The sequence below is a fragment of the Natator depressus genome, chromosome 20, assembly GCF_965152275.1.
Source record: "Natator depressus isolate rNatDep1 chromosome 20, rNatDep2.hap1, whole genome shotgun sequence".
In the NCBI taxonomy this organism is placed as follows: Eukaryota; Metazoa; Chordata; order Testudines; family Cheloniidae; genus Natator; species Natator depressus.
The window spans coordinates 5,408,361-5,477,340 of NC_134253.1; the positions used below are offsets into that span (position 1 = coordinate 5,408,361).

At 60.4% G+C, this 68,980-nt stretch overlaps 1 protein-coding gene across 6 annotated transcripts; it reads right to left on the bottom strand.

Moving 5' to 3' along the window:
• Positions 1–2,254: 2,254 nt before the first annotated feature.
• TNS2 (tensin 2) lies at positions 2,255–55,783 on the bottom strand. Of its 6 annotated transcripts, none has more exons than XR_012635916.1 (29): positions 31,586–31,697; positions 30,551–30,588; positions 24,645–24,683; positions 20,715–20,753; positions 19,467–19,516; positions 19,037–19,208; positions 18,306–18,356; positions 18,003–18,125; positions 17,723–17,787; positions 17,053–17,136; positions 16,790–16,902; positions 16,092–16,152; positions 15,925–16,000; positions 15,318–15,447; positions 14,786–14,851; positions 14,271–14,387; positions 11,226–12,647; positions 10,791–10,947; positions 9,450–10,309; positions 8,539–8,625; positions 7,777–7,908; positions 7,220–7,312; positions 6,654–6,731; positions 5,940–6,017; positions 5,325–5,493; positions 4,890–4,958; positions 4,499–4,528; positions 3,411–3,604; positions 2,255–3,351 (listed from the first exon to the last, which is right to left on the bottom strand). XR_012635916.1 is itself a non-coding variant. In XM_074935799.1 (29 exons), exons 1-29 carry the CDS (start codon positions 55,561–55,563, stop codon positions 3,463–3,465), a joined length of 4,749 nt encoding a protein of 1,582 aa, XP_074791900.1. In that variant the 5' UTR covers positions 55,564–55,783; the 3' UTR covers positions 2,255–3,462. The 6 variants fall into 6 exon arrangements, 5 of the variants coding, with proteins under 5 accessions (XP_074791900.1, XP_074791902.1, XP_074791901.1 ...); XM_074935799.1 differs by adding an exon at positions 55,468–55,783 and having other exon boundaries at positions 2,255–3,604; XM_074935801.1 differs by adding an exon at positions 45,641–45,844 and having other exon boundaries at positions 2,255–3,604.
• Positions 55,784–68,980: the final 13,197 nt, after the last annotated feature.

Genomic DNA, 68,980 nt, shown 5'->3' on the forward strand with positions numbered 1-68,980 from the left:
GGCAGGAGAGATTAGATTTATTTGGAACTGGGGAACCTTTGGGGAAAGGAAGAGCCCATACAAGGGGGATGGGCTCCACCCAAACCAGCATGGAACCAGACTGCTGGCATCAAAAATTGAAAAGGTTGTAGAGGATTGATTTATTTATTTTTAAACTAAGGGTTGGGGGAAGGCCAACAGGAGCAGAGGAGCACACCGTTCCAGCAGAGACAGCCCTGAGGGATGAATTTATTAAAGAGGGAATGCAATAGTCCAGGGGTTCTCAAACTGTGGGTCATGACCCCAAAGTGGGTTTGCGACCCTATTTTAATGGGGTCACTAAGGCTGGTGTTGGCCCCAGCAAGTCTGAAGCCCCACTGGCCAGGGCTAAGGTTACATGCCCCCCGCCCAGGGCAGAAGCCCTTGGCCTTCAGCTTTGGCCCCCCCGCCCTAGGCGGCGGGGCTCAGTCTTCGATCTCCCCTCCTGGGGTCGTGTAGTAGTTTTTGTTGTCAGAAGGGAGGTCACGAAGTTTGAGAATTGCTGCAATAGTCTCCAAAGAGGATAGGAAAGAATAAGTAATAACGAGGGATTTCAACTTGGACTGACTGGGAACCTCACCTCTGGCTGGGATAAAATGTCTAGGCAGGGCTAATGGCTGCCTCTTGGAGCAGCTAGTTCTGGAACCCACAAGGGAAGAGGCACTTCTTGATTTTGTCCTAAGCGAGCCCTGGGTCTTGCCCAGGAGGTGAGAGGAGCCGAACCGCTTGGTAACAGTGACAATAATTCAATGTAACACCCTTGTGCAGGGGGAAGTGCCAAAGACGCCCACCCTGGTAGCATTTAACTTCCAAAGGGGGGACTACACCAAGACAAAGAGGCTAGTTAAATGGAAACAATAAATCCTAAGACAGTAAATATCCTAATGCCACTATATAAATCGATGGTTCACCCACACCTTGAATACTGCGTGCAGGTCTGCTTGCCTGGTCTCAAACAAGAGATATTCAAATTGGAAAAGGTACAGAGAAAGGCAAGAAAACTTCCAGATGAGAAGCGGTTCAAAAGGCTGGGATTGCTGAGAAAAGAGCTGAATGGGGCAGGGTTGGGGAGGGGGGTGTCTATGATAGAAAGCTATAAAATCATACCTGGTGAGGAGAAAATGTCTAAGGAGGTGTTATTTACCCTGCCCCATAACACAAGAACTGGGGCTCACCCAATGAGATTTAGCAGGCAGCAGGTTTAAAACAAACAAAAGGAAGTACTTCTTCACACAACACACGGTCAATCTGTGGAACTCCTTGCCAGGGGATGTTGTGAAGGCCAAAACTACAACATGGGTCAAAACCGAATGAGATAAGTTGATGGAGGATAGGTCCTTCAATGGCTATGAGCCAAGATGGTGAGGAACACAGCCCCGTGTTCTGGGTGTCCCTAAACCTCTCGCCGTCAGAAGCTAGGAGTGGATGACTGGGGACAGACCACTCGCTGACTGCCTGGTCTGTGCATTCCCACTGGGTTGGCTGGCCCATTGGGCTGACCCAGTATGGCTGCTCTCTCTCATATCCATCCCACTGGTTTCCTCCCAGTTAACTTTTAGCAAAGCCAGCCGGCAGCTCTGGATGGACAGGGGCAAGGAGGAAGGGGGCTATTCTATCTTCTCCATCATGGCTCATCAGGCTTGTATCTTCCAGGCGTGCGTTACGCAGCGTGGCTAACATCTGTCATGGGTGGCTCGTTCTCCCCCCACCCTCCCCTGGAGTGGAGCCGGGGAGCGGTTTGGTTTGGTTTTTAAATGTCTGGTCAGAGCAGCAAACCTGGCACTGGGATGGGGCTGGTCCTATGATCCCGGGAGTCATTGCACCATCTGGACCCAGCCCCCATGGGAGCTCCTTCTCCCTCCCTCCCTTCCCGCTTGCTGGCTGAGTTCTCCCTTGCTGCTCTGATCCGACAAGGGGCTGGGTCTCTCGCTCCCCTCAGCCCCTTTCCCAAATTCCAGGCTCGGCTCGGTAGGCGCAAAGATGGGCCTGGAGGCAGCGTGCCCAGAGCAGTGAGCCGGGCTACACAGCGGGGCAGACGCCTGGCGCCGGCTGGGGGGGGGGGGCGTATTTTCCCCCGGCAGGTTGTTCTAGGGCAGTTACTAGTGGGATCCAAGAGCTTCCGTCGAAATTTGTACAAAGGAGAAAAAAAGACGCGGCTGGCTAAGGCCCCACGTTCCACTCCCCCCAGTAGACGGCAGAGAGACGCCTCTGCCTGGAGGTCATATAAATTCTTTATTAGACAAAAATAGATCTCTTCTCTTAATTAAATCCCCCCCCCCCCACGGAGCGAGGCCTTCGGCAGCGGCCAGCTGCAGCCCTTCCTCCGCACTGGAGGCAGATGGCGAAGCAGCGGCTGTGGGGCGTTGGCTGGGCCCCAGCTGCCTCTCCCCGCAAGGCGCTGGCGCTCTCGGGCAGCAGGGCCAGAGTCGGCCCTGCCTGCGCGGGCAGGGTCTCAGCTGTGGGAGCAGCCCGCCCCCGTAGGCAGCTGGCCCGCCGCGAAACAACCGCCCCCTCACGTTGGGGCTGACGTTGCACTTGCTAAGGACCCCGCCCAGCAGCGGGAGAGCTGGGGATAGAACCCAGGAGTCCTAGCACCCAGCCCCCCCCTGCTCTAGATCCCACGCCCCTCCATGAGCTGGGAATAGAACCCAGGAGTCCTAGCACCCAGCCCCCTCTGCTCTAGCATGCTAGATCCCACACCTGGCCATGAGCAGGGACTAGAACCCAGGAGTCCTGAGCGCCAGCCCCACCGCTCCTTTAACCCCCTAGACCACGCTGGCTCTGCTCTTGAATCCTGTGAAAGCCAAGTGCCCGCACCGATCAGGCCGGGAGCATGAACTTGTCCCTCCCACTCCCTTGGCACCCGGCAACCCCAGGCAGGGCCGGGCACCCTGGGGTGGGCCCTGGCCTTGCTAAACGCCGCACGCTCCTGCCCCCTGCTCCTTCAGCACTTACAGCTTCTCAAACACTTCCCCCTCCAGGATCCCTCGTCCCCTTGGCAACGGCCCAGCCCCTGGCTGCCCACCTCTTCCATGCCCCCCACTGTCTCCAGTGATCCTGCACCCCCCGAGATCACCAGCCCCACGGCCACCCCCTTCCACAGCCCTGAGCATTAACCCCTGCTGTGCCACCACAGGGTGTGAGACTGAACCGGGCCCCCTGTTAGGAAGGTGCCTTTGGTTTTTGGTGGCTCTGAGAGGGTTAAAGCTTCAAGCTGGGGGGGGCGGGAGGGCTAGATGAGAACCCCCCGCTCCCCATCCTGACTGACGGGAGAGAGGGATCAGGCCTGTGTGAGGGTCAGCAGATGGGTGGGCCGCACCCGCAGGCCAGCCCCTGCCCCTGCGTGGCTGGGCGCTGGCCGGGGGGGGGGGAGGGGCAGGGCTGGCATCTCTCTGCGGGCCGTGGGCGAAGGCCAGCGCCCACGTCTCTCCCCCCCGGCCTCGCTCATTTCCGGTGCATCCCCAGCATGACCTTGGTGATGAAGTTGACGATGGCCAAGGCCGGCTGCTCGGGGTCGAGCTCAGCGAAGAGGTGGCAGACGTTCTCGCAGGGGCTGCCCTGCTTCTTAGCCACAAAGCCGAAGAGCCTGCGAGGGAGGAGACGAGACTGGAGCGAGCCGGCCAGCAAGACAGCTTCCCCGGCACTGACCTGCCCCCCCAGCCTCCCCCCACGGCGCTGATCTGACCCCATGGCGCTGACCTTGCCCCACTGGGTCAAACCTGACCCCATGGTGCCACTCCAGCCCCACTGCACCCACCCCAGCCCTGCTGTGCCCACCCCGGCCCCACTGATCCCAGCCCCACTGCACCCACCGTGGCCCTGATGACCCCGGCCCCGCTGGCCCCAGTCCCACCACAGTGACCCCAGATGCACTGCACCCACCGTGGCCCTGCTGACCCCAGCCCTGCTGCGCTCACCCCAGACCTGCGATGTCCACCCTGGGGGAAACAGGGTGAAATCACAAGGATGCTACAAGCAAGCGCATCCATGGGACAAACAGAAGGGCCAGCCCCAGAGCAGAGCCCTGCTGGTTACTGGACAGGGTGGAGGAGTTCCCTGGGGAAGGGTTTTTATCTCAGCTGTGCTGTGGTCCCTGGGGGAGGGTCTGTCGGTCCCGGCCGTGAAGGGGTCCCTGGGGGAAGGCTCTGTCCTGGCCGTGCAGGGGTCCCTGGGGGAGGGTCTGTCGGTCCCGGCCGTGCAGAGGTCCCTGGGGGAGGGTCTGTCGGTCCGGCCGTGCAGAGGTCCCTGGGGGAAGGCTCTGTCCTGGCCGTGCAGGGGTCCCTGGGGGAGGGTCTGTCGGTCCCGGCCGTGCAGAGGTCCCTGGGGGAGGGTCTGTCGGTCCCGGCCGTGAAGGGGTCCCTGGGGGAGGGCTGTGCAGGTCACAGGGTCTCTGATTCTACACCAGGGCAACCCCGTGGCTGGGCCAGATGCGCGAGTGGGCTTTGGCTGCAGCGCTGGCCCGGCCCCTCCCTGCACTCACTTGGAGGTGGTGCCGTCTGGATTCGTCCACCTGCAGTTAAACAAACAAACAGCCCTTGTCGCTCAGCAGGGAAAATGATATTTGCTCCAAGTGACACCGATGCCAGGGGGAGCTCCCGTCGATGCCAGATCCAGCCTCTCCCAGCAGGGGACGCTGTGGGGAGTGGGGCAGGAGGGCTGGCCGTGGGAGGGAACTCCCGGCTACTGTAGTTCCAGTGACTCCCGGCAGGGGGCGCTGTGGTGAGCGGGGCAGGAGCGCAGGCCATCGGGGGAGCGCCTGGCTACTCCAGTCCCGGCCTCTCCCAGCAGGGGGCGCTGTGGGGAGCGGGGCAGGAGCGCAGGCTGTGGGGAGCTCCCGGCACCCACTGTTTGGGTGTGGACGTGTCCGTTACCTCCTGTCCTGTGGGTCCGTGCTGCAGAAGGTGACGCTGGTCACAGGGTAATGGCGCCGGAAAAACAGCCTGTTGGATCAAGCCAATGGCTGGGTGTCAGTGCAGGGTGCTGGGCAGGTGGCCCGGGGCAGGGCCAGCCCCCCAGCACGAGGACGGGAGAAGGGGCAGCAAGGGGATGGGGAGGGGTATTTGCAGCACAGGGCGGGGCCTGGACAGGGGATGCCCGCCGTAGGTGGGGTGTGGGGCCTGGGATGCTCCACGGTAGGCAGAGGGTGGAAGGGATGCCCCAGAGAGGGCAGGGTTGGGGCCTGGGCAGAGCCTGGGGGTCTCCCCTTACAGATCAGGGCAGGAGGGGGACAGCGTGTGCCTGCCCAATGGGGCTGCCCCCTAGGAGGGGGGCACGGTGCCTGCCCACGTGGCAGGGGAGTCACTTACTTCCTCTGATTGTCCGTCAGGGTGATGCCCTGGGCTGAGACCTTGAAGTGCACGAGGCAGGCGGGCGGGCGGGGGCTGCAACTCAGGGTGCTGGCGGCCGCCTTGGCCACGGCCTGGGGGCCCGTCAGCGACTCCGTCTCCACCGAGCTGAGGTAGAGCACGCTGCAGGCTGGACAAGGGACGAGCCGTCAGCACCGGGGGGCAGCCCCCAGGGGCCTCGTTCCCCCCAACCCCTGGCCTCAGCACCGTGCCCCAGCCTGGGGGAGCCGGGCTGGGGCCCCCCACAGGTCTGACTGGGGAGCCAGCTGGCCCCAAACCCCACCCCCACTCTCTGTGACCCACCAGACCCCCCTCTGCAGACCCCAACAGAGAGACCCTCCCACCCCAGTCCGGGTCTCCCGGCCAGGCCGCCCTGCGCTGCCAGGAAGGGTGGCCATGAAGCTGGGCCTGGCCTGGGCTGGCTCTGTGCTGAGTGGCCAGTGGGTGGGGGTGGGCATCTCCCAAGACCCCCCAACTTTACCCATGTGATCCCTACTGCCCCCATGCCACCGCAGCCGGCTCCCAGCCCCAAGGGGGTGCTGGGACCGCCCACCCTGCTCGGCCCGCCTGACCTACCCGCTCCCTGCTTCAACAAATCAGCCGCCGTGCTCACGTTGGTGGGAATGGCCACGTCCGGGGTCTCCTCCATGAGATCTGAGCGAGAGAGGGATGCAGAGGCAGTGTGGGCTAGTGGCTGCAGCAAGCAACCAGGACTCCTGGGTTCCATTCCCAGCTCTGGGAGGGGCATGGGGGGCTAGTGGTTAGAGCAGGGGGCGGGGCGAGTGCTGGGAGTCAGGACTCCTGGGTTCCATTCCCAGCTCTGCCAGGGGCCACGCCCTGGGGACCAGGACTCCTGGGTTCACCTGTCTGTGCGGCCTGAGTTTGTGTCAGTGTGGGTAGTGGGGATCTGGCCTGCTAACAGCAAAGCAAGCCCTTGTTTGGGGGGGATCTGGGTGCTGCCCTCACGGAGCAGAGGGGCCCTGGGCTTGTGGCCTTGTCCAAACAGCCAGGAACCGTGCCGGCCAGGGCCGAGGGATGCAGGTGGGATTCAAACCTGTGGGTAGCGCCCCCTTGTGGGAGAACACAGTCAGGGCAGGGCCTCCCTCTCTGCTGACAGAGGGGTGCAGGGCGGGAGGTGCGGGGAAGGGTGCTGCCCCCTCCCTGGGTGCCCGAGTGGGTGTGTGCAGAGCGTGTTCTGCAGCAGTGTCAGATGGGACCATCGCCACGGGCCCCTGGGGCTGAGAGGTCTCCAGAGCCGGGGCTGGGGGTGCCCCCTCCCTGGGTACCTACCTCTGCTGGGGATCCGGAGCTTGCAGGGCAGAGAGATGGGGGTGATGGAGTGCTGCGAGACCAGGGCGGGCAGGCTTCCTGCAGGGCACACGCACAATCAGCTTCCCCTGCCCCAGCCCCTTCCCCAGGCCCACAATCAGCGGCTCCTCTGGCACCTGCCCCCACCCAGCCCTCTTCCCCATGCACCCACCCTGGCCCCCTTCCTCGATGCCCTTTGCTACCCAACGCCCGAGCTCTGATGTCCTTCTGCTTTCACCCCCTCCAAGACCCCGGAGCAGGTCCAGCCTGCTGCCCCTCCCCCCTGCCCCGCCACTGCACCCCAGGCTCCCCCTTGCAGGCAGCAAAGGGGTGGGGGGCAGAAGCCCCAAGCTGCGGCTGGGGTGAGGGACAAGCTGGCGTCTTTGCAGGAGACCCAAGGCCAAGCTCCGTGCCTGGGATGGGCTGGGGTGGCAAGATGCCCCCTGCTGCGGGTGCCGATCGCTCAGTGGTCGACCTGCCAAGGGCTGGCAGCCAAGGGCCGGGGAGTTGAAGGACATGAGTGGGGGTCCCCCACCCCCATCACTCACCGAAATAGGGTTCATTCTGGCAGCCCTTGATCTTCACCCCCTTGGGGCCTGTCTCAATCAGGAAGTGACGCACCAGCTGCTCCATGGGGTCACCTGGGCAGGGACCCAGCCAGGTGAGAGACCCTCGCTGCAGACCCGCCGCCCCTCCCCAAGCCCCACGCCCTGCCTCCTCCTTGGTGCCGGTGGGGCTGGGAGCACCCTGGCAATGGGGTGGGCACCAGCTCCCAAAGGGCAATGGAAGGGCTAGTAGGGTAGGGGAGGGGGCTGGCAGTCAGGACTCCAGGGTTCTGTTCCTGGCTCTGGGATGGGAACGGGGTCTAGTGGCCAGAGCTGGGGTGGGAGGACTGGGCGTCAGGACTCCTGGGTTCTGTCCCTGGCTCTGGGATGGGAACGGGCTCTAGTAGTTTGAGCAGGAACGAGCCCAGGAGCCAGGACTCCTGGGTTCTCTTCCCAGCTTCCTGCCCCAGAGTCTGTGCCTCGGTTTCCCCACCTACAACCTGGGAGTAATGGTCATCGGTTCCTGCTGCGGGGCTCAGCTGGGGGTGTCTGCGCCTTACCTTTGGAAGGGAGGGTGAGGCAGTTGGCCGGGGGTGTCGCCACTTTCAGAGCCAGCCCGTAGGCACCTTGGAAGGAGTTGCTGTCGCGGATGAGGAAGCAGCCGGGCTCCTTGTCCTTCAGCAGGGCGATGGCTGCTCGGGGGGGACGACAAGGAGAAGAGCCTGTTTGAGCTTCCTGTGTCAGCCATCACCCTGCCCGCTCCTCTGCCAGCCGTCGCCCTGCCTACATTGCCCACGAGGGAGGATCTGTGGAGAGAACCACGGCTCCCCCCCACAAGTCCCCTAGCCCTGTAGCAGCCAAGCCCCGTGGTGCAGGTGCGGTGCCATTCAGGGGGGAAGCTGCCTCCTGGCCCACAGGGGTTCAGCTTATGCCCAGACGGTGCCCGCTGCATGGCCCTGGCCGGGATGGAATTCGGGCTGCACGTCCCAGCCTGCCCCTCCATACAGACTGACTGGGGTGACCGGACAGCCGAGCTCTGAGGATGCCCCTGGTGTCCTGGATGGTTCTATATGGGAGGGGTGTCAGGACTCCTGGGTTCTGATGGGAGTGGGGTCTAGTGGTTAGAGCAGGTGGGATCTGGCCCTCTGGGTTCTAGTCCCAGCTCTGGAAGCTGAGCGCAGCTTGGAGCAGGAGTGCAGGTCGAGGGAAAGATTTTTCCTACTTAAAAATATATCACATGGCTGCTGCTAAATTCTAACCAACCTGTGTGTGAACTGAATCAAGGTAAGCCCCGCTCCCCCCGCCCCCCCAGCACACTGTACCTTGGTCCCGGGACAGGTTGGGTTTATACCAAAACTTGGACGTATCCTGGACAAATTTGACATTGCTGTGGCTCTCCGGCTGTGTGTCTGAAAGGGAACAGCGGCCCCCGGTGAGCCGGACGGGGATGCCGGTGAAAGAAACCCTTGCTCACGTTTCAAGGGGGAACCTACTAAACTGGGGGGGGGGGAAGTATCTCACCTTCCGTCATTGCTTCCAGCCCAGCCTCTCCCAGCAGGGGGCGCTGTAGGGAGCGGGGCAGGAGCGCTGGCCGTAGCGGGAGTTCCCAGCTACTCTGCCCGGCCTCTCCCAGCAGGGGGCGCCGTAGGGAGCGGGGCAGGAGCGCTGGCCGTAGCAGGAGTTCCCAGATACTCTGCCCGGCCTCTCCCAGCAGGGGGCGCCGTAGGGAGCGGGGCAGGAGCGCTGGCCATAGCGGGAGTTCCCAGCTACTCTGCCCGGCCTCTCCCAGCAGGGGGCGCTGTAGGGAGCGGGGCAGGAGCGCTGGCCATAGCGGGAGTTCCCAGCTACTCTGCCCGGCCTCTCCCAGCAGGGGGCGCTGTAGGGAGCGGGGCAGGAGCGCTGGCCGTAGCAGGAGTTCCCAGATACTCTGCCCGGCCTCTCCCAGCAGGGGGCGCCGTAGGGAGCGGGGCAGGAGCGCTGGCCATAGCGGGAGTTCCCAGCTACTCTGCCTGGCCTCTCCCAGCAGGGGGAGCTGTAGGGAGTGGGGCAGGAGTGCTGGCCGTAGCGGGAGTTCCCAGATACTCTGCCCGGCCTTTCCCAGCAGGTGGCGCTGTAGGGATCGGGGCAGAAATGCTGGCTGTGGGGCAGCTCAGACCCTCACTGCCTGGGCTGGCGGATTATGAAAGGACCCTGGTGCCGTCCTCCCATCCCCGCAGCGGAGCCGATCTCCCACCTGGGTCTGGCCTGGCGGTGTCGGGCGCGAAGGTGACGTGGTGGCCCGTCCCGGTGCCCCGTCCTGGGGGCGAGCTCCTCTCCCAGCTGCCAGCCGCTGGCGTGTGGCGCTTCTCGGGCAACGGCGGCTGCTGCAGTGAATCGCAGGCGTGGCCCTGGCTGGGGGAGCCCGGGGGCAGCGGGCTCCTCTCCCCACCCGAGTAGTAGGCTGTGGTGATGGGGAAGGCAGGGGTCGGGGAGCACTGCAGGTCGGAGGGGCAGTAGGGGGCTGGGACCTGCACGCTGATGGGGCTCGGGAGGGGGCTGCCGTTGGGGCAGCGGGCCAGGGTGCCCGGGGCCAGCTCGGCTCTGTCACTGTGCAGGTGCCCGTTGTAGGGGGCTGGGTTCCTGAGCGTAGCTGTCGCTCTGCAGCTGGCACAGGCCGGGCTGTGGATGGGCATGGTCGGGGGGCTGCGTTGGTCCAGCCCGTCCATGCCAGGGGGCAGCGGGTGCGCTGGGGTCCCATTGCTGGGGGATGAATCAGGGGAGACAGCTGGGTAGCTGGGGCCATTCAGGTGACGCGGGCTGTCTCCCGGGTTCACCCTGGATAGGCCGGTGCCCTGGGGCGGGCTGGCAGGGCTGTGGGCTCGGAGACAGGGCTGCCTTGGGGCCGGCCCATTGGACTGGGCCCTGGAGGTGGCTCCGTGGGCACAGGCCTGTGTTGGAGAAGGGGGCTGTGTGGGGCTGGGCGTGGCCCCTGGCAGGACTAAGCTCATCTCTGGGGTTCTCTTGTCGCTGGGTGGGGCTGTGTCCTCGGGGCTGGAGCATGCCGAGCTCTCCTGCAGGCTGGCAGCCGGGGTGCTGCCTTTGGGCATCGCCGGGCTGTGGAATCACAGAGGGGGCACACTCAGTATCACCCTAGGCACCAGCCAGCACATGAGGGGCAGGGCACAGTACAACCCGCAGCACTGGGGCCAAGGGCCCACAAAGGGCAGACAGAAGCTTGTGCCAGGGCAGCAGGGCACAGGCTGGTGGTTCCCCGGGGGACCCCAAGAGGCTGTTCCTAGTGGGGACGACTGTCCCCTGGCCAGGGGCTGGGAGCTTCGACCCTGGGACAGCTGGTGCAGGGGGAGCAGTGCCCTGGCACCGGGGGCATCAACCTATCACTCCCAAGGGGTGTTGGGGGCCTGGCAACTGGCAGGGGAGCTGGTCTCCTTTGAGTGTGTGTGTGTGGGGAGACTGCTTCTGGCCCTAGGACCCCTCTGCCACTGGGCCTCACTGCGCCCACCCTGGGATCTCTGGGTCTCTGCCCCATGGGTGACTCCATAACCACCCCCCGCCCTGCACAGTGGGCGGCACGCACCTGTCTTTGCTCTGCACCGGGCTGCTGGTGTGCAGAGGAGTTGGCGGGCCTGACAGCTCGGGGGGTGCAGGGCAGGCGGCGTGAGCCTCCCAGGGGGACTGGTGCAGGGAGCCAGGGGCGTCTCGCCAGGGCGCCTCGTCCCCAGGGCCCTGCATCTCTGGGGGGAGAGCAGCCAGAGTGAAAGGCAGGCCATGCCCCCCACCCTCCTGGCTGTCAGCCAGATTTCCCCGCTCCCCGTCGGCCACATACCAGCCCGCTCCCCCCACAGCTATAAGCCACCCATCACCCCCTTTTAGCCACCATCAGTCCTCTCCCCTGCATGGCTGTTGGCAAGATTACCCATCCCTCCATTAGCCACACACAAGCCCTCTCCCCCCAGGCCATTAGCCAGTCCCCAGGCCTGGTAGCCGGTGCCATGCCATATTAGGGACTCACCGGTGGGCATCCGGTCCTGGTGCCCCGGGCGTGGATAGCCCTGGCCCGTCTCCGGGGACTGGGGCTCGTAGCTTTGCTTCCTGGAGGCCGGGTAGGCTGAGCTGACGGGGGACGCCGAGCTGGATGGGGGCGAGTGGTAGCCGGGCGTGTCTGGGGGGGAGGCGCAGGGCCTGGCTGGGGACCGGCCGTAGAAGGGTGGCTGGGGGCAATGGGTGGGGGGGCCACAGGCGTAGGCACCGTGGGGCAGCAGGGCGGGGTAGGGTGGGCCATAGCGGTAGTGGAAGGGCTCCAGGCTCTGCTCCATGCCCTTGTGGCCCTTCTGATGGGCGCCGGGCATGGGCTGTGCCGGGTAGCTGTGGCCGAAGTGTGCCGGCATCTTGGCATGGGTGGGCTCGAACTCAAAGACCTCGTGATGCCCCCGGGGGCGCTGGCTGTAGGCAGCCGGCATCAGCAGGGGCAGGGACTGGCCGGGGTGCCCTGGCCGGGACAGGGGGGACTTGGCACGCTCGTGGGCCCACTCCTCGGGCTCGCGGCTGCCCAGGTGCAGGCCATAGAAGGCGGTGGTGGGGGGCAGGCTGGCTTCCTCGTGAACCTTCTCCTGGCAGTCCTGGCACGGGCACAGCTCCAAGCCGCACGCGGGCTCCTCCTCCAGGATCAGCACCTCCCGGTAGCTGGGCGGCTTGTAGGCCAGGTCCTCCCGCTTACCGGGGCTGTGGGGCAGCTCGTAGGCGTAGGGGTGGGCGAGGGGCTGCAGGCCCTCGGAGAGGGAGCGATACACCCGCCGTTTCTCCCCCGGCCCGGCCTCCTGCGGCAGGCAGGGGTAGCCCTCGGCGGGGTGCAAGTGGACCCCGTTGGTGCTGTAGACCAGGCGCCGGCGCTCCAAGGTGCCCTCTGGCCTGTAGTAGGCGCCATTGGGCAGCCTCTCGGGGCTGTGGGCGCCCGGGCAGCTCTGCGAGCGGTAGCCCAGGCGGCAGGAGCAGTGGCGGGCCAGGCCGGGGCGCCGGCTGGGGTACGCCAGAGGCCCGAAGGGGCTCATTTCCACCAGCTCGTCTTCCAAGATGGCCGTCTCCCTGTCCCTGGCCCCGTTGCTGGGCGGGCATCCCCCCAGCTCCCGGTGCGGGGATGCCCCGCTCTGCTGCTTGGGGGTCTCCGGCCTGGCCTTGACCCCGAAGCCCCCGAGCAGCCTGTCCAGCTCCTCCCTCTCGGCCGGCGTGGGCAGCGGCTTGGCGGGAGGGGAGGGTTCGGCCAGCATGGAGGAGTGGCCCGAGTCGCTGCTGACGGAGAGGAAGCGGCTGCCCTGCTGGGTGGAGTCGGCGCTGGCCGGGCTCCCGCCGCCGCCGCCGGAGAAGCCGCTCAGGTTCCGCTTCTTCTTGATCTTGGCGTAGAGGCTGCCGTCGATGGGGCCGCGGGTGTGGGACATGTCTGTGCGGGAGCAGACAGCAGGGCCCAGTCAGGGCTGTCCTCGGGCACCGACCGCACAGGGATGCCAGGACGTGTGATCGGCCAGCAGGGTGGGGTTCGTCCCTGCCAGCAGGGGGCAGCACACACGCACACGTACACAGGAGGGCTCATCCTCGCCAGCAGGGGGCAGCAGAGACACACTCACACACACACTCACACACAGTGCAGGTCTCATCCCCTCCAGCAGGGGGCAGCAGACAGACAGACAGACAGACAGACACACACACGGAAGACGTCTCATCCCCTCCAGCAGCGGGCAGCAGGGACACACACATGGAGGAGGTCTCATCCCCTCCAGCAGGGGGCAGCACACACACACACACACACACACACACACACAGAGGAGGGCTTATCCTTACCAGCATGGGGCAGCAGACAGACAGACAGACACACACACGGAGGAGGTCTCATCCCCTCCAGCAGCGGGCAGCATGGACCCACACACACACTATGCAGGGTTCATCTCCGCTGACAGGGGCAGCAGGGACACACACACACACACACACACACCCTAACTTCCATTCATACCTTTGAAAATCTCCCTGACAACCACAAAACAAAACCCACAACAACCTCAGGAACACAGAGACCCTCCCCCACAAAAAAGTTACACACACGTAAAGTTACACACACACACACACACTCACACACACATACAGAGATACAACCCAAAGAGGCACATACAGACATGAACACACACGTGTACTCACAGACACACATGCATGACTTCAGAAATTCACTTAGACTCATTCCACCAGGGGGTGCTAGACCCCAGGAACAACCCTTCCTGCCAATGACCAAATATCCCGGAACCATTACTTTCCCACAAATCTCCTGGTGGTTTAAGACATTCATTTCCTGCCCCCCCCAGCCCCCCAAACCCTCCCCCAATCAGAGAAGCCATCACAGATCCTCATGTCAATCCCTTTGTTAATTCACTCCCCTTGGTTTGGAATCTCTCTCTACAAAACTGTAGGTCCTACACAAACACTGGCTCTTGCTTCAGGGGTGGGTTTTGCTGCTGCCCCTTCTCTCCCTGCGCTAGGCGCTGTACATATGTCACAAGCAGCTGGCCCCAAAGTGATCGCCATTAGAGCCAGTCGGGAATTTACTGACATACTGGCGGGGGGGGTGGGGGTGGGGAAGAAAGGTCAAAATTGAACCGAAACGGTTCCAAGTGATCAAAACAAAACATTGACCCAGTGACCCAAACTGACATATTTTCCCCAGTTTTTTGGGTCACGTTTTTGGAGGTTTTGACTTTTCGTCCTGATTTGGGAGAGGAACATTTTTGAAACTCTGGAAAATATTCGTGGGACAGGAAAACCATTTCCCTCCTCACAGTCTGAAGAGACAAAGGGCAGGAGGGGAAACTGAGGCAGAAAGAGAGGCAGCAGCTTGGCCAAGGCCCCAGGGCAGCGGCTGAGCTGAGAAGAGAAGCCAGGTGTCCTGACTTCCACCCAGCCCCATAGTCACATTGTTCTCTATGGGTGGCCCCACTGCCCTGGCCAGTCACCCCTGTGGCATGCAGGAGCGGGTGGCTGGGGGTGGCTGTGCCCAGGCCCTGCCGGTGCCCGGCCGTACCTTCCAGGCTGTCCTCGTGGTGCAGGTTGAAGTTCTCGTAGGAGTCCCAGCGCACCATGGGATCGGAGATGTTATAATCCACTGTGATGGATGGGCTGTTCCGTAAGGTCTCCAGGCCTGAGGGGAGAGAACCGGTGAGGGCCACGGGCTGGGGCAGCCCTCCGGCTGGGAAATGGGCCCTTTGTGGGCTGCTCCCTCAGTGAGGGACTGGGCTGAGAGCAGCCTAGCTGCGGGGTTGGGGGTGGGGGGTCTCCTGGCTGTTGGGGGGCTCCCACCAGGTGTGGGGGGGTCTCCTGGCTCGGGGGGTCCTCCCAGCCCGGCCCAGGGCAATGGGACTTCTGGCTTGGAGGTGTCAATCCTGGCTCGCTGTGGGGGAGGGGTGTCCTACCGGCTTGGCCCCGGGGGCAGGGGATTCCTGGGCGAGCTTGGCTCAGCGCAGCAGGGTGGGGGAGGCTTAGGGGGTGCTACAACTGTGGGGGGGAACTTTCCCCCCTCCCCGCCTGCCAGCCCCTCACCTTTCATCTTCTCAGGGCCGGAAGAGAAGACGAACTCCACGCTGGCTTCGAAGGGGAAGCGCTCATCTGGGGAGAGGAAAGGAGAGCGTAGCACACAGTGAACAGAGGAGCTTTTGGCTGAGGGGGCAGGGAGGAGGGGGTGGGAGGTCCCAGGCATGAGGGGGCAGGGGGAGCAGAGCGGTCCCAGGCACGAGGGGGCAAAAGGGAGCCAGGGGTCCTGGGTATGAGGGGGCAGGGGGAGAAGAGGGGTCCTAGGTACAAGGGGGCACGGGGGATCCCGGGGTCCCGGGTACGAGGGGGCAGGGGAAGCACAGGGGTCCCAGGTACGAGGGGGCCAAGGAGAGCAGAGGTTCCTGGGTATGAGGGGCCAAGGGGAGCAGAGGTTCCTGGGTATGGGGGGCCAGGGGGAGCAGAGGGGTCCCAGGTACTGGGGCAGGACAGGTCACTGCCACGAGGTGCGTAGAGGGTTCTAAGCTGCATGCTGATGCCCTGTTTGGAGCCTGCCCGTGGTGCCACCCCCTGCCCTGCTCACCTTGCCAGGCCTCGTCCAGCTCATCCTTCCCGAACCAGAGCTGGGTGCCGTGGATGGTGCACGTGTGGAATTGGATGCGGAAAACCACGTCCCGGTCAGAGCTGCAGGTCTGCTTGTGGTAGCACTTCACCTGGGGGGGGTGGGGGGGTGGAATCAGCCCTGCCGTGGGGGCCCCCAGCCCCCCCCCAGGCACATGCAAACCCACGGACACGCCCACAGCCCCCCATGCACACCCAGGTCTGTGCACGCACCCACACGTGGATCGCCCCATGTGCAAACAGAGGCACACTCGTACACACCCATTGTGCACGCTGACACCCCCACGCTCGCACACACACACAGGGGCACACTCACCCCCCATCTGTGCACACTGGCACCCCCCCCCATCCTGGGTGTGCACAGCCCCATGCTCACACCTGCTGCCTGCCTCGCAGAGCTGCCTGGCAGGCAACCGAGCCTCAGCCCCCCGGTTCCTCCTGCTCGGTTGCTAGCAGCCTGCTTCCCTGCCGGGCTCAGAGCTGGTGGGGGTGGGGGTGGGCTCTGGACTTTGCGCCCACTCCTTACCCGGCAGAGCCCCCCCCCCCTTCCTGGAGCTGGCCGTACTCACCATCACGTCCCCTTTCAGCAGCAGGGCTGGCTCCAGGGTGACACACAGCTTCTGGGGGCCGGGGCCCGGGACGCTGCTGCAAGGGAGGGCAGAGAAACACGGGGCTGGGGTCAGAGCGTTGGGGGACGGGCCCAGCAGCTCCCAAGCAGCAGGTGCCTCATACTCACTAGATCCCCGAGGTGTAGACGAGCTGCATGGACTGGTAGATCTTCAGGAAGGGCTGGTAGCCTAGGGCGGGAGGGGGAGAGGGGGCAGAGGGTAAGGGGGCAGGCTGCTTCAGCAAGGGCTGAGCCAGTCTGGCAGGGAGCCCTCGTAACTGGCTCAGGACACAGGGGCATGAGCTCCCTGGCGAGGGTGCAATGCCACACCCATGCGTGCAGGCCCGAACAGCTGGTTCACACGCGTCTGTGCCCCGGGACTCCTGGGGGTGCGCGACGCAACGCGGGCCCACTTTGCACACGCCTGCAGGTTTGGGCGTGTGAGTGTGCCCGTTTTGCACACCCCAGCACATTCGCACCCGTGTGAGCGTGCCCATCGTGCACATGCCGATGGGCGAGTGTGTGTGCACGTGTGCCCATTTTGCACACATCAGCAAGTTGACGAGTGCTCATTTGCACGCACCCGTTGGGTTGGCGTGCACGCAAGCATACACATTGTGCACGGGTCTGCAGGTTCACACATGCGTACTCATTTGTGCGTGCGAGTGTGAGTGTGCACATTTTGCACATGATGGCAGGCTCACCCACGTGCGTGCGCTTGCTTTGCGCACGGTGGCTGGTTCACCTGCATGGGTGCCCACCTGTTGCACGTGGGAGCGTCGGCACGCACCCGGGGCCGGAGTCTGCATGTGCCCCGTGGCACTCACCTCCGCTGGCCTCGAAGCTGGGGATGGCGGGAATGAGGACGTGGTGCAGGAACAGGGTGTTGCTATTCATCTTGATGGTGCCCGACAGCAGCCCGCTGAAGTACTTGATGTACCTGGGGGGTTCAGGGGGGACAGCTCAGCCCCAGGGTCCTGGCCCTCCCCGCACTGGAGCGGGTGGGGGGGAGGGGCCAGCCAGTGGGGACCCTCCCCTGTCCCTTAATGGTCACCACATCCCCCTCCTCCGCCCCTCGCCCCCACCTCACCTTTTCTGGGATGGCTGCAGGGACGCGGCCACTTTGTCCTCGCAGAACTTCCGCATGGTCAGGGTGCCGAGGGCCTGGTCCGCGCTGCGGGGGAGAGCACAGGGGTCAGCGCGGGAGCCCCCGGCCGCCAGAGCGACCCCTGGGCTCGGGGCCTGACTCTGCTCCAGGGGAGGGGAGAGAGGGGAGCAGAGGAGGGTGAGGGAAGGAAGAAAGGTGTGGGGAACTGCCCTGGGGGGTGGGGGGAACAGCCAGGGCCGGGGGGGGGTGTTGGTGGAGGGGGTGGGAGTGGGGAGGGGAAGAGCCCTGGGGGGTGGGGGGAACAGCCAGGCTTGGGGGGAGGCTGGGTGGGAGTGGCAGGGGGGGTGGGGGGAAGAGCCAGGGTGGGGAGGCGGGGGAGGCTGGGTGGAGGGGGTGGGAGTGGGGAGGGGAAGAGCCCTGGGGGGTGGGGGGAACAGTCAGGGCGGGGGGGAAGGCTGGGGGGAGTGGGGAGGGGAACAACTCTGGGGGTTGGGGGGAACAGTTGGGGGTGGGAGGTAACTGCCCTGGGGCAGTGGGGCTGGGCCAAGGGGAAGCAGCCAGGGCGGGGCTGGAAATAGGGGAAGGGGAGGAGCACACGCCAAGGGATGGGGGGTCAGCCGGGAGGGAAGATCACCGCCCCCCCACTCCGTACCTGGCAGAGATCTTGCTGTAGTGCATATAGGCGGCCACGATGACGCCCGTCTTGCCCTTGTTCCCCTGCAGCGGAGCGAGAGCGTCAGGGCCGGCATCCCCCCCAACCCCCCCAGCACTGCCAGGGCCCTGCAGGGTGGGGTCCCTGCTGCAGCCCAACCCCCAAACCAGCATGACCCCGCCACGGGTCAGGGGCACTGCCCGCCCCAACCTCCCCCCATTCCTCGCTGTGCCCCTCCCCAGCCCCCCGCCTGCCCCCCAGCTCCACCCTGCCCCCTCACCTTGCAATGCAGCACCACGACGTGCTGGGGGTCCGAGTTCAGCCAGGTCTCCATGGCTTTGCAGATGGAGCAGATCTTGTCCAGGGGGGGCGCGTGCATGTCCGGCCAGCCGAAATCCTGAACCTGCGCCACGTTGGGGTGCAAGCAGTTAGATTCCTCCTCCCACCCCCAACACAGCCAGCTGGGAAGGGCCAGTTCAGAGCTAGAGAGTGGGGTCCCGCTGCCCCCTCCCTGGAAATGGTGCCCTTCCCTGGGAGAACCCAGGGATCTCCCGGAGGACGTGGGGTTCCCCTCCCCTCTCACCTTGGGGTTCAGCCTGCTGATATCATGGCGCTTCTCGGACAGGTTGAAAAGCTGCAAGGCAGAGAGCGAGCTCATTGGCTGCGGGACCGCGACTGTAGCCCAGGGGCCCCCGGCCGGCCCTGCCCCGTCCCGCAGCCCCAAACCCTCCAGCCCTGATGGGCCTTGGTGTGAGACCCACGCCCAGGGCTGAGTCTCCAACACACAGCCCCTCAGATACAAATGCCCAAATCCCTCCCCTGGCTGTAGCACCCCAGCCCTGCCGCCCACCTGGGTGGGCCCCGGGGCCTGGCTGGAGCACAAACCCCACGTGAACACCGAGGAAACCTCGCAGCCTCGCCAGGGGCAGGGCGATTGACATGGTTATCCCTGTGCAGCCACGCGGGGGGGAAACTGAGGCACATATAGGTGCTTGAGACGCACTCAGGGTCACAGGACAAGTCCGTGGCAGAAACCTGACTCCCAGTCCCCCACGTGCTAACCACTAGACTCCCCTCCCCAGAGCTGGAGATAGAACCCAGGAGTCCTGGCTCCCATCCTCCCCTGCTCTAACCACTAGAGCCCACTCCCCGCCCAGAGCTGGGATAGAACCCAGGAGTCCTGGCTCCCATCCTCCCCTGCTCTAACCACTAGAGCCCACTCCCCGCCCAGAGCTGGGATAGAACCCAGGAGTCCTGGCTCCCATCCTCCCCTGCTCTAACCACTAGCCCCAGCTGCCTTTCCCTGTCCCCTACCGTGTACTTATCCTCGTGCTTGGACTTGAGCATCTGTGCCACCTCGCGCAGGTTGCCGCGGTAGCGCTGCTCCTCCAGGGCAGGGGGGAAGAAGACGGAGATGATGCGCTCGGTGATGTAGGTCAGGTCGAAGTCGTACTTGCGCTCCATCACGTGGTCCAGGCTGAAGCTCCTGGGGTGGGGGGTGAGTGTCGGGGTGTGCCAGCTCCTGGGGGTACCCCACCCCTGCAGGGCGGGCAGCTCCCTGGGGTATCGCACCCAACTAGCAGGGTGCCTGGTTTTACCCCACCTCGTGCACCCCATTGATGTACCCCCAGATCAGCAGTGGATCCCCCCACTCGGTGTCTGAGCCAACCCCCCCCTCCCATGGCGGGGGCAGCGGGCAAGGAGCAGGCTACGAGCCGTACCCTCCCCGGCCTCACCCACTCACCTGGGCAGCGTGCTCCGTTGCTTCGAGGTGTGGAGGGATTTGGTGGAGCCCTGGGGGACGAGAGGAGAGGGGGGATGCCGGTCAGCGTGGGGAAATCTGGGGTCCCCGTGGCCCCGTGTCAACTCCTTGGCACCGAACCACAGCCCCGGGCCCAGGCTGCTGGGGGGGCGGGGACGGGAAGCAGGGTGGGAACGGCCCGGGAGAGCGGGGAGGGCCTGCGACAGGTCCCGCCCGGGCCCAGCCTGCAACTCGCGATCCCCCGGGGGGATGTCAGAGGCCAGGATCCAAGCTGCCCTCGCTCTGTTCCCAGAGTCCTGCTGACCTAATGGAATTGGCTGTGGGCGGGGGCCCCGGCTCCCAGCCCAGAGGACGGGCGGAGTTCTCCACTCGCCTCCCCCAACTTGTAAGATCTGCACCGGCAGGCTAACCCCTCGCCCCCCGGCTGCACCTCTTCTGCCCCAGGCTGCACAGCGACACCTGCTGGGGGCAGCCAGGGTGCAAACAGAGCAGGGGGAGGGGGCTTTGGGCCTCATCAGAGGGTGTGGATGAGACAGGTCAGCACACTGGGCTCCCACCAGCTGGCACAACGGGGCTTTGGCCCAACCCCATGTGTCCTACGGCAACACCCCACAGGGCCTAATGAATGGGCAGGGCCGGAGATGGGCAAACAACCCCCTCCCCACCATCACCCCATCCACCCCCCTCCCCGTACCTCACGGCCCAGTTCCCTTCCGCACCTGGCCGGTGTGGGAATAACCATGCAGGGTCCTGGAAGGGAAATCCAGATCCCTTCGCAAGCTCCCCGCATCAGGCGTCGGGGACGTCTCAAGGGGAGGGTTTCGGAGGCTGGCCCCCGATCACACAGAATGCCCCCTGCAGCGTCACTCCTCTGCCATCACAGGCCAGCCTGCCCCCAGCCCTGCACTGAAATGGACGGGGCAGAGTCCACGGGGCAATGCACCCCTGCAGGAAGAGGGCTCCCCCGGGCTGAATTCCCCAGGCGCTATGGGTCAGCAACCCCCCTGGCTGCTTCCCAGATCTGCCTTCTCCCAAGGAAAGGGTCATTTCTGTAGCCCACCCAATAAAAAATCCCAGCATCCAGCCATCCCCCAAGCTTTGGGGGGAGGGGGCTGGGATCTCTCCCCATTTCCCCTGGGGCGGTGGGAAGGTCTCATGGCGGCTTACGCCAGGAGTGGGGCATGGATTTGGGGTGGGGTGGCGGCTGGATAAATGGAGGCAGGGACTCACCAAGTGCTCGATGCGCCGGGCCGGAGCAGTGTTTCTCCTCTGGGGTAGGGGGAAAAGGGAAAAGAGAGCGCGAGTGGAGTTGACAGGAGGAGACGGAGATTGATAGCGACGCATCAGCCCTTTCCCTGAGACGCCAGGCCTGGGCGCCGAGCCAGCTGGCCCCGAGGTCAGCAGCTAGAGTTTGTAAACCTCCCCCGATTGCGTGATGTGGCCCGGAGCTGGGGGTGGAGGAGTCAGGAACCGGGAAGAAGCAGCAGGAGGCCTTGCTGGCGGTTCAGGGAGGTCAGAGGTGCTCTTTTGACAGCTGCAGCAAGTGGAACTCCCTGTTTGCTAGCAAAGGTGGCCCAGTGACGCCGGAGACCTCGCTTCTAGTCCCAGCTCTGCCCCTGAGCTGCTGTGTGACCTGGAGCGAGCCTGCGTGCCTCAGTTTCCCCTCCAACTCCTTGTTAGATAGTGCGTGCCTTCTGTCTGTTATGTAAGCCCCTGAGTCATTCACAGCTTTGGAGCTTGGCACTTTAGCAGCTCATGCTTCTAGTTCCACAGCGCACTCCCCATGTTGGCCAATGAGGCAGCTGTCACATGTACAGCACCCAGTGCAATGGGTCCTGATCTCAGCTGAGCCCTCTAAGGCAGGTAATAAGGAGGGACGAGCCCCAGCTCTGCCTTGGGGACCAGTTCAGTGTCTGTGGGTTCCTCAGCCTCTCTGCTGAGATTTTTCAGGGGAAGCCAGTGGGTGCCCCCTTCCCCCTCCCCCACCCCCGCTCCCAGCTGTTGGGAACTGAATTGTGGCCCTGTTTCCTTCCCAAGTGACCTGAAGCCCAGCTGGCACAACCCGTGGGCAGCAGGGGAAGTGAAATTGACATCGGGCTGAGGAGGTCTGCCAGCGAATCACCTTGGGAAAGGATACACCTGCTCTTCCCAGGATCAAAGGGAGCAGGTGGGGAAAGCTAACGCTGGCCAGAGGGCTCTTAGTTCCAGGAGCTTCTCGGCCTCCTGTTCACGAGCTAGGGCACAGAGCAGGGTGGGGTGCTGGAGTCACCCAAATGCTGACACTGGCCATGGGCACAAAGGGCTAAGATTGACTCCAGGGATGGAGAGGGCAACGCAGGACTCAGCCGAGGGGAACAGACCGGTGGCCCGTTCAGTCCAGAAGACACCAGTGGCCCATCCTCCCAGAGGAGACTGAGACTCGTGGTCCATCCGGCCCAGAAGAGATCTAGGGTCCATCCAGCCCTGTAGCCCGTCTCCCACAGTGGCCAAGCTTAGATGTGGCCATGGAAGATGAAGCATGGAGGAGGAGTGCCTAGCGGGCTGCAATTGTCGTATGTTTCATGGCCATTAAGGGCAAAGCTGTTGAGGTCCATGGGGGCTGTTGGTGGAAATCCAGCCAGTTATTCAGGCGCCCAAGATTGGATCTAGGGGCCTCCTAGGCTCCCAAATGGACTATGTGTCAGCCTGACTGCATCAAGAAAGCAAATCTGTGTGGTCAGAATCCATGCTCCAGGCCCGACATCAGCTGTGGGGGTCAGGAAGCTGCCTGCGGGGGTTAGTATTGCATTGGCAGCTTCCTTGGGAGCATCAGGCTACAGGGACCATGGGCTGGCAGCTCGGAAATTCTGGGCTGGGGCTGCCACAACTTCTAGCTATAAGGTACCTAGATGAGCTCCCTCACCATAGGATCAGAGCACATCACGTGAGGCACCCCCATGAGGCAGGGCAGGGCTATTATCCCTGTTGTATATGTGGGGAAACTGAGGCACAAAGCGACAAAGCCATTTTCCCAAGGTCACCTGAAGCCTGTGGCAGAGCAGGGATTTGAACCCAGGCCCTCTGAGTCTTACTTTAGTCCCCTATGACTCTGAACATCATCAGAACTCTCCTCACCTGACTGTCCTTCACATGCTGGTGTCATTTGCCCCCACTATGCCCTGGTGTAAGGGCAACCCGAGGTGTGGCATGATGGAGAATCAGGCCCTGGCGAGTTTCCCAGGGGACTTTCCTGTCTCAGGCCAGAGAGGAACCCTCCTGCCAAAGCCACTGGCTGGGAGATGATACATCTGGAACTTCTCTGACAGGGCGGAGTGGGACGATTTTTCACTGCCAAGGACTGAGCTCACCAGGCAGCAGGTCCCAGGGCTGACGTCCACACCAGCTGTTTGTGCACCAGGCAGAGACAGCAGCATCGAGCTTCCTCCACGCTGCTGCGTTGCTGATGTACCCCAGTGTAGCACCCGGGCGCGGGTGCACTGCAGGCAGCCACAGGGTGACTACTCCCTCTGGAGATGGGTTCTATTCCCTCCCACCCAGCCTGCCAGGGGACACTTGCCCACTGAGACACCAAAGGCAAAGGCCACCAAACAACCATCAGCTGGTGACAAATAGTCATTGCTGTCCTGACCCAGCTTTGAACCAGTGACCTACTCACGAGCCTGAGCCTGCTCCCACTTATTCTCCACTGCACCCCCTATCTCTGACCAGGATGTCTAGGGGACTGGAACACATGACTTATGAGGAGAGGCTGAGGGAACTGGGATTGTTTAGTCTGCAGAAGAGAAGAGTGAGGGGGGATTTGATAGCAGCCTTCAACTACCTGAAAGGGGGTTCCAAAGAGGATGGATTTAGACTGTTCTCAGTGTTAGCAGATGACAGAACGAGGAGTAATGGTCTCAAGTTGCAGTGGGGGGAGGTTTAGGTTGGATATTAGGAAAAACTATTTCACTAGGAGGGTGGCGAAGCACAGGAATGCGTTACCTAGGGAGGTGGTGGAATCTCCTTCCTTTGAGGTTTTTAAGGTCAGGCTTGATAAAGCCCTGGCTGGGATGATTTAGTTGGGGTTGGTCCTGTTTTGAGCAGGGGGTGCGACTAGATGACCTCCTGAGGTCCCTTCCAACCCTGATATTCTATGATTCTATGATAAGGCCGGCCACCAGGAAACGCTTCATCTGGTGGGGTTATCCCAGCTTTTCACACCAGGATATACCCTGGCATTGAGGCCTGGATGCCACCCGACTCCCAGGCTCACTCGCAACATGGGTATCTGCACCACTTCCCACTGGTTTAGAAGAACCCCCTGGAATTTACCCGGCCTCGCTACGGACTCCGATCAGGAGCTCTCTAGCTGCTGAAAATCAGGCCTCCAGCTGGGCACCCGAAAGTCGAAGCGCCCAATGGAAAGGGCAAATGGCTCACCCAGTGCTGAAATGCAGCCAGCTCTGGGGTGGGACATGGCCGCTGGTTAGCAGCTACGCTGCATCCCATTTAGGACAGGAAGTGAATCTGAGTGTATTCCATGCCAGTGGCGCTGTGCATCTCCAGCAGCCCGGTGCCCTCTGGAGGGATCTAGGCCAGAGCGGTTGATGAGCCTGCTACGGGGTCAGCTGGGCGAGGTGGATCTGTTCGCTCACGCACTAGATCCTGAAGGCCCAGGTTTAATTCCTGCTGCCAGTGTCCCAGCCCGGAGCCCGGCATTACCCAATCCAGCGGAGGCCAGTTGGAATGACCCAGGTTGGAGTTTGGCCAGGACCAGGTGGAGGCGGCTCCCACTCTCGAAAAAAGTTCCAGGGGAAGGAGCAGGAGTCACCAGGTGCTTGGTTCTCCCTTTGGCCTGAAAGATAGCATCTCGAGCGGCACCGGGGTCGGCACCGGGGCCAAGGGACGAGGGCTCTTTTCTGAGCATCCCACGCGGCGGCCTGTCACTCTGGGACTTTCCTGAGCCGTCTCCCACCCACGCCCCGACCCAGGCCTCTGGCGAGATCGACCAGGGACCCAGCGCTGGGAGATATGGACTCAGGGGGAGCAAGGCTGGAGGCTGCCGGGGCCGGCACATGGAAACCGCCCGTCTCCCCCACCCCTACCCATTCTAGCAGCCGGTGGCTCAGTGACAGATTGCCGGAGGGGTGCCAATGGGGACAGACCGATCTTGGCACTTACCAATTCAGGCGGGGGAAGGGGCTGGCAGGATGACGCCACCTGAAACAAGAAGCCAGAGTTGGGGGTCAGGGCGGTGCGGGGACCCCGGCTGGGCAGCGTCTCCTGCAAATCAGTGCCGTGGCAGCCACCAGGATGCTTCTTCCATCCCCCCTCCAGACGGGACGTCTCCTCCCCTGGGTTGGGGGCGGGGGGGGAGGGGGAGGAGACTGTGGCTGGCCCGTGAGGTGGGCTCTGTGCAGCGAGGGGGCTGGACCCCCCTTGGCCGTGGGGCAGGGGTGTTTTTCTTGGCCCCGGCCAGCCCTTTCCAGCTCGGGCATACACAGAGGCCGCGATTCATGGCAGGGCCTGGGAGGCGGTGAGGCCGGAATCGCCGGGTGGGGGTGGGGTGGGGGGAGGCTATATATAGAGAAACATAAACAGGGTGCGCCCCACCCCGGGCTGGGGGTGCACAGGGAGCCCATTCAGCCCGGACCCTACCTCACCTGCCCCCGGCCCCACCCCGCCCCCACTGCCTGGCTCCGGCCAGAGAGAAGGAAACGGGCTCGGAGGGGGCTGGTGAGCCCTCCCCTGCCCCACCCCCCCACCTCAGGGGGCACCTGGCTGTGCCAAGGTTGCCTTTCCCATAATGCCTCGGTGGCTTTGACTCAGGGACGAGCCGAGGCCGCTAAACTCAGTGCAGCAGTGGGTGGCTGGGGGGCGGGGGGTCTGTGCCGGGGTCTTGGGGGCAGAGCTGGTCTCTCCGCGGTATTAAGGGGAGTACAATTCCGCCCCCCCGCCCTCCGCCCTAGCCCTGTGTGGGGCGAGGAGCAGCTACAGAAGAACCTGCGTGTCCTGCAATGGGTACGTCTGCCCCCCACACTAAGCCGGGGGCTGCGGGTCCTGGGCTTGTGGCCTCCGTGTTCCCAAGCCCGTGCTTGAGCGTCCGCCCTGCACTGTACACCCCTCCCCTCCACTGCCCCCCCAGTGCCAGCCTGCCCCCGCCGGAGTCAGCTCCTGCATGCCCAAACCTCTCTGCCCTTCGCCCACTCCCTCCTGCCTGGCTCCCCCATGGCCCAGCTCCACGCCCCGAGCCCTTCTAGCATCCAGGAGAGTTTATTTATCTCCTGGCAGCCAGGAAACGGGAAGCGCCGGAGATCTTTATCACGCTCACGTGGTCCTTACAGCCAGGGGCGGTGCTGAGTATCCAAGGGCTGTGGGGCACGAGCAGGCCTGGCTTGGGGAGCAGGGCCTGGCAATCCATCCAGGCCGTGTCATGCCACCCCTCCCTCCCCGCCTGCCCTGCCTCCTGGCACGTCTCTGTCCAAGCCACCTTGACACCCTGGGCACCGTCCTGGGAGCTGGCCAGACACGGGGCTCCTTGCCAGAGCTCAGGGTTGGGTTGGGAACTGGTGGAGGAGGAGGTGGGGAGACAACCCCGGGGGAGAGGGGGTTGGATCAGTGTGGGACTCGGGGGGAGGTGGCGTGGGGAGTGCAGGCCAGGGGTGCTATCAGGAGATTGTGGGGAGGTGGGATGGGGCACGCAGGCCGGGGCAGGGCATGTTGGATCACAGAGGGGATCGGGAGGAGGTGGGATGGGGACACGGGCTGGGGGGCACATGTTGGATCAATGACGGGCTCGGGAGGGAGAGATGGGATGGGGAGCGCGGGCCAAGAACCAGATCCGGGGCGTCTTTGCAGTGGCAGGGACGCACTGTAAGAACCTAAAGGGAGCCGAACGGGGACCCGCAAGCTCCATCCCCGCACCTCTGCCCCTCACCCTCTGGGAGACAGAGCATGGCTACAGTCTGAACCCTGCCCCCCTGGGTTTGCAGCCAGACCCCCAGACCTCCCCCTCTCGCTCCCCATGCCAGCCGGGTGCACATCAGCCAAGGGAGGGGCCGGCCCTGGCGCAGGGAGAGGACAAGCCACGGCTGGCTGGGTGCTAGCTAGTGGGACCGGGGCCGGGCAGAGCCCCAAGCATCCCAGCCTTGGCAGCGCCACAGCCCCGCATGCCAACACCGAGTAACAACAAGCCCCTAATTACAGGGCACGCAGAGGTCCTGCCAGGCAGGGAAGGTAGAATTAGGCAGGTGGGTTCTGCCAAGCCAGGGTCTCCCTGGGGCAACGTCCTGTGGCCAACACCAGATGTGTCACTGCTTGCCCCCCAGCCCCATAAAACACCTGCGCACCGTGCAGAGGGGATTCCTTCCTGACCTCCCCGCACCCTGGAGAATGAGACTGAATCAGCCAGGGGCCATAAATCTCTGTTAACAATGGTCATAAAATTAGATGGGCCTTTTAACGAGCCAGCTGAGGGATTGAACTGAGTGCCACCCTGTGGCTCGCGCTCCCCGTGCAGCTGTGGGGCTGAGTGGGCAGGTACTTCCTCCCTCCTGCCCACCCCGGGCTGGGTCTATACGCTCCCCCCAGAGCCATGGAGGTGGGGGAGAAAGGCTATAGGTTGCCTCTTGCATAAGGAGAAATGAGACCACATTCCCCCACCCCCTGCAACAGCTCTCCCCATCCTCCAGGCTCTGAAATCCCTCCAGCCCCTCAGAGCAGCCTGCCATCCCCCTGCCCGAGCCCCTCACTGAGCTGACCCTCTGGACTGCACTCCCCCCAAGCCTCCCATTGATCAGACCCCTCTCCTGGCCTACACTCCCCATCCCTGAGCCCCGCACTGATCAGACACCCCACCCCTGGCCTGCGCTCCCCATCTCCCCGAGTCACACATTGATCTGACCCCTCCACCCTGTGCTCCCCATCACCACCCTCCAAATCCCACACTGATTTGACACCCCCCCGCCGGCCTGTGCTTCCCACTGCCCCCCAAATCTCTCACTGATTCGCCCCCAGCCCTGGTCTGCAATCCCCATCCCACCCCAGGAGCCCCTCACATATCCGATTTCCTTTCCTCTCCCTTCTTCCTCCTCCTGGCTAGGCAATTGGTGGGCGTCCCACCTTGGTGCAAGAGCCATCTCCTCCGCAGCTCTTGCTAGCCACCTTGCATCCCTTCTGCAAGCCTCTCCCACATCTCCTGGCCTGTTAACTCCCCTCCCCTCCCCTCCCGCAGTTTCTGTCTGATCAACATTTGCTGTCCAGAGCAAAGTGTGTCGCACAAATCATCCCCAGCGCAAACTTCCTGCCCCCTCTCCCCGCTCTGCCTCTCAGCTTCAGCCTGGGAAAAGATCTGGCTCGGCCTGCGGGACGGAGAGGGGGCTGGGATGTGGGAAAAGCACCGTGACCAGAAACTCTGGGAGAGAGGCAAATGGGCTTGAAAGCTACAGGGGCCATGTGGAAAGGGGTCCCCCCCATCGCTGCCCCCGCTTGGGGCTGCTTTCCACGAACAGGATCAGTGTTTGAAGAGCATGTTGCTTCTACCAACCACCACACGTCACCCCTGCTCCCCAAAAGTCATCTTGTAGGTGGGGAAACTGAGGCACAGAGCGGGGAAGGTACTTGCGCACAGTCATGCTGTGTCGGTAACAGAGCGAGTGACGGAACCCAGGAGTCTGGGCTCCCTATTCCCTGCCCCCCCTTCTCCAACCATTAGAGTACACTCCCTCCCAGAGCTTGGGATAGAACCCAGGAGTCCTGGGCCCCAGCCCCCTTAATCTAACCACTAGACCCCACTCCCTCTCAGAGCAAGGAACATAGGAGTCCTGTTGTCAGTCCTCTAAACACTGGATGATGCCTTGATCTATAAACCTCCCTCTCGCAAGGTTTCATCTCAGGGTAACATCACCTCTAAGGGACCCTGATAGCACCTCTGGGCAGGGTACTTGCTGGGGCATGGTGCCCAGTCCTGCCCACCCTTCCCAGTAGCAGGCTCCGGACCCCCTGGGACCTCCTGCCAGCTGCTATTCGAGCACTGTGGCTGGTCTCCCCCCTTTTCCAATCACCCTCCCATGCCCCCTGCTACCCCCACAGCTCACCCCGACTCAGCCCCCTCCCCGACACTGAGCATCGGTCCAAGCCCATCCCCATCCTCGGCTGGCCTGGAGTTCTCTTAGCTCTGCCCTAGGCTGCCCCCTGGTGGAGGGGGCGGAGAGGGCCGATCAGAGGGGCATCCTGTCCTGTCCCGGCCTCGCCCACAGGTCTCCCTTGCTGTCAACAATGGAGCTTTACCTGGGGGGTCAGCAAGGCAGGGTGGTGCTCGTCTTTAGGATGCCGGGTTTCTCCATCCAGCTGTTCCCCGCATGGGGGGGAGCCCCCCAATTCTCCCTCCGGTGCAGGATCTTCTCCGCTCCCTCTATCCTCTCCTCCCTCGCTCAGCCACTTCTCCCTTCGCCCCCCGCCTTCCCCTCATCTGACTCCCGCGCAGCCCTCCGCTCCTTGGATGGATGGACGGACGGAGGGGTCTGCACCGAGCAAAGAGCCCCGGAAAATCCCGGAGGAGAACCAGCAGCCTCCAGCTGCAGACGCTGGCCCGGGGCCAAGAAAAACTCCCTGCTCTGCGCAACCATAATTACACAACCAAGGCTTAAAGGGCCAGAGACGCCAACTTCGGGGGCTCCGGCACAGTGAGCCAGCTCCGAGGGCTGCAGGTAGCCGTGGGGCTCAGCATGGGGCCACCTGCATCCGGCCGAGAGGGCTCAAAGCCCGGACTGTGCCTAGTGCTGGGCCATGAGGAACTGTCCCTGGCACTGGGTCTCAAGCCAAGTGTGTTAGGAGGGGATGAGAGTAAAGCTCGGAGCAGTCTTCCAGCGCTGTGAGCTTCCCCACAGCAGTGCCCTGCTGGGATCCCAGCTCTGTGAGCTTCCCCACAGCAGTGCCCTGCTGGGATCCCAGCGCTGGGAATCCCCACAGCAGTGCCCTGCCGGGATCCCAGCACTGGGAATCCCCAAAGCAGCGCCCTGTCGGGACCCCAGCACTGTGAGCTTCCCCACAGCAGTGCCCTGCCAGGGCCCCAGTTCTGTGAGCTTCCCTAAAGCAGTGCCCTGCCAGGACCCCGGTGCTGTGAGCTTCCTCACAGCAGTGCCCTGCCGGGACTCCAGCACTGTGAACTTCCTCACAGCCGTGCTCTGCCAGGACCCCAGCGCTGTGAGCTTCCTCACAGCAATGTCCTGCCAGGACCCCGGTAAATCTGAGTTTTCCCAGCGCAGCTCCCACAAAGCCCCAGAAACCCGCTCTGGCATTAGCAGCCGCAGTCCGTCTCTCAGAGAGGAAAGGACTCCACATCTCATGCCAGAGCCCCGGGGAATGTTTGCTCGGCCACGCTGCCAGCCCCCCACTCTTCCCTCCCTCGGCTCAGCACATTTCCCACGGCCCCATGTTCCTGCTGCTCTTCAAACGGGCTCCCTTCGGCTCTTATCTTGCTCTGTGCTGGCCTGGATAAGGGCCTGGATCTCCCAGTAAACAGGGCTGAAGCCCGGGTCACTGAGGCTGTGTTTCATCCCTCCCTCCCCTAAACCCCTGGCTCTGTGGGGCCGCAGTGACCTGTTCCTGCAGTCCTGCAGCTGCCACCCACAGCCAGCCGAGCTCCCCCATCTCCCTGCCGCCAGGAGCCTCTTCCTGCCCTCTGGCGGGCTGGTCCCCATCCTCCTCCTGCCCCACGGGGGTGAGCAACCCTGCCCATCCCTGAGAGCTGGCGATGGGCATGACCACCGTCCCCAAGGCTGGCACGCATCTCCTCTGGCTGCAGCCATGGTGGGGTCCCTCGCTGGGCCCCCAGCACCCGCCGAGCACGGCCTGGGAGCTAGAGGGGCGGGAGTGCTCCAAGCTGGACTGTGCAGGGTGGAATTGGGATAGCTGAACCTGGGTAAGTGGGGCCCCAGCCCTCTATGGACAGACACCCCTGCCTGCTGCACTGGGCGCCCATCAGCTGGGTTTGCCCATCACACATGGCCAGGAAGGGACATGGTCCCAAAGGCTGGGCTCCAGCCATCTCCCCCCACCCCCCGATTCGGCATCACGCCTTCGCCTACCTTCGCTTCGCATTTCTTGTGGCTGGCGATCTTGCAGGCTGTAGGGGAGAGAAAAGGGGGTGTGAAGGGGAGATCCCTGTGCAGCCCAGGGTTAGTGTGCTGCAGCCTGGCTCCTGGTGAGCCCAGGGGCTGGGAGTGTGAATCCTGGTGCTCATGCACTGGGGCCTGGCTCCCAGTGTGCACGGGGGCTGGGAGCGTGAGTCCTGGTGCTCATACACTGGGGCCTGGTTCCTAGTGTGCACGGGGGCTGGGAGTGTGAATCCTGGTGCTCGTGCGCTGGGGCCTGGCTCCCGGTGAGCACAGGGGCTGGGAGTGTGAGTCCTGGTGCTTGTGCACAGGGGCCTGGCTCCCAGTGTGCATGGGGGCTGGGAGTGTGAATCCTGGTGCTCGTGCACTGGGGCCTGGCTCCCAGTGTGCACGGGGGCTGGGAGTGTGAGTCCTGGTGCTCGTGCACTGGGGCCTGGCTCCCAGTGTGCACGGGGGCTGGGAGTGTGAATCCTGGTGCTCATGCACTGAGGCCTGGCTCCCAGTGTGCACGGGGGCTGGGAGTGTGAATCCTGGTGCTTGTGCACAGGGGCCTGGCTCCCAGTGTGCATGGGGACTGGGAGTGTGAATCCTGGTGCTCGTGCACTGGGGCCTGGCTCCCAGTGTGCACGGGGGCTGGGAGTGTGAATCCTGGTGCTCATGCACTGAGGCCTGGCTCCCAGTGTGCACGGGGGCTGGGAGTGTGAATCCTGGTGCTCATGCACTGGGGCCTGGCTCCCAGTGTGCACGGGGGCTGGGAGTGTGAGTCCTGGTGCCCATGCGCTGGGGCCTGGCTCCCAGTGTGCACGGGGGCTGGGAGTGTGAGTCCTGGTGCTCATGCGCTGGGGCCTGGCTCCTGGTGAGCACAGGGGCTGGGAGTGCGAGTCCTGGCGCTAGTGCCCTGGGTACTGTGCTGCTGAGGCTGTGGGTTGCCAGGCTGGGATCTCTTGGACCACCCGCCCCCGCCCCCGCCCCGGCTTTGAGGAGGGTAAAGGTGGTGGGGGCTGGTACCTTGGCAGACGAGGCCCAGCGCCTCGATGGATTCCTTACACACCACACACGCTCTCTTCTTCTTCTTAAAGGCCTTCTCCTTGAAGCTGTGGGGCTCGGGCACCTTTTCTGGCTACGGAGGCAAACACAGGGCAGATTTGGTACAGGGGTCTCTAAAGAATGGGAGAGCAGTGTGTAGCGCCCGTGGGTACGGAGCCACGTCTAGCGCCCTTGGGTACGGAGCCACATCTAGTGCCCGTGAGTACAGAGCTACGTCTAGCGCCTGTGGGTACAGAGCTATGCGGAGCGCCCATGGGTACGGAGCCAGGCATAGCGCCCATGGGTATGGAGCCACACGGCGCACCTCTGGGTACAGAGCCATGTCTAGCGCCCATGGGTACGGAGCCAGGCATAGTGCCCGTGGGTACAGAGCCATGTCCCGCGCCTGTGGGTACGGAGCCACGTCTAGCACTTGTGGATACAGAGTACCAGGCATAGTGCCCATGGGTACAGAGCCAGGCATAGCGCCTGTGGGTATGGAGCCATGCATAGCACCCGTGGGTACAGAGCCACGTCTAGTGCCCATGTGTACGGAGCCACGTCTAGCACCCGTGGGTACAGAGCCATGCGGAGTGCCCATGTGTACGGAGCCACGTCTAGTGCCTGTGGGTACAGAGCCACATCTAGCGCCCGTGGGTACGGAGCCACGTCTAGCGCCCATGGGTACAGAGCCATGCGGAGCGCCCGTGTGTACGGAGCCACGTCTAGCGCCTGTGGGTACAGAGCCATGCGGAGTGCCCCTGTGTACGGAGCCACGTCTAGCGCCTGTGGGTACAGAGCCACATCTAGCGCCCGTGGGTACGGAGCCACGTCTAGCGCCCGTGGGTACAGAGCCACATCTAGCGCCCGTGGGTACGGAGCCACGTCTAGCGCCCATGGGTACAGAGCCATGCGGAGCGCCCGTGTGTACGGAGCCACGTCTAGCACCTGTGGGTACAGAGCCATGCGGAGTGCCCCTGTGTACGGAGCCACGTCTAGCGCCTGTGGGTACAGAGCCACATCTAGCGCCCGTGGGTACGGAGCCACGTCTAGCGCCCGTGGGTACAGAGCCATGTCTAGAGCCCGTGGGTACAGAGCCACATCTAGCGCCCGTGTGTACGGAGCCACGTCTAGCGACTGTGGGTACAGAGCCATGCGGAGTGCCCCTGTGTACGGAGCCACGTCTAGCACCTGTGGGTACAGAGCCACATCTAGCGCCCGTGGGTACGGAGCCACGTCTAGCGCCCGTGGGTACAGAGCCATGTCTAGAGCCCGTGGGTACGGAGCCACATCTAGCGCCCGTGGGTACGGAGCCACCTATAGCAACAGTGCCCAGAGAGCCCAGGATACAGCCCCACTCGTGGGCACAGCGCCACGTCCGGCACAGCCGGATACAGTGCCAGGTGTAGCACCCACAGCTACAATGCCTTGAGCCCCGCATGGCACCACAATCGCACCGGGGCCAGCATCGGGGCCTATGGCACCATGGATAATGGCCTCACGTGTCAGCCGCATTGACGGGGGGGGCTTCTTTCACAGCAGGTAGCCAGCAGAGCCACCACACCACTCGCCACTACTTATTGCTACAGTGGGATTTGGATTACGGAAGCGCCTGGTGTCCCCAGCCAGGATCAGGGCCTCATTATGTCAGGTGCTGCACAGACCCCAGCTGAGATTAGGATACCTTTGTGTCAGGTGCTGTACAGACTCCACTGAGATCAGGGCCCCATTGTTTGTGTCAGGTGCTGTACAGAACCCACTGAGATCAGGGCCCCATTGTTTCTGTCAGGCGCTGTACAGACCCCACTCAGATCAGGGCCCCATTGTTTCTGTCAGGCGCTGTACAGACCCCACTGAGATCAGGGCCCCATTGTTTGTGCCAGGCGCTGTACAGACCCCACTGAGATCAGGGCCCCATTGTTTCTGTCAGGAGCTGCACAGACCCCAGCTGAGATCAGGGCCCCATTGTTTGTGCCATGCGCTGTACAGACCCCACTGAGATCAGGGCCCCATTGTTTCTGTCAGGCGCTGCATAGACCCCACTGAGATCAGGGCCCCACTGTTTGTGCCAGGCGCTGTACAGACCCCACTGAGATCAGGGCCCCATTGTTTGTGTCAGGCGCTGTACAGACCCCACTGAGATCAGGGCCCCATTGTTTGTGCCAGGCGCTGTACAGACCCCACTGAGATCAGGGCCCCATTGTTTGTGTCAGGCGCTGTACAGACCCCACTGAGATCAGGGCCCCATTGTTTGTGTCAGGCGCTGTACAGACCCCACTGAGATCAGGGCCCCATTGTTTGTGCCAGGCGCTGTACAGACCCCACTGAGATCAGGGCCCCATTGTTTGTGCCAGGCGCTGTACAGACCCCACTGAGATCAGGGCCCCATTGTTTGTGTCAGGCGCTGTACAGACCCCACTGAGATCAGGGCCCCATTGTTTATGCCAGGCGCTGTACAGACCCCACTGAGATCAGGGCCCCATTGTTTGTGTCAGGCGCTGTACAGACCCCACTGAGATCAGGGCCCCATTGTTTGTGTCAGGCGCTGTACAGAACCCACTGAGATCAGGGCCCCATTGTTTCTGTCAGGCGCTGTACAGACCCCACTCAGATCAGGGCCCCATTGTTTCTGTCAGGCGCTGTACAGACCCCACTGAGATCAGGGCCCCATTGTTTGTGCCAGGCGCTGTACAGACCCCACTGAGATCAGGGCCCCATTGTTTCTGTCAGGAGCTGCACAGACCCCAGCTGAGATCAGGGCCCCATTGTTTGTGCCATGCGCTGTACAGACCCCACTGAGATCAGGGCCCCATTGTTTCTGTCAGGCGCTGCATAGACCCCACTGAGATCAGGGCCCCACTGTTTGTGCCAGGCGCTGTACAGACCCCACTGAGATCAGGGCCCCATTGTTTGTGTCAGGCGCTGTACAGACCCCACTGAGATCAGGGCCCCATTGTTTGTGCCAGGCGCTGTACAGACCCCACTGAGATCAGGGCCCCATTGTTTGTGTCAGGCGCTGTACAGACCCCACTGAGATCAGGGCCCCATTGTTTGTGTCAGGCGCTGTACAGACCCCACTGAGATCAGGGCCCCATTGTTTGTGCCAGGCGCTGTACAGACCCCACTGAGATCAGGGCCCCATTGTTTGTGCCAGGCGCTGTACAGACCCCACTGAGATCAGGGCCCCATTGTTTCTGTCAGGCGCTGCACAGACCGCAGCTGAGATCAGGGCTGCACTGTGCCGGGTGCTATAGAGACACATAGGGAAACAGCTCTCCAACCTTAATAGACAAAGGGGTGAGAGGGGAAACTGAGGCACAGAGCAAGGAAATGACTTGCCCAGGGTCACCCAGCAGGGCAGTGACGGGCCCAGGGAGAGAAACCAGGTCTCTTGAGCGCTAGGTCAGTGCTTCAACCACTAGATCATGCTGTCTTTCTGGAGGAGCCTTAAAGGAGAGAGCGACAGGCCACTGGACACCCACCTGCAGAGGGTGCTCGGTCTCTACAGCCCACTCCATGCCCCAGTCCCCAGGCACAGCAGGCCCTACGCCCTGGGGCACTACTGCCAGATTTCACTCTCCCAGCCCCCTCAACCCGAGCGCCAGTGACTGTGTCAGCTCTGCACAGAGGTCATCATGAGAGGGGCGGGAAATATGTCCTGCAAGCTGCGGGGGTGGGGGGCCTTTCCCAACCGCCTCCCCCACACCGCGGGTTCCTCGCTGACCCCCATCCCCCTCCTGGCTTCCCAGCCCCACAGCGCAGCACCAATTAGCCAGAAACGCAACAGCTGGCCGGCCGGAAACGCAGCCTCTCGAGGGGCCAGATTCCAGCCATGCGGCCGGGGGGGCACATGAAATGCCATGGATTCCCCGCAGAGCCTCCTTCCCTGCCCCCACGCACCGGCCCGCTGCTGGGGCGGGCTCAGTTACACAGGGCCAAATTCCACTGGCCTGAGCCCACCACCGTGCCCAGCGAACGAGCAGGCTGCAGCCTAGTGGGACAGGCACAGGGCTAGGAATCCTTTCTGCTAGTGCTAGACTGAGAACCAGGACGCCTGGGTTCTACCCCCAGCTCTACCTTGGGCAAGTCCCTTCCCCACTCCGTGCCTCAGTTTCCCTTCCCACCCTTGGTCTGTTTGGCCCAAGAGCTTTTTGGGAGCAGGACGGCCTTGATTTATGTACATACGTACAGCGCCTGGCGCGACGGGGCCCTAGTTCTCAGGGCCTGCTGCAGTAACAGCAGCGACACCCCCACCTTTGCAGCAGGGGGTGGGTGGGTTCAGAAGGCAGGCCGAGTTAACTGGCCTTGTTGGGGTTAGCCCTGAAAGCACTCAACACTGGGACGGCCACAGCCCTGCCAGTGCCCCAGTGCTGCCCCCTAAGGGCAGGGGCTGTTTATTGCTGCTTCCAGAGCCCTGTCTCCCCCCCGCCCCATTGCATGGTCTGGCCATGCTCCCCTTTGGGTTTTGTGTATGAAGGTGATGGGGCGGTGTGGGAGGGGTCTCAGACCCTCACCCCACCTTTAACCCAGCCCTGGAGGTGGCCACCAGTTCAGGACAGACACGGGATGCCCCCAAAGCTCCCCCCCCCCATTTTTCTCTTCTCTCACACCACTCAGCGGACACTGGAGCCAACTACCCCGCTGCACCCCGGTAGCCAAGCCACCCAATCCAGTGGCCATGCTCACTGAGCCGGGGACATGGGAACTGCAGCCGCCGTCCCGGGCCACTGGCACCGGCTGCCCAGGCTGGCAGGAGCCACGCCCAACTGGTTCCAGCCAGGTTTCCCCCCGATCTGGTTAATGACGCCTGAAATCAACCAGGCAGCCTCCACCCCCTGCCCCCCCCGGTACCCCAGCAGGGCAGGAGGCTCCTGGGACATGTAGTTCGTCCCTGGGGAGGAAGGGAAGGGAAGGGAAGGGGTGACTGAATGCCGCCCTTTGCCTGCAACTGTATAAACCCTGCTGAATGGGCCATTCACGCCGGCTGGGGCATGGCCGCCCGCGCTATAAATAGCCATGAATCGCCAGCTTTGTTGCCCGGTGCGAAAACAAGGATCTTTCTTAAAGGGCAGGATCGGGGGTGGGCCCAGTGAGATGGGGGTGGGGCAAGGGCCATGGGCCAGCGAGATGTGGAGAAAGCAGGCAGGGCCCAGTGAGATGGTGGTGGGGGGGAGCGGTGGGGGGTAAACCCCTCTGTGCTAATAAGCCCCCTCCTCACTGTGAGCTGCATGCATGGCACAGGACCCGTCAGTCACCCCCAGGCAGGTACCCAACAGAGAGCGCCCAGCCAAGCCTCTGGCTCCAGACAGGTGCTCGGAGGGGCTCAGATACACCGGGGATGGGCACGGTACAAAACCAGGCCGCGCGCTAGACGGGCACCGCTGGTGTGCATCCGGCTCGGCTCTAGCTTGGGCTGAGGGACACCTGTGTAGACAGGTTGCTTAGCTGGAGTAGCCCGTCCCCCGTTCTCGCTGCCCGGCCCCTCGTGCCATCAGCCGGGCAGTGTCTCATACACCTTTTGCACAGCGGTGGGCGCTGGGTGGGGCAGGATCAGAAACACCTGCCGGCCTGCACATGACGCAGCCCTCACCCATGCCCCCCCACCATCCTTGAGCCCCACCAGCCTCCCTCCCCGACCCCGGGCAGCGTAGGCCGTGGGCAGTGCCACCCAGCCAGGCTGACCCTCAGCGCACCAGCACCGCTTACCGGCATCCTGTTCAAGATGCGTGGGGGCGGGCAGAGGGCAGTCCCACCCTGCGTCCTTTCCCTTCAGGGCGGGCTGCTCTCTGCCCAGGCTGGCAGTGAAATACAGCAGGGATCTGGCTTAGCTGTGGCTGCCTTTCGCAATCCTTGCCCGTGGGGAGCTGCGACACAGTCAGCCCCCTCCCTCCCCCCCCCGTCAGCCCTTCCCCGCTCCCAGCCGAGTCCAGGAACCGGGCGGGAGAACTTGTTTACTCACTGGCTTGGGTCACGATGCTGCCTGCTGAGTGCCCGTGCCTTGGGCAGCATACCAGCATCTCTGGGTCATACCCGCGGCTGGGCCCTCCTCCCCAGGCCTGCAGGCCTCTGGGTGTCACCCGGGGCATGGGAATACCCCATCCCATCCACATGCCTCCAGCTGGCCCCCACTTGCGGGCAGAGTTCAGTGCCCGGGGCCCGTTCACTGTGGTTTGGGAGGGGGTGTTGTGAGCAGGGAGAGAGGGAGGAGAAATGCAGAGGGAGGGATGGAGACAGGATGGGGCCAGGACCCAAATCCAGCCCCCACTCAACTCGGGAAAGGGGAGATTCAGGCCTCCACAGGCTCGGCCCTCCCTGCCGGGCAGCTGGCAGAGCAGTGTGGGAGGAGGGTTCCCTATAACATGAGAGGCACTTGCCCAAGCTGGCATCACTCCCTGGCCCATCCCTGCTGTACCCCCCTCGCCCTGCCCTGGGCGGGGGGACAAGACACATAGCCAGGTGTGCCCAGCGCCTCCTCCGGGGCAACGCCCCTGTTAGTGCCACCCTAAGGGTGGATCAAGGGCAAAGGAGCCATGCTATGACCCTTGGGGCGGGGGGAGTGTGTGTTCCCCCCTCCCTCTAGAGATTCACCCTCCCCCCTAGGGAGCTGGCAGAGAATGGCTGCTCCTGATGCCCCATAGACAGTCTCTGCCCTGCCGCCCCTCTCTGGTTGCTCCTGGTGTCCGGTGGACGGGCAGGGGATGCCCTGCTGCACCCCTTAAGAGTGGGTGCCAATGCCCCCGGGCACCCACACCAGGCCACAGCAGAGATACCAGCCCTTGCATTTCAGTCTAGATATACACGGGATGGGAGGTTCCCCTTAAGCTGAGCTCCGTGTTCCCTGCTCAGGAAACACACCCGTGCTCAGAGAATGGCTGGCAGGGAACGGGTAGGGAGGGTGCCCGGCCTTAAAATAGGCCCTGTCAAACTATCAATGTTAGAACTAGCCTCTCTTCCCCTGGGCCACGGATCAGGCCAGAACTGAATGGTCCAGAGAGACCTCCCTCCCAGTCAATCTCTTTGCCCTGGAGCCCAAAACCAGGCTGATCAGTTTCACTCCCCTCCCAGCAGCATAGTCAGTTTCACTTCTTGGTTCCCATGTGGGGTCAGGTCCCGAGGAGGGAGGGAACCTGGGAACGTCTTGCCCGGAATCCGAGGATCTCGCTTCTCGTTTGGAAACCAATTCCACGAAAATTACCGGGTTGGTAAAACCCTCTGTGTGCACCAAGCCTCAGCCACGGCCTCTGGCAAGCCCGAGAATGTCCCTATAATTCCCATCCCACGGTGCCCGCGCCACCATCACCCGATCGCAGTCGCCCACGCTGGTGCCGGAACTGCTCGTGAGAGTGTTTTATAATCCCCAAAGCACCCAGGCTGGGAGGGTATAAACGGTGGGTCTGTCTACACAGCAAAAGCGGGGCCTGAGGCTAGCCTGCCCAAGCGTGCTGGAATCCAGCTGGCATGGGGAATCACAGCAGTGAAGCGAGCACAGCTCCATGGGGGGAGGAAAGGGGGCAAACCTGGCACAGACCCTGGCTATGGGCTCAGCTTGCTAGCCCTCTGTGCAGCCTGGCAACACCCCCTGGCTAGGCTCTGGGCTGAGACCCAGCAAACTCGTTTCACGCAGGGGCCCGCTGGATGGGGACGGCCGGCGGAGGAAAGAGGCTTGAGGTTCCCCCAGTGAAGCTGGTCAGAAAATGCAGCCCCAGGAGGGGGCACATTGTCTCCAGATCAGCCCCCCAAATATTCTCTGAGAGGCAGACGGGGTGGATGTGGGAGAGCCATGGGCATCGCCCAACAAGGTGGCAGAGGGGAAGCCGGTGTGTTGTGATCTGTGTATCGTCCAGAGATGTGCAGGGCTGGGCCCCAGGAGCAGCACCCAGACCCTGGCTTTGGACCCACCAGCATGCAGAGGGGATCGGAGACGCACCCAAAGGGTCAGTGGTAGCTGCCAAGCTCCTCCCAAGCACCCTGACCACTTGCCTTTGCCACGCTTGGCTTGGAGGGGTCAGCACGGGGACTTCGAGCTCTACAAGTCACTGGATGGGCCAGGAGAAACCTTCCCTCCCAGTGCCAACAAGTGCCAATGCCGGGCCCTGCCTGGTTAACCCTTCCCTCCCAGTGCCTTCCAGTGCCAATGACGGGCCCTGCATGGTTAACCCTTCCCTCCCAGTGCCAGCTGGTGCCAGTGCTGGGCCCTGTCTGGTAAAACCTTCCCTCTCAGTGCCAGCCAGTGCCAATGCCGGGCCCTGCCTAGTTAACCCTTCCTTCCCAGTGCCAGCCGGTGCCAGTGCTGGGCCCTGTCTGGTAAAACCTTCCCTCTCAGTGCCAGCCAGTGCCAATGCCGGGCCCTGCCTAGTTAACCCTTCCTTCCCAGTGCCTTCAAGTGCCAATGACAGGCCCTGCCTGGTTAACCCTTCCCTCTCAGTGCCAGCCAGTGCCAATGACGGGCTCTGTCTGGTTAACCCTTCCCTCCCAGTGCCATACAGTGCCAGTGCTGGGCCCTGCCTGGTTAACCCTTCCCTCCCAGTGCCACCCAGTGCCAATGCCGGTCCCTGCCTCGTTAACCCTTTCCTCCCAGTGCCATACAGTGCCAATGATGGGCCCTGCCTGGTTAACCCTTCCCTCCCAGTGCCTTCCAGTGCCAGTGCCGGGCCCTGCCTGGTTAACCCTTCCCTCCCAGTGCCAGTACCAGGCCCTGTCCGGTTAACCCTTCCCTCCCAGTGCCACCCAGTACCAGTGCCGGGCCCTGCCTGGTTAACCCTTCCCACCCAATGTCCCTGCTGTACACACACCATCATCTCTGCTCATCACCTCCCGTTAGTGAAGGGCCGCGATCTGGCCCCAGGGACTAGCTGGAGCCTCCGGGCCGTGCTGTGCCCAGGGAAGCAGGGGCCCCACAGTCCAGCCTCTCCTCCTGCTGCTCCAAGCCCGGAATGGCTCTGGCTGGGCCATGCTCCAGGGCCCCGGCGATTAGCAGAGCCCTGGTGCCCTGACAGCCCCGTCACAAGGCCGGGCCCTCCCAGAAGCTATTTCTGAGTCAGCCGGACGTGGGACCTTCGGATGGCCCCGGGACCTGCTTGTGGCCCCCCCACCCTCAACATCCTTCCCACTGCATGGGCTGGGGACAGCGCCTCCCACTGGCTGGGGCTTGGCCCCCTCCATCTCCATGTTACCTTGGTTACCAGTGGAGGGTCCGACCCACAGGTGCACCCCATGGCTGACTGCCCTAGATCCTATGAGAGGGGCTAGACCCCCCCAGACCTGAACCCCATGTCTAATCCCCCCTGATCCTATGAGAGGGGCTTGACCCCCCCAAGTGAGCCCCACGTCTAACCCCCCTAGGTCCTCTGAGAGGGGCTAGACCCCCCCACGCACACATGCACCCCATGTCTAATTCCCACATATCCTACGAGAGGGGCTTGATCCGCAAGTGCACCCCATGTCTAACCCCCCTAGATCCTATGAGAGGGGCTTGACCCCCAAGTGCACCCCATGTCTAAGCCCCTAGATCCTATGAGAGGGGCTTGACCCCCAAGTGAGCCCTATGTTGCTGACACGCCCCCCCCCCCAACCCCCCCACTGCAGAGGAGTTGATCCTTCTTTCCCACTCCATCCCACCCCCACCTTCCCTGGACTGGTGGGGCTGTCAGCTGAGTTGGGGGGTGGGAGGGTAAGGAGGGTGTGGGGGGGTCCTCTCCTACCCTGCTGGAGCCTGGCACCCGGGTGCTTTCTTGCCTTCCTAGCGCCCTCAGCAGCATCTCCACCGTGTTCCTAGGCTTCATAGCAGCCGGCGCGGTGCGGGGCTGGCCGGAGAGGCTGAGCCCCGGTCCCCTTCTTGGCTCAGAGCCCCAGGCCGGCCGGAGAGAGCGCCCGCCCGTGCCGATGCAGCCCCCTCCAGGGTGGCACAAACGGCACGGTGGGCTCAGCCCGTCCCAGCACAGGTCTCGCTCCCCCGGCAGCCCAGCCCGGTCAGAGGCGGAGGGGGCCAGGGCGCGGGGGATAGGATGTGAGGCTGGAAACAATGAGCCAGAAGCCGGCCCAGGGGCTGGGATCAGGACGAAGGGACGAGCTGGTGTTTCCTGACTCACAATAGCTGCTTCCCTTCGCGCTGAGGTCACGGCGAAGGCCACCGCGGGCGGGGCCCTGCCTGCCGGGACACGGCTGGGCCTGGCTCTGGCCTGGCGATCCCGCGCACCTCAGAGCGTGTCATCGGCGAGGCTTGGACGCGACCCCGTGGGCCAGGCAGGGCTGAGCGCCGACGCACTTGTGACACCCATGAGGCTGCTGGCCCCTTCCCAGAGGCAGCCAGGAAATGCCTCGGGCGGCTCTTCTGGCCCCGGCTCCGGGCTTATCTCCAGCAGCGCAGGGTGTTCAGTGTCAGGCCTAGAGGGGTCAGCAACCCTCTGTCCGCCGGGGCAGGCAGGCCCCAAGCACGGACGGGAGCCCCCAGCCCTGAGCGGAGGTGACGGGCTCCGGGACAGCGGGATAGATGTACACACACAGGCATCAGACGTACAGGCATTGCCCCTCCCTCACCTGCCCCTCCCTCACCTGACCCCCCCACCCCGTGCATGCCAGCAGGACTTTGCCTGGGACAGCCCCCTCCCCACCTTCTCTCACTCCCGCTGAAGGCAGCAGAGAGAGCCTGAGAGTCAAGACCTGACCCCTTCTCCCTCCCCACGCATAGGAATAATTCATTCCTGGCCCCCTCGCCCCGACAGATCCCCACCCTCCCATGCCAAGAGCTCCCAGCCCCACTAAGAGACCCCCTGGCTTGAGATTCCCACTGGGAGGCCTTCGCTGGAAGATGCCAGCTCAGCTTTCACTTCTCCCTTCCACCCGAGAGAGGAACTCAGCCCCCTGGAAGGACACACCCGTGGGTGGATCATGGCGGGGCTTGAACCCGGGGCCGCTGGGTGTAAAAGTAGCCCGTCCTACCGCCTGTGCTCACGGGACAGGTCTCCTAGCACTGAGGCTTGGCCCACTTGAGGAGCACGGCGCAGCCCTGCGAGAGTGGGGGGGGGGGCGAATCCCGAACACCCCGTTTTGTTTTCTTGCCCATTCTGTTGCCCCTCCAGGGATGCCTCCCTGGAGACGGTCCCCAATTGCCCTTCGCCATCCTCCCCCTTCCCTGCTCCACGCTTGTCCCCCTGCTCCGTCTCTCCACTGTCTCCGCTCTTGGCCGGGGCCGCAGGCACCCTTGGGAGGGTGCCAAGGGGCTGCCACTGGAGTCTTGTGACCCGCTAATTAAGTGGCCCCTGGCAAATTCCCGCCGCAGTTCCCTGCCGCCCTGGCCCTGGGTTAACTGCTCTGCGGGGGAGTGGAGCTCTCGTGCAGACCCAGGCTTCCCCCTCCCTGAGTTTCTCCAACGCTCCCTGTTTCCCAGCACCTCAGGTCAGTCCTGCGGCCCGTCCCGCGGAGAATCCCCTGCACGTGCCCCGCAAAGGGCTCTGGGGGCCTGCGGGACCCACCTGCGCTTTGAGACCAGCCTGCTCTAGAGGTCAGGGGACTGGCCTGGGGCTCAGGACAGCTGGGTTCCAGGCCCGGCTCCGTCTCTCCAGCTGGGTGACCTGGGGCAAGTCATGGCCCCTTTCTAAGCCTCAGTTTCCCCTCCCATCCTCAGGCTAGACTGTGAGCTCTCTGGGGCACCACTCTGGCTCCAACCAGGGGCCCATCTAATCTGCTCTGCTGCCTTTAACAGCGGCCCTGGCCACAGAGGAGGAAGGGGTGTGACACCGTGCAGTGGGTTATGCAATAACCTGCCTGCAGAAGAGCCAGGAATAGAACCCAGGAGTCCTGCTGGCCAATTTCCTGCTCTGATTACCTGGCATGCTAGATCGAAGCAGCCTTGACTCCTCCCACGGTACCAACCCGGCACAAGTCACCTCGTTCCTCCCTGGGCTGCTGGCATCCCTTATGCAGGCAGGCTCCTTGCTCCCCATGGCCCTGGGGGCAGGACAGCATCGAAACATACACCTGTGAAGCTTCGCCCTGAGGCCAAGAATGCACAGAGCCCAGGTGCGGGGGAGCACCATGATTTTGGGGTGCAGCAGCCATCCAGAGCACCCCACAAAACCATCCCACTCCTCTTGTGTCTGCACAGCTGAACTGGCTTTGCCAGGGTGAGAGGCCTTCCGGGGGGAAGGCTCTTTCCACTTGCAGTCTCCCACTGAAGCCTGGAGAGGGTGCGGTTTTCAGTAGGGACCCCCGCAGCGTCATCCCCCACCCGCCCAGCCTGGCTTCCAGCTCCTCCCAGCCCAGGGAAGTGATCTGCGGCCCCAGTGCAGCTGCCCCTTTAAGATGCACCCACGTGGTTTCCAGACCTGGAAAACAGTTCTTTTTGCCTGCTTGTTCCTACTGGGAACAGCCCTGGGGGGAGTGACTCAGCCCGGGGCTGGCCGGAGAACCAGCTGTCAAGTAGAGCAAAAGGAGGCAAATAGTGAGATCTGGCAAATCTTGAGTCCACATAAGAACGGCCACACTGGGATCCAGCTAGCCCGGGATCCTGTCTTCCGACAGTGGCTGGGGCCAGATGCTTCAGAGGGAATGAACAGAATGGGCAACCATTGAGCGACCTTCCCCTGGTGTCCAGGAGGAGGTTTAGGGGCACCCAGAGCACAGGGGTTGTGTCCCTGAGCATCTTGGCTAATAACCATTGGTGGACCTATCCTCCATCAGCATATCTCATTCTTTTGGGGCCCCACTCTTGGCCTTCACGACATCACCCTGGCAATGAGTTCCACAGGTGGACGGTGCGTGGGGTGAAGACCTAGGGAGGCGAAAGCCGGGCCTAAAGGTGTTTCCCCCGCTGGGTGTTTTCGCGTGCACGGAGCTGCACACCCTGGTGCAGAGGCCTGGCACGAGTCACACTAGGGGTTGCAACTGGGGGGGCGGCGGCTTTCGTGCAAAACCACGCCGACCGATCCACCCGCGAGCGCCTCCTCGCAGACTCTCACACACACACCCGGGGCATGCGGTGCCACGGCCCAGCTGTTCCGCACCCTCAAACCCAGCAAGCCGTGGCGACGGAACGAACCACTCCGGACTAGATTTTCACACGCCCTCAGCTCCTGACCAGGCACCAAAACAAGCCGCCAGCTCTACAGAGAGGGGCAGCATGCGGGGCACCGGCAAATCCAGCCCGGCCGCTGGCAAACCCGGCCCATGCTGGTCTGGGAGAGAGATGTCTGGGATCAAAGGCCTCCCTGGTGTAACAATGGAGTTGCATGTGCTTATGCCAGCGGTGAATTTGGACCGTTCCCTTTTCGGACGAAGGGGCAGATTAGGTTGCACCAATAAAATAAACACAGAGGCCAGCTGGTTGGAGAGAGAGCGGAAGTGGCCACAAACCCCGACGCCACGGCCGGCAGGGTTCAACCGCTAAATGACGCTGCCTTCTAATATAACGGGAGCTCAGTTCTCCTCCTTGGCCCACATTCCGGTCTCAGACCGGTGTCAATCTGGAGTCACTCCATTCACATGCTTTGCATTTACACTGGGGATAACAATGATCAGAATCTGGCAGTACGATAGGGAGGCAGTGTGGCCTAGTGAATACAGCACTGGGGCTCAGAAGAAAGAAAGAAAGAAAGAAAGAAAGAAAGAAAGAAAGAAAGAAAAGTAACGATTGCCCCAATCTCCAGCTCTCTAATGACGAGTCTGGGATCCATTTCTCCCGCAGGAATCCCAGTGCCCTGCAGATCTTCCATTGATTTAAACTGTACGCTAAGGACCAGCTGCTCGCATTGGACACACCCCTCCTCCCCCCAGCAGAGAGGGCCAGAGGCTCCCCCTTGCGCTCCCGCTCACCCAGGGAATGTCTGCACTCAGCTGTGGGGTGTGGCTTGCAGGGAGGAGAGGGTTTGCTGGGTCAGATCCAATGACCTGGTGGTCCCATCCGGCCTTAAATCCTATGTCCCATTCCCAGGACCCACACAGCGGCCTAGAGAACCAGCATCGCTCCATCCTCCCCAACTCATCGCCCTGTGACGGGGCTGACAGCTGCCCTGCCGGCCCAGGTCTCTGCCCGGTCCCTACCTTCATTCTGATCTTGCTGACCAGCAGCTGGCTCGTCCCCCCTTGGCCGGACACAGTGGCGTCTCTGTCTTATTCCAGCTGCCCCCGGCCACGATCTGGCTTAGGGGAAACTCCTGGGTCAGAGCGAGTCCTCCGGAATGCAGCCCCGGCTTCCCTTAACCCAGAGCAGCGGTGAGGAAAACACACCCTCTCCTCCCTCAGCCGCTTTTCCCAGCCCCCTTTCCCACCCTCCTTGCAAGGAGGCTGAGCGTACTGGCTTCCTGCCACAGAAATGAAATCATCTAAGGGCGGGGGGGAGGGGGGGGATTAGCCCCCGGACACAGACAGCCCAGCAGCCGCAGGGAGCATTAATATAACGGCTCACACAGCTCAGCCCTGGGACCTCCCTTGCAAGGAGCAGAAAGCGTTAATGTCAAGGGATCAATAGCTTGGCCTCTCAGCCCTAAGGAATCCTGGTGGCCCCCGGATTCGTGGGGGTCAGAGGTTGGGCAGACTTGCCCCCTCGGGCTCGGCACATGGCCTGTATACCTGAGCTGGACCGGGTCCAAACATGGCCTAGGTCCCATCCCGACCCCCACGGCTGGCCCCAAACGGCGCCTGAAGCCCACTTGAAACCTGGCCGCTCCCCGGAGAGTCCGAGAACCGGGAACATTTCCGACGCTCCCCCCGGCCTCGCGTTTTCCTTTCATTCCTCAGCAGGGCTAGCCGGGGAGCAGGGGCAATGGGGCGTCTTCGCTGGACCAAGGGGCTAACAGTGGCTTGTTCCCTGCAGGGGAGATTTCATGAAATCTCTGTTCCAATGGGGAGGCAAGGACCCCGTCCCTCTCGTGGCCCCAGCTAGGGGGCAGTACAGTAACGAAGGATGCGGGGGCCAGGCCATATAACAGATTTAGGACCTCTCTCCTTTACCCATTGTCACCTGCACAACAGGCTGAGGCCAGGGGCCCCTCGCGCTGGGTGTTGCATAGACAGCCCCTGCCCCAAAGAGCTCACCGTCCAAATGGGATGGGAGAGGAAACTCATAGACTCAGATATTAAGGTCAGAAGGGACCATCATGATCAACTAGTCTGACCTGCACAATGCAGGCCACAGAATCTCACCCACCCACTCCTACAATATACCTCTCACCTATGTCTGAGCTATTGAAGTCCTCAAATTGTGGTTTAAAGACTTCAAGGTGCAGAGAATCCTCCAGCAAGTGACCCGTGCCCCATGCTACAGAGGAAGGCGAAAAACCCGCAGGGCCTCTTCCAATCTGCCCCGGAGGAAAATTCCTTCCCGACCCCAATATGGCGATCAGCTGAACCCTGAGCATGTGGGCAAGATTCACCAGCCAGATACCCAGGAAAGAATTCTCTGTAGTAACTCAGATCCCACCCCCTCTAACATCCCATCGGGCCTATTTACCATGAATAGTTAAAGATCAATTAATTGCCAAAATCATGTTATCCCATCATACCTTCTCCTCCATAAACTTATCGAGTTTAATCTTGAAGCCAGATAGGTCTTTTGCCCCACTGCTTCCCTTGGAAGGCTATTCCAAAACTTCACTCCTCTGATGGTTAGAAACCTTCGTCTAATTTCAAGTCTAAACTTCCCGATGGCCAGTTTATATCCATTTGTTCTTGTGTCCACATTGGTACTGAGCTTAAATAATTCCTCTCCCTCTCCGGTATTTATCCCTCTCATATATTTATAGAGAGCAATTGTATCTCCCCTCAACCTTCTTTTGGTTAGCCTAAACAAGCCAAGCTCCTTGAGTCTCCTTTCATAAGACAGGTTTTCCATTCCTCAGATCACCCTAGTAGCCCTTCTCTGTACCTGTTCCAGTTTGAATTCATCCTTCTTAAACATGGGAGACCAGAACTGCACCCAGTATTCATCCGATGAAGTGAGCTGTAGCTCACAAAAGCTTATGCTCAAATAAATTTGTGAGTCTCTAAGGTGCCACAAGTCCTCCTTTTCTTTTTGGGGATACAGACTAACACGGCCGCTACTCTGAAACAGTATTCCAGATGAGGTCTCACCAGTGCCTTGTATACTAACACCTCCTTATCTCTATTGGAAATACCTCGCCTGATGCATCCCAAGACCATATTAGCTTTTTTCACGGCCACATCACATTGGCGGCTCATCGTCATCCTGTGGTCAACCAAGACTTCAAGGTCCTTCTCCTCCTCTGTTACTTCTAATTGATGCCTCCCCAGCTTATAACTAAAATTCTTGTTATTAATTCCTAAATGCATGACCTTACACTTCTCACTATTAAATTTCATCCTATTACTATAACTCCACTTTACAAAATCTTCCAGATCCTCCTGTAGGATATCCCGGTCCTTCTCTGTATTGGCAATAGCTCCTAGCTTTGTATCATCCGCAGACTTTATTAGCACACTCCCGCTTTTTGTGCCGAGGTCAGTAGTAAAAAGATTACTGAGGCACAGAGCGGCGGGAGGGATTTGCCCAAGTCACCGACCGAGCCAGAAATAGAACCCAGTGCTCTGCCCACTAGACCACACTGCTGCTTGGTCTAATATAGTTCTTAGCAAGGATGTCGCTGTGGTTGCCAGGGCACCCAGGTGCTCCGTGCTGCCCCCCCATCCCCTTTGAACACCCCCCAAGTTGGCATTCAAGATGCGCCCAGGCCCTGCTCTGCCTGCTGACTCCCAAATCTCGCCCTCCCCTCCCCAGAGACGCCGTCCCATCCCCAGGCCCGGCGTGGCCCTGACTCGCTCTCCCAGGCGAAGGCAGGGCCCCCAGCACTCAGGAGCCGGGCTTGGGAGGAACTCTGCCGGCTTCCTGTGACCTCCACGGCTTGGAGCCAGCGGGCCCCAGCTCAGCCAAGTGGGACGGGAAGCCCAAGGGGTGGCCGTGAGTGGCTGGAGCAACAGAGGCTGATCCACGCTCACCAGGGCATCACCAAACAGTGGGTGCTCCCTGCAGCCCCCCGCATCCCTTTGCTCCCGGTCTGTATAACCACGGGGCCGCGGCGAGTGGGCTGCCTCATGCCTCTTCCAAGGTGGAATGGGGGGGGTGCCAGGGGTGTGGGGGGGCGGATCTGGCCCCATTGCTCCCTCAGTGGGGCAGGACGCCCCAGTGAAAGTCCAAAGGGAAGCAAATTCGGTGCCGTCATCAGCCCCTGGGCTCTGTGCGCAGGTCACGGGGCGCCACCTTGTGAGCAGGCACCAAACTGCACGGGGGTGAGACGCCGCGGGCAAAGGGGCTCCAACTTTATTATTATTTGCATTATCGGCGCCCCGCCCAATCTCAGCTCGAGACCCCAGTGCGCCAGGGGCTGCATAAACACAGCCCCTGCCCCAAAGAGCTGCCAGTCTACGTACCGGCCTTTCTAACCGGGGGCTGCTACCTGGGAGAGGGCGTGAAACAAGCCCCGTCTGGTTCTGCCGCGCTGAACCCAGCCAAAGGCTAAAGGTGAATGAACAGCATCAGAGCACAGCAGCTGTTCGTGTCTCACAAGGTTTGGTGATTAGAGCAGTGGGCGGGGGATCAGGACGCCTGGGTTCTATTCCTGGCTCTGAGAGGGCAGCGGGGTCTAGTGATTGGAGCTGGGAGTCAGGACTCCTGGGTTCCCATCCCAGCTCGAGGAGGGGAGCGGGGTCTAGTGATTGGAGCAGGGGGCTGGAGTCAGGACTCCTGGGTTCTCGTCCCAGCTTGAGGAGGGCAGAGAGGTCTAGTGATTAGAGCAGGGGGCTGGAAGTCAGGACTCCTGGGTTCTCGTCCCAGCTTGAGGAGGGCAGAGTGGTCTAGTGATTAGAGCAGGGGGCTGGAAGTCAGGAACTCCTGGGTTCTCTTCCCAGCTCTAGGAGGGCAGAGAGGTCTAGTGATTAGAGCAGGGGGCTGGAAGTCAGGACTCCTGGGTTCTCATCCCAGGTCAAGGAGGGGAGTTGGGCCTAATGATTGGAGTGGGGGACGTTGGAAGCTCTGGATTCTGAAGCTCTGCAAGTGCCTCACTGTGTGACCTTGGCCAGGTCCTTTCCCAGCTTGGGCCTTAGCGTCCACCCCTCCCTAAGGCGTGGCGGGGCTTCCCACCTGCAAAGCGCTTAGAGATCGGTGGCGGGACCCAGGGGCTGCCCGCCTGCGATTCAGGATGCCACCTCTTCGGAAGGTGCCCGGCGCACAGAAATGTGTGCAACAGCCGAGCAGAGGGGAAGACAGTGTGGCGCAGTGGGCAGGGCGCTGGAGTGGAAAGGAGGAAACTTGGGCGCTGGGCTCGGGTCTGCCACAGCCCCAGACCACGACCTTGGGCAAGGCCCTGCCTCGCTTTGTGCCTCAGTTTCCCCACTTGCCAGCTGGGGCTGTGCCGCCTCCGGCACACCAGGGCCCCGGTCTCTGTTGTGCTGCTGTGATCGAGCAGGGCCTGTTGCCAGTTCAGGGGGATTTTTGAACATATTTATTATCTTGGCAGCAGCTCCCTTGGGGCTAAATATCAGAGGAAAGGAAATGTGGGGGAGGGAATTGGCTGCCTAGCCAGCCTCCTTCATGGGCTCATCACAGGCAATTAGCCCTGCCATGGCCAACCCCCTCTCCGAGCAGGGCCTGGCTGAGCCGTTTGCATCCGGTGTCCTGGCCACTGTCACTCCATCATGCCAGGGTAACGCTCCTGCTCCGAGGAGAGGAAGGCTGTTATCAGAGCTGGAGCGGGGCCAGCCTTTCTGTGCTGGCTGCTGGGATTCTGGCTTAGATCCAGCTTCCCCAGGGCCTGGGAGGGGCGGGGGGGGGGAGTTAGGAGCCATGCCCAGGGGGCTGCAGGGCCCGAGAGCAGCACATGGGCTCCTGGGATTGAGGCTGGCTTAGGAGGAGGTTTCCCCCCAATCTCCCCATTCATGTTCCCAGCTGGCGGAGTGCAGACAGAGACAGATCCATGCCTGGGGCACAGCTCCCTGGCAGCCCAGTGCCCTGAGTCTGTTCTGCAGCCTGGGAACACTGGAGCGGGGGGGACATCATGAGATGAGTTTGCTGGGTCTCAGTTGGGCCCTAACTGGCCCACTGGGGCTTAGGGGTATGTTGGTGGGTACGGGCTGGGGACCCCGCCCCATTCTCCAGCTGGGGGGAGGGTCTCTGCTCTTCCTTGGGCCTAGATGCTGCCCTTTATGCCAGCTGGGCACACAGGGGGCAGGGCTGGATGAGGGGCTCGTGGCGAGAGAGAGGAGGGTTCGCGGCAGCTTGGCTGGCTGGGGTGAGAACAGTCCTGGGCTGATCCCAAGGTGAAACGCTGCAGGGGAAAAGCTCTAACCCTGCCCGCCCCAGCCACTGTAACTGGCCCCAGGCCCCTCGGTGAAGGGGCCAGCCAGGCCCACCGGTCCCAGTATCCGCAATAGGTGTGACCTGCCCCAGAGGCTGGGCTAGCACGATGCCCCTGGATCTGCCTGCTGGGCCCTTGACCCCAGGAACCAGTTGCTAGCCAGGCTCCTCTCTGCTCTCTGTATGGAGAGCCTGGGGGCAGCTGGGCGGCTGGGACCAGTAACCTGAGCAGGGGGGTCCTGGCTTTGCCAGGCGCGTGGCCCGGCTCCAGGATGTTCTGGCAGCGCCAGGCCGGAGCAACGGGGTCGTCAGAGCAGCCGCTTTGCCCGGCCTGGCTCACTGCAGGGTGGGCACCGGCGCCTGGCTGGGTTTACCACCAGGCACACGCTTCCATGTGGGACCGGCAGGAGCTGGGAATGGAGCAGGGGGGCTGTGGGTGGAAATGGGGCAGGGGCTTTGGCATTGGGAGCCACGGGGAGATGATAGAGGCCAGGGTGATGCCTGGGAACAAGCTGGGGCTGGGAGGGGAAGGGTTGGGAAGGGAGCGGGAGGGCCTGGGGGTGGGCAGGACAGGGCCTGGGATGGAGAGTGGAGTGGGGTCTAGGGGTAGGGGGTGGGCACGGGCTGGGGACCCCCCCCATTCTTCAGCTGTGAGGGGTCTCCGCTCTCCCTGGGGCCCAGACTCTGTCTGTCCCCCTTCACAGGCTGCCTCGCCCACCCCGGGGCCGTACGGAGGAGCCCCCGCGGCCTCCAGCCTGTCACCCTTTAGTCAGCACAGCCTCTGCCCCCCACCCACACTCTGTCTTTCTCCTCCTCCATGGCAACGTCTGGGGTGGAAAATCCCGACTCCCCCCCAGAAAACCTCCCTGATTGCCTCGCAGCCTTGGGGGCCTGGCTGGGCTGGGTGGGGGGGTGCAGCTGAGCTTGTGTCCAGCCCACGGTGTAGGCTCCCCCCACAGCCCCTCAGCTCCCACAAGGGCAAGGAGAGGTTAAGTCTCCGGGTTGGAACCAACTGGGGCTCAGCATTACCCTTCGACAGACACAGCGCCCCACCACGGCCCGACAGAGACCCTGGTTGTAGGCAAGGGACAGGGGCTCGGCTGGGCTCGATAATTCGTTATGGACGCTGCTGGGCCTAGCTGCCTTGCGCGAAGTCCTGGCTTGGACTTAGTGCATATGCCACTGCACACAGGAGCTGGGCCTATACAGCCCTCTACCGCCCCAAGCACTTTCCTCCCTCAAGCCTCCTTCCGCCCTCCGGCCGGACACGCTGGCTCCGAGAGACATGACACCAGCAGCTCGTTCACAGAAGACACGGGGGATGCTGCTTTGCATGGAGAGCCTCTTGCAGCTGAGGGTCTCTATGTCTTTGCGGGGGGTGAGAGGGAGGGGAGCGCAAAGAGAATTAGTGTCCATTTTTTCAGAGGGGGAAACTGAGGCACGGAGCGGCAAAGTGACTTGCCCACAGTCACTGACAGAGCCAGGTGGAGAACCTGGGTCTCCTGAGTCCCATCCCAGGGCTCTATCCACTAGGCATCTGAAAAATCTCAAAATCTCTCTTTTCCCCTGTCCGGGCCTCAGTTTCACCCTCTCTAAATGGGGTAATAGATTGTGAAGATAAAATCCATTCATGACTGTAAAGCGCCCAGATGCTGTGCTGATGGGCCCATGGAAAGCACCTAGCCAGCCAGCCTTACCCTACGACTGCTGCAACATCCATGAGATCTTTTTCCCTGGCAGCTCCCGCCTCGTGCCCCTGCCTGTCAGCTAGACAAAGTCTGCAGGGCGATGAAATCAAATGACCCGGGGCTACGCCACGGTAACAGGGCTTTGGGAGACCTCGCCTGGGTTTGACGCACACACCCCAGGCTGCTCCCGAAATCCATGTCTAGACCGGGGATTAGCCCCAGTTCAGACAATGGCCAGCAGCCAGCATGGGCAGGCGGTATGGCTGGGCACCAGGTTCCATTCCCTGCTCTGCTGCAGACATCTTGTGTGCCCTTGGGCAAGCCACTTTGCCGTGCCGTGCCTCAGTTTCCCCCTTGGGGCAACGGGGCTAATAGTACTGCCCTGCATTATGGCATGTGGAGGGCTCTGCTGCAGGAAGTGCTGAGTCAGGGACAGGGTGTGACAGATCCCCACGCAGACCAAGCTGCGGCTTGCCCTGGTGCAGCTAACCCCGGGCAGCTGGTGCGATCCATTGTCTGCTGCATAGGTTCCTGGCCTCTGAGCGCTAAGTCCCAAGTATAAACAAGACCTTTGAAATTCTCCTGCAAACTTTGACTCTGCAAAGCCACTCCCTGCTGATCGGGTCGGCCTGCTCCCTGGGTACCCGAGCCGCTGCTTGTACTCCCATACGCCCCACTGCCCTGCCCTCCAGCTCCCCGCGATGGGAGAACAAGCTGCTGGTAGTGATTTGTATGGCAGTAGCCCCTTTGAGGCCCCAGGGACTAGATCAGGGCCCCACAGACACAGTCCCTGCCCCCCAGGGTAGCAAAGGGGAAGACACCGCAAGCGACTCGTCTGACATCACCCAGCGGGCCAGAGGCAGCTCTGGGAACAGGTCTCCCCAGACTTCTGCCCCACATCACAGAGCTCACGTCAAGGACTCAAGAGGGTGGGTGCAGAGTAGGCAGGGAAGGGCTGTTTTCCCCTTGTGCGTCCATTTCTGCTCAGTCATTAAAGGGTTGTGACTTCATTAAAACCCCAGGCAGCTGCTGTTTCTATTGGCTGAGAAGAGATGAAATGACACATTGTTGCAACTCGTGTTCCACCCAGCAGCCGTGCTCAGGCTAGTGACATTTTTAGCTCTACTGAGGGATCTCCTGTCCTTATACCCAAGGCTCTGTGATCCGTTTGCAGACTGCAAATCCAGTCAATAACTTTCTGACTGAAACAAAGCAACAATCACTCGCGATTTGCATTACACTCAACAGAGATTACAGTCCCCTGGCCCACGAGGCAGCGCCTGCCCCAAAGAGCTTACCATCCACGCAGACAGAGAGTGGGGGAGGGGAAACTGAAGCAATCAGAGCAGGGAAGCGACTCATCTAACATCAGGGGCGAAGCTCGGAAGAGAACCCAGAGGGTTTTGACTCCCAGAGCAAGGCTCTAGCCAATATATCACACCGCCTTTGCTAGACCACGCTGCTTCCCCGTCATCTCCAGGGGCAGTTCTGGCCTGTTGGTTCCATCAGCTGGTCCTGCTGAATTCCAGTAGCTTCCTGCCAGCAGAGTAGATTCCTAGTAGCTACTTGTTCCACCAGCCCTGGAGTCCCCACTTCTCTCCACGCTCCCTCTCCTAGCCCCTCCATCAGCGATACCTGACACATCCCCCCCCCCCCCCCACATCGTGAATTAGATGTCTGTGAGGATCCCCAACCGGATCTCCCCCACTTGCCCTCCGCTCCCCTTGCTCCGGCCAAACACACACACACACACACGCAAAATCCCCTCAAATCAGGTTTTAACCTCAAAAAATGCAAAGAACGCCCTCCGAATCAGAGGGTGCCAAGAAGGCCAGAGAGAGAGGCTTGGAGAAAGGGAAAGCGAGAGCTCCCAGCCTGGGGAGGAATTAAAATATGCAGGCAGGGGGAACACAAACCCTGGGTAGGCCCCGTGCCTGTGGAGCATGCAAACAGCACAGAGAGGGGCTTTATTTTCCCAGCTGGAAAAGTTCAGGAGCTCTCTCAACTCCCTGACGCAGCTTGGTGCTTAAACCCATCATGTCGGGTGCAACGGGGAGCCCCAACACAGCTGCCTCCTTGCTACGGCGGCCCGCCCCCCCCATCGCATGGTCCGGGGGCGGGGTGACTCAAACCCCTCTGACAGCCCCGGAGGCTGGAGGAAAGCAAGGTCCTCTCCTCTTGGAACACACTCAGCACTTCTTGTCCTCTGAACATTTGCCAGCGCATCCTTCCATCCTAGTCTGCCTGCGGAACTCACCGCCTCATGATACGGCTGGGAATTTAGGGTTTAAACAAAAGGATTGGCTGTTTGTGGGGGAACATGCACTGGTCCTAGTTGGTATTAGTTATTAGCCAGGATGTAAATCCAGGGATTTAATTCAGGGCACATGCCAGTCCCAGGGAGTCAGGAAGGCTCTTCCCTGGTGCAATGTTTATTGCATAATTGTCCATACTGGGGAGTGCTGCCCCTGCCTTTGAATCAGCCGGTGCTGGCCGCAGGACTGGCTGGGCCCTGCTCCGCTCCATTACAACAGTCCCTGTGTCCCCTCTCCTCAGGAGCTGTTGGACGGGGGTTTCTGAGCTGGGACCCTCACTGTGCAGATGGGGGGCCAGGCACCGCGAGGGGAAGTGACTCATGCTGGGAATCGGAGGCCCATCCGGGGAGTTCCCGGCTCCTGTTTCCCCTGTTTAACCCCCTAGATCGCGTTGCCTTTTGCAAAACAACGGCTCCCACCGCCTGACGGCGAACCCCTCGCAGCCACGCACACTTCTGCGCCCCCCTCCCCCCGCAGCGCTTCCTCCCTCCCAAAAGCTGTTTGTCACATGATCTGACCCTTCCCCCCCTCCCCCTTGATGCGCAGATTTCGGTAACTCACCTTGGTCAGTTGCATTCTTGCTCTGCTGCCTTTGCTCCCCCGGGGTGGCTGACAGCAGTTGTGTCCCCAGCACTCGGAGCCACTACCCCAGCCCATGAGGTCCCCACCGCTCCCTCCGGCTTTTCCTCGGTCTACGCTGCTGTTTTCTTCCTCTGGCTCTTTGAAACTGCCTTGAAAACTCCACCTCCTGCCCTGCTCCCCCCTGCTCTGACACACAGTCTCTTAATAATATTCCTCCTGGTGCCAAAGCAAAGTCAGCCGTGCCAGGGTGAGCTGCGATCTGACGCCGCTGGGGCCCGTCAACAGGTGGAGACGGAAGATCTCCGGGATGCAACCAGGCCAGGAGCTGACGGGGAAGGGGGCTTAACCTTTGGGGCTAATGATGTGGGTGCAGGGGGGCGGGAGGGGGTAGATTTTAAGGGTGAAGGGATCCTCGTTCCAGTGCATGATTCCAAGCGGTGGAAGTGGCTAATTGGAAACAGATTCCTGCTCTGAAACCCCTCCAGAGCAAATAGATATACGTGCTGTATATATATGTGTGACTATGTGTGTGTCTATTTCCTTCCAGCCTTCCGGCTCTGGGGCTGCGGACCCTCGGCCCGGCTCACAAGAGGAGGGATGACTTTGCTTCCCGCTCACCCACCCCTTCCCATCTCTCCCAGGCCCTCCGCATGGCCAGGAATCAGATCAGATAAGGAGAGAAATGGAGGAACGAGGCATCTGCCCCCCCCCCCCCCCGTGGCACCACACAAGCTGTGCGGAGGGAGGCCTGGGAGAGCCGGCAGGAGGGGGGCTAGAGGCACTCCCCTGTTTTAGAGCCCCCCCCACAAGGTTGTAGGGGTGGGTAGTGGCCTCTGCTGGCCACAGTGCTCGTTAATTAACTGATAATGATGCCAAGGGCTTGATGGAGCTTTCCACCCCCAGGGGTCAGCGGCAGGGAAGGGACTTGTCGGATGCCTCCTGGCGACAGAGCCTGGGCTAGAACCCAGGAGTCCTGGCCTGGCGGGTGGAAGCGCCCCTCCGCGCTGTGCCTGGAGGGTGGGGCACTGGAGCAGCTCTACAGGGATGGAGCCAGGGCAGGGATGAAGGTGGATTTCGTCTCTTGCATGCGGAAGGCGTGGGCTGGGGTTGGGGGGCTTCCCCGCCCCGTCCCTAGGGGTCAGCGGGTCAGAACCGTTGCCCCGCTGTGAGGGACCAGTGTCGACAAGGAGCATCCCAGAGCAGGCGGGCGACAAATTCCTTCCTGCTGCCGGGAGGAAGCCGAGTCCCACTAGGTAGCGCAGCTGTGATGGGGCTGGGTTACGGCCAGGAAGCAGAGGAGCCGGGGGACAGGCTGGAGGGGACGTGCGGGGCTCTAGGCAGTGGCCTCATGGCTGAGGCTCTAGATCAGCAATCAGGGGATGTGTGGGCTACTCCTTGCCCTGATGGGGCAAGTCACTCACTTCTCTCTGGGCCCCTCTCCCACCCTGCATCTGTCTTGCCTGGTCGGACTGCGAGCCCTCTGTGTCAGTGCAGCGCCAGGCACAAGAGAGCCCTGATCTCGGTGCCTCTGGGTGCTCCCATGATCAAAGAGCTTCCACTGGCAATGGACAGAGGATGGGGGTCCAGCGATCGTTCCCAGGACTGAACTGGGAGCACTGGCCAGGGAGCAGACTGCTGGCATGGCAGAGCCCTCTGGAAAAGATATTCCAGGGCAAGATGGGCCTGTTTTGCAACCAGATCCTTTGCGGTAAGATCTGCCGGTGTTTTCAGCCGTTCTGCTTGGGGCCATGCCTGTTTGCAAGCCCAGCCGTGGCAGTTTCTGTGTGTAGCAGGGTCCATGCCCTGGCCAGGATCCTGATGCCTGGCTTTGGAGTACTGCAGGATCCTCATCTCAATGGGGGGGTGGCTGTTACGCTCCCAGCGCCAAGCCCCCTCTGGCCCCAGAGCGTGCCACTCCAGATGGAATCAATGGGCGAGCCTAGGCAGGCACAGTGGCAATGAGTCACTGCAGCAACATCTGCCGACAGCAGCAGCTGTCCCTAGACATCTGGCCCTAGACCCTATGTTCACTCTGATCCCCCGAGCTCCCAGCCCAGGCACCCACTGGCCTCAGCTACCTCTCAGCGACTTCTTTGGGACCCGTTTTCCCTGGGTTTCCTTTCCCAGCTGATCCCTAACTCTGAAGCCGTCACCGCTGGGTTGCAAATCCATGGTTAACCCGCCTCCCCAAACCTGCCCAAGACGGAAACAAACAGATGGCACTTAGTGCTGGAGGAGTGCCTGCCCCTGGGATGTGGGGCAGAGGCGTTTTTGTCCATCATCTCTGCCTTCACAAGATGGGTCTTCTGCAGTGGGGGGCAGCATTGGCTAGTGGCTCAGGTACTGGCCTAGGGGACAGGACACCTGGGTTCTAATCGCTGCTCTGCTTGAAACCTGCTGTGTGATCTTGAGCACTTCTAGGCCCCTTCACGGCTCAGGGGCTGCTTCTCGCTCGGGCCCTGTCTGGGGAAATCGACCGTGTGTTAATATCCCAGGTACATGCGTGTGAATTTCCCTGATGCACACAGATCCCCCGGGCTCTGTGCAACACCCCGGCCCCTGATCTCCATCAGGGATCCTCAGTGCTAGCCTCTGGGTTTCATTTCCAAGGCTGTGGGGAGAGAAGATCTCAATGGAGCTCAGCTCCAGGGAATGGGAGAGCAGCACTGTCCGAAGCTGAGTGTTGCCAGGGGGCGGAAGTGTCTCCCGATTCGACGACTGGGGTTAGCGGGTGGCTGGGCAGAGCCTGCTAATACGGATGGGAAACCATCACTGAATTCCAGGTTCCAGCTGCTTCGTTTCATTGAAGCGGAGGGGCGGGGGGGGGGGGGTGGAATCTGGGGAGATTGGTCCCAGCAAAACAAGAAGACACAGTGTGCCCCTTCGGGGCCTGCTGAAATTACCCCGAGCCCGGTGCTGTGGCAGGCAGGGAGGGGCTGGGAGCTTGTGTGGTTGGGTGGAAGAGGTCACGTTCAAGGTTATCCAGAGTTCAGCCTTAAAAATAGCACTTTTCTTGGCTGCTGAATATGGAGGTTGTTTCAAAACAAACCGCTTACATATTTATCTGTCTGATTCTTCCCTGCCAGTCCCTGAGGCTTTAAACCCCCCGGCCCATGTCAGACCCTTCATTAACTCCCCATGTGTATCGCTGGGGTGGGGCGGCAGCTTGGCCTGGTTTTGGGGCCGGCCTGGCACTCAGGGGACCAGGGTTCCTGCAGTCATGGGGGCGGGGGCGGGGGAGGCAGGGCACGCTCGGGGCTTCGGTGCGTGGGCTGGCTAGCCTCCCCAAATGGGGGTTCACCTGCCACCCAGGGAACCTAGTGACTTCTTCCTTCACTTCCAATGCTGCGGCTGGCTCTTCCCAGCTGGAATCGGCCTCGTCAGTTTGCTCTGGACCCACCCTGGGAACGCTCGGCTCTTCTGTGCGGTCTAGTGGCTGGGCCAACGGGCCATTAATGCCCATTAATGCCCATTAGTGGCCCAGCCTTCTAGCTCCTGCCAAAATGCCTCGTGCCTTGCGTAACGTAGGCTGGGGGCTTGAGCCCAGCTCCCAGCCCGTGGGGGGCCTGGCCCAACGTCAGAGCTGGAACGATGGGAGCTTATCTTCGGCAGCCAGAGCGCACTGTGGGAATGCTTTTTGCGTCATTGTACCTGGGTTCTGTCGGCCGCTCCCTCTTCTTGGCCAGGCCGGGATTAATTCATTAGGAACAAGGGCAAAGGAATGGCTGAAATCAGTCAGCAAAAGCCCTTTTAAGCCCTCCATGGCATCCTCTAACCCCCCACCCCCGCAATGTCCCTTTCATGGCCCTTGATCACGTTAGCTGGTGCCATAAAGAGGGAGAATTAACAAAGGGTTGGGGTTTAATGTCTCTGTGGGAGAAGCTCTGAACCAGCCAACCACCCCCTGCCAACCCTCTGACTAACTCCTTCCTTCTTTCTAAGGAGTCTCAGAAGAACGGCCAGACTGGGTCAGACCAAAGGTCCATCTAGGCCAGTGTCCTGGCTTCTGACAGTGGCCAGTGCCGATGCCCCGGAGGGAATGAACAGAACAGGGAATCATCAAGTGATCCACCCCCTGTCACCCATTCCCAGCTCCTGGCAAACAGAGGCTAGGGACACCATCCCTGCCCATCCTGGCGAAGAGCCATTGATGGACCTATCCCCCATGAACTTATCAAGCTCCGTCTCTCTCTGGAGATTTGACTTTTCCCATGACTGGGAAAGGGGAGATGCAGGGGAGGAGACCATGGGTCTGAACTACTGGCAGAGCTGCCCCTGGGATTTCCCAGGGGAATAAGACACCCCTGAGAGGGAGGTGCTGGAAGCAGGGCTGGAGAGAGAAATCGGAACAGTCAACACCTTCCCTCAACAGCTCTCAAAGCACGTTGCCATGGGTAATGGATTTACCCTCACAACCCCTCTGAGAGACAGGGCAGGGCTATTATTCCCCTCGTATTGATGGGAAACTGAGGCACAGAGTGGCTAACTGAGTTGCGGAAGGGCATAGAAGACAAAGCACGGAATTGAACCCAGGTGAATCAAGGCGCTAACCCCTGAGGGACTCTTCCCCATCAAGCTAAGATGAGCTCAGCTCGGCCCCTACTGTCGCTGCTGGCTTGGGAGACCCCCTCTGTGGGCCACTGGCCGGGGCCCCAGGTTTAGATTTCTGCTGTTGGGATGGAGGGTGGGGGGGAAGGGGCACGGCTAATAGGACAAACCTGGCAGACATGCAATTACACCTAGTCAAAGCGCTGACTTGAGAGCAGGCTCCAGCCCTGCTTGTTATGAGTCACCGGGGGTCTGACGTCTCCCATCTCAGCACATAGGCTGGCTATGAAGCAGAGTCCTAGCTAACCCACTCATCTCTCCGGATCTCCCTACCTGCAGCTAACCTCGCTCGGTCTTTACAAAGGGCCCAGCCCCCCAGTATCTGGGCAGTGACAAAATTCACCGAGGCCCACGCATTGGGCGCCCGCCCCTGCCTTGCATTCCAGCTGGGGGCTCTAGGGAGCTATGCGCGGTTAGTGGCGAATGGATCCCGGGGCATTTTAATAACAGAGACAGAAACTCAATATCCCACAGGCCCTGAAGCAGCTCAGGACTGCCACGGCGTCTGGATAAAAATCAACCCTTAGCATCTAGCTCCCTGCGCCGGCTCCCACCCTGCTTCTGCTGGCAGGTCATGGGTTTTGGTCCTGATCTGCAAAGCCAGGAACGGGCCAGGGATCAGCTACTTTAGCGATCGGGTCTTCCTCCAGAGTAGCGGATCATGATCTTCCAAAAGCTCCCGCCCCCTGGCTCCAAGGCTGTCGGTTGACTGCAGGATGGCTTCATGGTTAGGGGTTCGTTTTGGATTTAGGAGACCCAGGTTGCTCTGCTCCAGGTGTCCCGGGTGATTTGCGATACGTCCACACCGCTGTCACAGGCTGTGAATCTAGCTAGCGTGAGTACTAAAGGGGTGAAGCTGCAGTATTGGGAGCTGCACATGCCCACCGGGAACCCTGGGGTGATGACTTGTGTGGCTGGCGGCATGGCTGCTGGTAGCGAGATTAAAGCTAAGCGAGCTGTTGTATGTCTACACACCCCCTCTGAGTATAATGTAGATAGACCCTGTGCCTCGGTTCCCCAGGGATAACAGCACTGCCCTACCTTGCAGCGGGAGCGTGAGAACAACGGTATTAAGGATTGTGAGCTGCTTGGGTGCTACTGGGGCCATTGAAGTGCAGCAGTAGCAGTGAACAGGAGGTTAGGAACTATTAGGGAAAAGGGACAGAAAATATCACTATGTAAATCCCTGGTGCACCCACGCTTTGAATCCTGTGCCCAGTTCGAGTCACTCCATCACAAACAGGAGACAGTGGAACTGGGAAAGGGACAGAGAATTGCAGCCGAGATAATCAAGGGCCTGGAATGGCTTCGGTACAAGGAGAGACTAAAAAGATTCAAACGGTTCAGCTTAGAAAAGAGATGCCTACGGCGGGATATGATAGGGGTCTATCAAATCAAGAGCGGTGTGGAAAAAGCGAACAGAGAAGTGTTATTTACCCTTTCCCACAACGTGAAAGCCAGGATCTCCTCCTGAAATTAATAGACAGCAGGTTTTAGTTGTTTTAGTACAAACAAGAGGAAATGCTTTTCTGCCCAACACAGTTAACTTGTGGAACTTATTGCTGTGGGATGTTGTGATGGCCAAAAGCGTAACTGGGTTTTAAAAAAGTTAGCTAAGTTCATGTAGGGCAAGTCCATCAGTAGCTATTTGCCAAGATGATCAGGGATGTAATCCCTCATCCTAATAAGGGGGATCCTAATCCTCTGATTGCCAAAAGAGGAAGACAGGGGGGGATCTCTGCCAAATTGCCCTGTGCTGTACACTCTCCATGATACTCTGGTACTGGCCACTGTCAGTGACAGGTTACTGGGCTAGATGGACCATTGGTCTGACCCAGCATGGTAGATCTTATATACTTAACATAGATAGAAGATTCCCCTGGGGCATCACCCGCCCTTGTTAGATGGCCTGGGTGGAGCTGCCCATTTTGCAATCTGTTGGGTCTGGATTGTTCATACCACCAGCCTCGGGCAGCTGCAGGAGTGAACTTTATTAGCACCAGATCAAACTGGGGTGCGTATCACATGCTTGAATCATGGTGATGCTTCTTCCATGAGCCCCACGGCTTTGTGCCAGGAGTCAGACGTGATAAACCCGGCCCGAGGATTGCACTGGCAAGAGGATGCTTCGCATGGATATGCCTGGAATGTGCTTTCTCCAGGGTCTGTCCTACCTCATTGACAGGGTCACCCGCCCTCGGCACCCTCCAGCTCACACTGCAGCTAAATCAAGCTGCTAGCGCTGGATGAAAAAACATTTCCTTGCTCCTAACAGCAAAGTTGCCATGAAAACCAACCATTTGTTGCTTCTGTGGGCATTTGCAGAAGACAGGTTTCCATTTTTTGTATTGGAAAAACAGACAATTTCTGAACAAAACTTGAAACAAAGTTTAGGCTTCAGCCAAAACTTTTCAGGTTTTGGCCAGAAGGCGACAGTTTTCGAGGCAAGCAGCCACTTCCCGTGAAAAGTGGCATTAACTCGGAAACCCAGTTTCCCATTTTTGATGGAAGTTTTCAATCGGCTCTAAAAATTTTAGGTTTCAGAGTAGCAGCTGTGTTAGTCTGTATTCGCAAAAAGAAAAGGAGGACTTGTGGCACCTTAGAGACTAACCAATTTATCTGAGCATAAGCTTTCGTGAGCTACATCTGATGAAGTGAGCTGTAGCTCACGAAAGCTTATGCTCAAATAAATTGGTTAGTCTCTAAGGTGCCACTAGTCCTCCTTTTCTTTTTTCTAAAAATTTTGACTTCCTGCTTCTAACCATGCGACTCCCAGCCTTGCCAACCCTTCACTGATTACCATCCCCATGCCGACCGATTCTACCCTAGAACATTGTACCCCCCCCCACGCTTTTTCATGCCCTTCCTCTTTCATCAGCGATATGCTCTGTTCATTCTAGTGCAAGAGGGGGATTTAGAATTGGCCTTCAGCAGCTCAGAGGGGTCAAAACTAGAGCTGTAGGAGGAATGGGGTTTTTTGGTTCACTGCTGGTGCTGAGAAAGCGGAGAGAAAAAATATTGTTTCGGATCAACCTGAAACAAAAAGTGCCCTGGAAATTCTTGGCCAACTGGAAAGTCAAAAAAATTTTCCACTTCATTTTGGATTTTGATGCTTTTTAAAATGTTTGTAGTTTTCCAAAAATAAAATGGAAGGAAAGTTTGAAAGGGAAAGGCGTTTCAAACAGACACGTTTGGATCCTTTGCGGATTTTGTGAGGGGATTGGTTTGGGGGTTTGTTTGTTTGTTTTTTTGACTGAAATAATATGCTGAAACAGACACAAATTTGTGAAACGTTGCGGTGGACCCGAATCTGCATTTTTTCAGAAAAAAAAAGAAAGGGTTTAGCTGAAAAATGTCATGTGGTTCTAACCAAGGCTGCTTCTTGCCTTGCCTGTACTAGGATTCTCCCCCCGCCCCCCTTCCCCTGATGAAGAGGAGGCCCATGTGTTTGTACAGAGCCTAGCACAATGGAGCCTGGATCTTGGGCAGGGCTCCTAGGTGCTACCCTAATACACCTAATAAAGCAGCAGCAAAAAGAGGGGGCATAAAGCCCATTTTCTTCCTTTGCAGGCCCCCTTTAAAAGCCAGGCCAACGGCTGCCGACACAGACAGTCCCAAGAGAGCATCTCCATGGCCGCATCCTGTGCTTGCAGAAATGTGGCCCAAATGTGTACCCAGATGTGAGTCTCAGCAGAACAAAGGAGGGCTTTCAGCATCTGGGAGGGGCCGGGGGAGCCCAGGAATTTCTAATCACAGGCATGTTTGCATTTGAATGTAAAGGGAGCAGCAACCAGCCAAAGGAAACCGGGGGTGGGGAGGTAGCCCTGTGGTTAAGACACTGGCTGCGTGACTCAGGCTACCTAGGTTCAATTCCCAGGCTCCTCAGATATGTTATTTGACCTCTGTTTCCCAGTGATAAAACAGGGCTAATAAATATTATTTGCACTGCCGGGGCACCTTTGAACCAGAGCAACGGGCCAGCCCCATATTGCGCTAGGCGCTGGACAAACACAGAACAAAAAGATGGGTCCTACCCCAGAGAGCTCGCCATCTAAATAGAGATGGGCTAGGAGGGTAAACTGAGGCACAAAAAAACAAAACACCTTGTGCACAGCTGAGGCTGTGTTAACCAGCTCATTAGTTATTATTCCGATTACCATTGTGCCGGGGCTGTATGAACAAGGCAGCCCAGAGGAGCTTACAAACCGGGGATAGGACAAGAGACAACATGCAGGAGGATCTAAGGTAATGGTGAGACGAACATGGCCAGCAGGAGGATGCTCCCTTTGCTGGTGCTATTTAGCTTGTAGGCTCTTCCAGAGGCAGGGCCTGGCCCTCGCTCTGCGTCTGTGCAGCGCCTGGCCCAAGAGGGCCCTGATCTCACTTGAATGCTAATAGAAGAGCCAAGCTGGGCCTCCGCAGAGCCCAACCCCTCCCGGACAACTGGGAGAGGCTAGGTGCATGTTTGCAAAGCAGGGATCTGACTGAGGCAGCACTGTTCCCCATTCCCTCAATGGTACCCCTTCTTCCCACCCCACTGCCCAACGCCGGTCCAGGACCCCCAGCCGTTGCACAGAGACCAGTGGGAGCTTGAAGCCTAGAGCACGGGCAATGCTGTGTCTGCAAATCCCACCCCCCCCACCCCCGTCCTAGGTAACGCATCATCATCACTCAGGTCTTGAGGTGCCAATAGAGATCGGGGCCCAGTGGGGCGCTGCACAGACACCAAGTGAGAGACAGTCCCAGCCCTGGAGCGTGCAAGCTGACGGTGGGGAAGCCCAGGGTCACCAAGCAGGTCAGCAGCAAAGCCAGGAACAGAAGCCGGCTCATCTGACTCTCCCTGCAATGCCCTCTCCATGGCCCACCCACACTACAGCTATCCAGACCCATGAGACACCCAGAGGCCATCCTGCTAGCACCAGAGAGGCTTGGTTCCTACCAGACGGCGGCTCCTAATATAGGAAGACAAAGCCCACGTCGAACAGGAGGCTGGAGCTCTCAGGGGCACAGAGCCCTGCTGCGGGCCCTCGGGAGGCACTTGAATAATTCCACTGGGGAAAGAACCCTGGGTCACCTTAACTTGCCTCCTACATGGTACTGAAAACACTTGGTCTCACGTTAGTTGTGGGAGGCTCAGCACCAAACTGAAACGGGCCCAGTTTGTCTAGTGGTTACAGCAGGGCGACTCCCAGCTGGGAGTAGAGTGGGCCATGTGACAGGTTTAGTACCTCAGTTTCCCCTTGGTGAAAGGGGAATTATACAGGATTTCCCAACAAGGTGGCTGAGAAATGAATCGAATCAATGAGAGGGAGGGGGAAACAGTTTGCACCAACTCAACCACTGAAGGATTTTTTCCCGGAGGTAGTTCAAATTTCCCTTCCGGCCTTCGATGAGGAGCCACCAGAAAAGGAATGTTTGCAACTCCAAAGCACAGCATCCCCACGCTGCTATTCACAAACTCCTTCCGTTCGCTTCTTGTTGTGAGAGAAGGTGGTGCTTGCAGGACAGGCGAGTATCACAAGCACTTGTGCAAAGATGGATTTGCACGGCCACCTAGTGGCTTTGGAGGTGGGGGACAGAGCAATCGATACCAGGTAGTTCTGGCTGCTCTATTCAGCAAGTGATAAACAGCCAGTACTTGTAGCAAGGGGTGGTTCTACTCCCGGCTCAGTGCCTCAGTTTCCCCTCCCACCCTTTGTGGTGTCTCGTTTACTGACTTGTCTCTAAGGAGTCATCCGGATGAATGATGAACCACAGCAAGCTGGGGAGTGACTGTACCCCGCCCTAGGCTGCCGTGCTCTGTTTGCATGCACCCTCAGTTAGCCCGCAGCAGGCTTGGTCTGTAGACAAGCCCTCAGGAGTATGGCTGTACAGCTCCAAGCACACTCAGAGACCTCTCAGTGCTACTGTAATACAAGCACCCTTATCGCTTCAAATATCTCCCACAAGCGCAGGACAGAGCTGCCTGCTTTCCTCTCCTCCCATCCACTCCAGAGACTCCCCCATTCCTTACAGACCCTCTGAGGATTTGCCATCACTTGTCTCTCTCCAGTCAATCCCCCTTGCTCCTGTAGCACTGGCCCCTTCCCGTTACTTCACACTTCTTTGGAGGTGGAAGGAGCGGTCGCAGCAGCATTCCTTCATCTGGGCCTCCGTTCCATTCCCTCTGAAAGCATCTGCCCCCCTCACGGCCTCTCCGGAACAGAAAGGGACAGAAATTCTCCCACAGCTCTCGGACGAGGGCATAACAACCCAGCAATGTGCCAGATGAGCTAGGGTGACCAGATAGCAAGTGTGAAAAATCGGGATGGGGGTAATAGGTGCCTATATAAGAAAAAGCCCCAAATAATCGGGACTGTCCCTATAAAATCGGGACATCTGGTCACCCTAAGCTGAGCAAACAGGAAACTGACCTGGAAAGAACAGCGGTTAAATGGAGAGTAACCCACCTGCCATACTGGCTCAGTTAGTCCATTTCTTGGACCTCCAAATCCTGGGAGAATTTTAACCTTTTACTTCCCCATGAACAGCACTGGCCAGCTGGCTGATGAAGCTCTCAAGAATTGTTTATTGGTCCCTGCTATTGGCTCACCAGATGGGTCTGAGGGCTGGCAGGACACCTAAGTGGGGCCCATCTTATATTCAAGACCCCTTGTGCTCCGTAGCAGCTGGATCACTCAATTTACTGGTATCCTGGGGCTGTAAATGGGGCAAAATTTGTAGTGGCTTCCTTTAAAATCCCACAAGGGAGGCTTTTAATGAATTAAATATGGCAATGGGTAGAACAGCCCGTTTGAATCATTTTGCTATTTCCATGTTCAGTTTCTAATGTGCCACAGATTTCAGATCAGAGTTGCCAGAGGATGGATGGGTGGGGAGTTAGAGCATTTGGCTACTGGATAAGGGCCAACTGGGGCTATAAACACATGGGGGAGCAATCTGGGACTGTGGGATAATCACATTTCCTGGGTATTTCTGCTAAAAGGAATAACATTGGCAATTAGCCATCATTAGGTTTCAGGGTTAATAGTTCAATTACCTGAATCGGGCAGTCCAGTGCTATTGTTTCAGGCTGTGTGCAAACTCAAGCAGACATCACGGCGTCAGCATACACCCTGTTCACATTTTCAAGGTTATGTTTACAACCGCAATAGATAGAATCTAAGTCAAGTCCCAAGCACACTGCAAAGAGCTACAAAAGGATCTCACAGAACTGGGTTACTGGGAATAAAATGGCCCATGAAATTCAATGTTAATAAATGCAAAGTAATGCACACTGGAAAACATAATCCCAACTATACATATGAAATGATGGGGTCTAAATTAGCTGTTACCACTCACGAAAGAGATCGTGGAGTCACTGTGGATAGTTCTCTGAAAACATCCGCTCAGTGTGCAGCAGCAGCCAAAAAAAAACAAAAAACAAAAACAAACAAATGTTGGGAATCATTAAGAAAGGGATAGATAAGACGACAAAAAATATCATATTGCCTCTATATAAATCCATGGTACGTCCACATCTTGAATACTGCGTGCAGATATGGTCGCCCCATCTTAAAAAAAAAATATTGGAATTGGAAAAGGTTCAGAAGAGGGCAACAAATTATTGGGGGTAGGGAACAGTTTCCATATGAGAAGCAATTAATAAGACTAGGACTTTTCAAAAGAAAAAAGTCGTCTTTGGAAAAGAGACGACTAAGGGGGGATATGAGAGAGGTCTATAAAATCATGACTGGCGTGGAGAACGTGAATAAGGAAGTGTTATTTACTCCTCCTCATAACACAAGAACTAGGGGGTCACCAAATGAAATTAATAGGCAGCAGGTTTAAAAACAAACAAAAGGATGCATTTTTTTCACACAATACACAGCCAGAGGACGTTGTGAAGGACAAGACTATAACAGCATTCAAAAAAGAACTAGATAAGTTCATGGAGGATAGGTCCATCAATGGCTATTAGCCAGGATGGACAGGGATGGTGTCCCTAGTCTCTGTTTGCCAGAAGCTGGGAAATGGGCAACAGGGGATGGATCACTTGATTCCCTGTTCTGTTCATTCCCTCTGGGGTACCTGGCATTGGCCACTCTCAAAGACAGGATACTGGGGCAGACGGACCTTTGGTCTGACCCAGTATGGCCGTTCTTATGTTTTAATCAAACAACAAAAACTTAACTTTTGCAGCATAATTCTTCAGCGAAGGGGTGTATTTCTCAGCTGTGCAACCCACATAGAACCCTGCTTAGCTAAACAGTGCACCAGACTCCTCTTAAAAAGTACTATTTGGCTTCAAACAGGCTCACTTATTTGCCACCCCCCTTTAGAGAGTTTTCAATCAATTCCACACTGGGCCAGACCCTCAGCTGGTGCATAAAATGGTCAATGTAGCTTTGCATATTTAAACCAGTTGCATGTCTGGCCCTATTAGCTTAAGTGCCCCTACGCCATGTTCTCTCTAACAACTAGAAACCCCAGAGAGATAAGCTCTGAAAAGGAACTAGATAAACCCACATCTTGAGGACACCCAGGTCAGCCCACCCAGCTGATCGCAATCAGCCCAGATTTGGGGCATTCTCACGCTGATTTCCCCTCCCCCCCTTCCCAGCCAGCTCTGCTAGGTTTCCACCAACTTCAGATCCCTCCCCGCAGGGAAAGGGGGGAGCCGGGATGGCACACTTTTGCCAGCTGCTGCACCAATACCTTTCCCAGGGAGCAGATCCGCAACGCCAAGAGCACTGCTCCTGCTCCAAGCCTGACTGTCACCTGGGGGCGGGTGGCGGTGGCGGTGTGGAATTAAACTTGGCCAGAGTAACCCAAAAGCCGTCCAAGCCCAGGGATCGGACACAGAGCTCTGATTGTGCAAGCGAAGGCCGAGATCGTGCTGGTT

What these genes read in the sequence shown, in the direction of transcription:
- TNS2 (XM_074935799.1), bottom strand. Translation starts at nt 55,563, where the DNA reads ATGGGCTGGGGTAGTGGCTCCGAGTGCTGGGGACACAACTGCTGTCAG. An exon ending in GCTGGGCCTCGTCTGCCAAG is followed by an intron (nt 30,589 to 31,585) that starts GTACCAGCCCCC and finishes TCTCCCCTACAG; the next exon opens with CCTGCAAGATCGCCAGCCAC. An exon ending in ACGGACCCACAGGACAGGAG is followed by an intron (nt 4,529 to 4,889) that starts GTAACGGACACG and finishes GTTTAACTGCAG; the next exon opens with GTGGACGAATCCAGACGGCA.